General features: G+C 40.9%; 2 protein-coding genes across 2 annotated transcripts; both read right to left on the bottom strand.

Annotated features, from left to right (window-relative positions):
* Window positions 1-40,887: 40,887 nt before the first annotated feature.
* Window positions 40,888-42,476, bottom strand: LOC147634789 (transcription termination factor MTERF8, chloroplastic-like). The gene is made up of 3 exons (XM_086803298.1): window positions 41,981-42,476; window positions 41,402-41,892; window positions 40,888-41,266 (listed from the first exon to the last, which is right to left on the bottom strand). Exons 1-3 carry the CDS (start codon window positions 42,474-42,476, stop codon window positions 41,246-41,248), a joined length of 1,008 nt encoding a protein of 335 aa, XP_086659424.1. The 3' UTR covers window positions 40,888-41,245.
* Window positions 42,477-46,125: 3,649 nt separating this feature from the next.
* On the bottom strand, window positions 46,126-69,545 carry LOC147634788 (chlorophyll a-b binding protein of LHCII type 1-like). The gene is made up of 2 exons (XM_086803297.1): window positions 69,453-69,545; window positions 46,126-46,644 (listed from the first exon to the last, which is right to left on the bottom strand). The coding sequence occupies exons 1-2, from the start codon at window positions 69,543-69,545 to the stop codon at window positions 46,126-46,128; spliced, it is 612 nt and encodes a 203-aa protein (XP_086659423.1).
* Window positions 69,546-72,089: the final 2,544 nt, after the last annotated feature.

The following is a 72,089-nucleotide window of genomic DNA, read 5'->3' as shown; positions in this document are numbered from 1 at the left end:
TGGAGTTAGGTCCTCCACAGACTCTTTTTCCTTGTCCTTTATTTCAACTTTGGTGTCGATAGTTTGTTGCCCCTTGTTTTTCTTGGGTCTAGAAGGTTTTGTTTTACCTTTTGGTTTCTGTTTTAAAGCATGCTATTCTATCCATTTCGAAGTGTTTTCTTTTACATTCTTTTTGACTTTTTCTTGTGCCTTGGCTTGTAAGTGTGTAAGCACATTCAAGGGTACCATGGACAATTGCCTGTTTTGCACACTCAAGATATTAAGAGTTGTATTCTGCGCGGTAGGTTGTAGTGAAGCAACTCGTCTTGGGCAATCTTGGAATATGTGATCGATGCCACATCATTCGCATATGGGTTACAAGGTGTCAGTGACTATGGACATGATAGTATTCCAAACTGTGCATTCTACCACTTTGTACGGTCCACGACAATAAAAACACTGAAGTATTCGTTAAACTGTTTCTTGAGCAGTTTCGACCCTTTGAACTATGTTTGATTGGGGCACAGAAGATTGAGGTTTTAGTTAATTGTAGGTAAATTGGAACATTTGGGTGTGTCGTAACCAAAGGTTTTGTAATATATGCAGTACAAAAAAATAGATGCCTTGTACGCACAATGGGGATTGGGATGTACGTAATGATTACAATGAACACAGTACGTAATGAATAAACCCAAGGCATTTTGTCCATCACTTGGAGTGGCATTAAGAATGGTTGGTTTTGAGGGGGCTCATCCTCTCTTAGAGATTCTGGTTCAAGGCTTTTATGCAAGGCTATATAAAATTCAAGGAATGACAATTTCGAGATCAATTTTTCTTTTGCCATTGCTTCACCTTGTTTAGATGAAAAACATCTTGTATCATGATCAGGCATGCTGTCCACCCCTCACAATTGTCGCAGACCTCACAAGAGAGCGTAACCAAACGTAATTGAGCGTAACCAGGTGCAACTGAGCGTAACCAAAAGACATGCACACAACTGAGCGTAACCAGGAGCTCAACGCTCAGCCAACGCTTCATCGCCTTTGTGAGGCTCAACAACTGAGTGTAACCAGGTGCAACTGAGCGTAACTAGGAGCTCAACACTTAGCCAGCGCATGCCTCTGTGAGGCTCAGGAGCTCAACGCTTCAAACTAGCTCTGTGAAGCTCAGCATTAAGCGCAACTAGCCAATGCTTCATCGATTTCCTACACGCTCAGCAGCAGAGAGCATCGACAATGTCATCGCCTATGTGAGGATCAAGGCGGCTGAGCGTAGGTGGAAGAAGCACGCCAACTCTGGCTGCTGCTAGTGAGTGTAGGGTAGGTGGAAGAAGGTGAGCATATCACGCTGCTGTTGCGTATCACGTTGCTGCTGTTGCGTATCATGTTGCTGCTGGTGACAGAGCCGGCTCCAACAAAAGGTGCTTCATCACCTTCCTACAGGCTTAGCAGAGTGCGGAAAGAACAGAAGTTTGTGGCTCCAATAGAAGGCGCTTCATTGCCTACAGGCTCAGTAGAGAGTTCATTGTTTCTGTGGAACTCAGCATAACAAGGCAACAAATAAACGTTTTATTCAAGAGCAGCAAGCAGGCATTTTCTATAGCAACCAACTTTTAAAGAAGAAGAAGAAGAAGAAAACACATTCCTTTGCCATCATTGCTCAAAGAGCTAGGCTCTCCTTTGCTCAAGCTCAACAGAGGAGGAGCTTAGCAGAAGAGAGGAGCTCAACAGAAGAGAGGAGGTGCCAATGTGAGCAGGAGAAGCAGAGGAGAGAAAAAAAACCGTGACGTTAAGGTTTTCTTTTTCTTTATTTCTCTCTTAACCTTTTCACACCCTATACCTTGTTTTACCCTTCGATCTTTCGGCCATTTCCTATTCCCATTCATTTTGTCCAATCACACCCTAGGCTCTTGATCACTTAGCCCATCTTGCCCATTCTTGAGCTTGTTCCCACTCATTTTTTTTACATCTCCCATTTATCGCTTGGCCATTTCCACACCTGACTCTTACTTGTGCTAGTGGTGGTTCCCACGCGTGATAAGTATGCATTGAGTTAGGGGTGTTCACATGCGGTGATGGAGTTCGTCCTCATGCCTTGAGTTTGTGGAGATAGTTCGTGTGTGTAGTGTGGGCATATTGGGTGATTGTTCACACATGTGAGGTGTGTCACACGCGTTGATGTTTTGTTTGGGGTTGTTCACGTGTTTTGAGCCTCGTGGTGGTGGTTAGTGTGCTGTGTGGTCAATTTGGTGTATTTTGGGCGTTCACGTCGTGCACACTTTGGATCATTTTAAGTGTATTTTGGACATTCACGTGCACATTTTAGGCCATTTAGTGTATTTTGTGCATTCACACATGCATCTTAGCCCTTGTTCATGCATGGTTGGTCATTTTGAGCATATTGGTGCTTTTCCACATGCAGTGTGGGATTCTTGAGCACATTTAAAGGTGTTTCCACACTTTCGGGCTTTGGGGGGATGATATGAGTTCCCATTACTACTTCTACCCCATATACGATAGCCGTGCTACCTACCATCTTCGTCGTCGACATCATTATATCTCCATCCCAAATGCTAATCGTGCGATATCTGCTCGTATCCTATCACTCTAGCTTCATGGCCGTTATCTTGATTTGCCATTTCAGGTGAGGAGTTACATATCATTTGCCGAGCTTATACATACATTTGGCACATCGCGGCTTCGACCTCTAGATCCTTCTTCACCGACATCATGCTATGATGACACATCATATTCATGTCACATATGGATGTTTGAGCTTCAGATGTTATTACCTAGCCAGTGTAGACATTTATTTGATGAGGAAGATGTTCGTGCTAGATGGTCTAGAGGTTCTACACATGGTGACTTTGTTGAGGATCTATGTGGGTATCTTTACATGGATGGTTTCGCATTGATTGCATGGGAGGATGTATGTGGGGATTTGATTGAGTTCCCTACATTTGTGAGCAGAGATGACTATATACTTGAGGATGGGTATCATTATGACATGCATTCAATGGATGATGATGTGGATGGTGATGATGATCATCATGTTGATGGTGATATTGATGTTGACACTTTTACACATGGTGATGGTCATACACATACATGTGATGACATTGATGTATCACACTCACATACCTATGATGATGTATCGTGCACACACACACATGATGATATTGATGTATCACACACACATACACATGATGATAGTGATACATGTGCACATGATGCCACTGACATATATGCAGCAGATGATGATGTATGTGACAGTGATAGTGAGAGTGATGTGTGTGAGTTAGATCATGTGGGCATGATCTTAATGGGAGGGATGGCAGCAAGCACATCAAGCATTACAAGCATCATAGAGCTACCTATCTCTATTCATAGTGATCATAGGGATACATTAGATGACCATAGTGATGCATTCCATGATCTTGATGGGCATTTCACTAGTCATGATCATTCGGCTAGTCATACATCTTTAGGCACACATGGGATTAACACTTCACATGTCGTTGAGCACATCATAGACCATGAGGAGCATAGACCCAAGGTTCTAGTATTAGATGTGTTGGGCTACTCCTCTAGATTTGTTACATGTGGAGAGATTTTAGCTCGATTTTAGATACGACCACTACTCCTAGTTTTTCATAGCATTCCTGGCAGCATTCGAGGGGATCAAGTTGTTGTGATTGAGCAGTTGAGGATATTACATGAGAGTAGTGATGAGTTCATAGAGGTGAGACATCGTAGGAGTATGCATATTGATCATATTTCTAGCATATCCTATGACATTGACTTTGAGAGTTTTACAGTTGATCTAGGTATTTCCTTAGATCCAGTACTATTCGATATTGATCTATCATGGGATTTAGGTCATATAGGGACACTAGTGATGGAGTTGGGTTATACCTTGGGGATAACCTTAGTGGCCTTGGAGATTTCATTGATAGAGTGAGTTGATTGATTCCACTTATACTTCCTGTGTAGACACTTGGTCAATGCTTAGTGATAATGATCTAGTTTCTATTCTAGAGGGACACACATATATAGAGTGTCATACACATGGAGATATTGTGCATGGGTCGGATCATACTCATACATACATAGATATGGTGGATCATGCTTTTGACGTCTTGAGTGGTTCTATACATATATTGTTGTGATTGAGCAGTCAGGGATAGTACATGAGAGTAGTGTGATGAGTTCATAGAGGTGAGACATCGTAGGAGTATGCATATTGATCATATTTCTAGCATATCCTGACATTGACTTTGAGAGTTTTACAGTTGATCTAGGTATTTTCTTAGATCCAGTACTATTGGATATCGATCTATCATGGGATTTAGGTCATATAGGGACACCAGTGATGGAGTTGGGTTATACCTTGGGGATGACCTTAGTGGCCTTGGAGATTCCATTGATAGAGTGAGTTGACTGATCCCACTTATACTTCCTGTGTAGACACTTGGTCAATGCTTAGTGATGATGATCTTTATGATGATCTAGTTTCTATTCTAGAGGGACACACATATATAGAGTGTCATACACATGGAGATATTGTGCATGGATCGGATCATACTCATACATACATAGATATGGTGGATCATGCTTTTGACTTCTTGATTGGTTCTACATATGACGGAGGCATGAGTTCACATTTGACTCTACATGAGGCCGACCTTAAGCTATGTTCATTTGGCTCTTTCGGATGTCGACATGATCCTGTGTTCTTTGGAGTCAGGACATTTTTCTGTGGATGCATTCTTTGCCATTTGAGGAGCATAGTTTTTGGATATGTGGATCGACATTCAGGAGCATCTACGACATATTCTAGTCTTGGCATACACAATGATTCTTTTGTGTGCTAGGACCACTTGACATTCTAGCTAGGAGTTTTGAGCTTTTTTGGCCAAATACCTTTCATGCCAAATTCATAATGTGGTCATGAGGATGGGCTTATGAGTTTTCCTTTTGACCCTGGGGCTACTATCTCTTTAGAGCTAAGCTTTCCTTTTGATCCAAGAGCTACTACCATTCCAGCTTCGATGGTTTGGGGTGTATACCGTACATATCCCTTTGATCCTAGAGGATACTTGACTAGATTCGTCATCGATAATGGTTCCTTATCTACTCCACTTGCACCAGATTATCTTGCAACCATTTCCTTGGATTTTGCATGCCTCGGATTTTCTTTTGATCCAAGAGGTTGCATATATAGCCTCATCATTGACGAGAGCCCTCTATCCTTTCCATTTGATCTAGGGGGTCATATGATTCATGCACGAGTCTTCCGCTATACATTTAGTCATGGATTTTTTTGAGTCTAGAGTAAAATTCGAATTTCTTTTTTTGGGGGGATATTTTTTGAATTTTAAATTGGGAAGATATGGGCATTTTTCCAAAAAGACAAGTGGGAATAAAAAAGTCAACCCTTTTATGACACCCCCTCACACCCTTCATAAATGACCCCCAAAATGGACAATTTGACAACTCATTGGTATCTTTTCATTCAATGCTCATTAGTCTTAATGAGTTATATGAAAAAAGTGCTTAATCAAAAATTAATCCTACCACTAATCTTTCTCCCTTTTGGACTAATTAAGGACTTTAATTAAACTTTAATCAACTAATTAATTCACACCATTGAGCACATCATTAGATTGAGCATAAAATTGCTAAGCTATGTGTATCAACTAATGTGTAAACTAATATAAAATTAGAGATTAATTAAACTCTTAATTCTACTCTCTTCTCTTTATGCAAATAAGGTAACATATAGCAAAATTCCTCCAATTGATGAAGAAATTGATGCAATTAGGTGTTTTGATGCATCTAGATGCTCTCAAAACACTCAAAACACTAATTATGACCCCTTACATGATCAATTTGGACCCCCAAAAAAATATATTTTTTGATCTTTTTGTCTCTTGAACTGGATTAATCACCCTTAATGACTAAAACTGGGCAATTAAAGAAGATTAGTCGATTTCCAATGTTTTTAAGAGTTTTTGTGAAATTTTTCAAAGGATTAAGCTACTCCTAATACTTGCAACACTCTAATGCATACAAATCAAACAAAAAACACACAAATCAAACAAAATGTAATGATTCTAGCTCTATGTTTAACTCTAAAGAGAGTTAAAAACCACTAAAAATTACATTTTTGATGCAATCGAAGAAAAGCCTAATACACTCTATGTGCAAGTCTTAGGAACATTAAAAACTAAATTAATAATGATTTAAGCTAAAAATTAAGAAAAAAAAGCATTCTTTATAAAATTTAAAAAAGAGAGTTATTCTATACCAAATCACACACAAATCACCACCAAAAACCACATATTTTTCATGGAAAACCACTAATCAAGAAAACGGGAAATGGGTAATGCGTAGATTAGAGGAAAATGATGGAAAAAGCCAAGGGATGATTTCCCAACAACGGCACCAAAAATGTTATGGCTAACCCAAACTCCCCTTGAAACACATCCAACAAGAGATTACCTAGTGAACCGCAATTATCATGAGGATCTTTCCAATAGCCGAGCTCATAACCCTTGAGATCTCCAAGCTCTACAACTCCTTGGAGAGTCCTTTGTATTATGAGAGATATTCACTTATATACATGGCCATAAGCATTCACAATCACTTAAACTGTGGTCGACCGAGCACTTTAGGCTTATAAGAGGCCTAATGCTATTACAATGACCACTCTCATAATATATCCATGAAGTACATCACTTGGGACTTCATCCTTACTACCACATGCTCTTGAAGCGAAAATTGCCATAAGTATTCCATAGGACCATTTACGGGTGCATGTCCAAGTTGTAGACTTGGAAACCATTGCTTCATATCTTGAATGTATGACCTTTTAGTGTATCTACCTTGAATCCTTGACATAAGATAATGGTAGTAGCTCTTGTTAACCCTTGAAATGGGTTAACATAAACCCACTTTAAAAGGCTAGTGAGGTCTTGAGACATGCATTAATTGTGGGATTCTCATCTAGTGGATAGAGTACCATTGGCACAATAGAGGAGGGAGAGACAACATAAGACTATTGCTAGAACCGAATATCTCCATACGAGATGTAGCCCCTGTAAAAGACTAGGGCGACTTATTGTTCATTATCGGTCTCAAGAGGGCAAGAGGCTTTATGACCATCTCTACACGTCTAAACACTACGTATTTGATGAACGTTGCCATGAGGTATAGACCTAGTAGCTAATCTCCAAGACAAGTCCATAGGGGAAACTGCATCATCCAAAGCCTCAATGGCAAAGGGTGCACTCGCAGTTAGAATCCTAGTCAAGGACATAAACATGGACTAGTTAAAAGAAACACTAGGTCTATACCTCATGGCAACGTTCATCAAATACGTAGTGTTTAGACGTGTAGAGATGGTCATAAAGCCTCTTGCCCTCTTGAGACCGATAATGAACAATAAGTCGCCCTAGTCTTTTACAGGGGCTACATCTCGTATGGAGATATTCGGTTCTAGCAATAGTCTTATGTTGTCTCTCCCTCCTCTATTGTGCCAATGGTACTCTATCCACTAGATGAGAATCCCACAATTAATGCATGTCTCAAGACCTCACTAGCCTTTTAAAGTGGGTTTATGTTAACCCATTTCAAGGGTTAACAAGAGCTACTACCATTATCTTATGTCAAGGATTCAAGGTAGATACACTAAAAGGCATCCACCACCAAAATCACCACTCGAAAACCAAGAGATAGGGGAAACTGCATCATCCAAAGCCTCAATGGCAAAGGGTGCACTCGCAGTTAGAATCCTAGTCAAGGACATAAACATGGACTAGTTAAAAGAAAAACTCCTCAACCATTCAAGTCAGTAGTGGAGCTAGCAGGACCACCCCCAAGGGAAGGGTAGCCCCAGCTAATTTCTCAAGCAAGATACCCACATTTATTTTCACAAAGAGATATGGTTTGGTGTGCAATTTTCCATCAAAACCATACAAGCATGGAGCATCTAATGTATTACTAATGGCCAAGATAATAATAATTTGTGCTCATTTCCAATGTTGGAATTAGGGTTAGGGTTGCAACAATGCACACACACACAAGATAGAGATGCTTGAGAGCACACAAACTCACTTGATTAGAATGAACAAATGTGTGCCAGATACAAAAGATAGGTACACACCCCAAAATAAGTAGATAAGAGGGTGTACATATGCACGGGAAAAAAAAACCTCCTAGTAGTGAGGGAAAAAGTGTCTCGACAGTCCTAAGTGTATTGACACACATCACTACCGTATAATGCTACAAATCCCCCCTGGAGTGATAATGTAAACATGTACAGGGTATGGCCAATCAATCCTAAAAATGCAGTAATCCCAAAGCTTTACGAAAAGCTTCAAACTTTTTATGAGGAAGAGCCTTTGTGAATAAATCTGCCATGTTGTCATGTGTAGGCACATAGACCAAGCTAATCCTCTGCTGTGCAAAGAGTCTTTCCCTAACAAAGTGGTAATGCACCTCAATGTGCTTAGTGCGAGCATGAAACAGTGGGTTCCTCCTCGCAACTGCTAATGCGCTCTGGCTATCAGTGAAAATCGTAGTGCTAGACGACTGTCCAATACCCAAATCAGCCAACCATAAGACATCTAAGCCACACACACTCAACTGTAGCTGTAAAAGCTATCCTGTACTCAGCTTTATAACTGGAAGTGGCCATCGTAGGCTGCTTCTTAGTGAGCCATGATATACATGAATCACCAAGGCAAAAGAAAAGCCCACTAGTGGACACTCATGTGTCATAACATCCAGCCCAAACTAAATCACTAAAAGCATGTAGCTGTGACTCGCCCCCTTTGGATAAAACAATCCAAAATATTGAGTACCTTGTAAATAGCGAAAAACCCGCTTGACAGCCTGCCAATGCTTTGTACCTGGGCTATGCATAAATTTGCTCAACTATGAGACCACATATTGTATATCTGGCCTCATGTTACATAGATAAAGAAGGGATCCAACAGCCTGCTGATACAAACTAGCATCAAAAGAGTCTCATGTATCTTGAAGACTAAGTCAAGTACCTATCTCCATAGGTGTAGCCACAGGTTTATAGTCTTCAAGATTAAACCTCTTCAATAGCTTCTATATATATTTAGACTACAGCATAACAATGCCATCATTGCACTGCATAAACTGAATCCCCAAATAATAATGCAAGGGCCCCAAATCTAACATCTCAAATGATGACTGAAAATCAGTCTTAAAGGCTAAAATTTGATCTATATCGGGTCCCGTTGAGCAGCATGTCATCAACGTATAGAAAAATGACCAAAAATGTGTCCTTACTCCTCTTCACATAGAGGGTACTCTCTGTTGTACTATTGCAAAAATCATTTGCAACCAAGTATGCATGAATCTTGTCATACCATGCTCTAGGAGCCTGCTTAAGGCCATAAAGAGCCTTTTTCAACCTGCATACTTTAGACTCTTCTCCTTTCACATCAAAACCAGGAGACTGCGATACATACACCTCCTCATATAAATCACCATTCAAGAATACAGTCTTAATGTCCAACTGATGTACATTCCACCCATGATGTGCTACCAAAGCAATGAGACACCTAATGGTAGTCATACGAGATGTGGGTGCAAAGGTCTCATCATAATAAATGCCCTTTTGCTGGGCATACCCCTTTGCAAAGTCTGGCCTTGTAGTGATCAATGCTACCATCTGCTTTGCGTTTAAACTTGTAAACCCACTTAGTACCAATGGCCTTCTTGCCATGGGGTAGATCTGTCAAATACCAGGTGTTATTCTTGAGTATAGAGTTATACTCATCCTACATAACATGCATCCAATGATCATCATCCTATGCCTCCTCAAAGGAAACAGGTTCCTCCTCATTACATAAAGTAGAAATAAGAACATGATCCACATGAGAATAATCTGCATGATGAGAACCTGCAGAGAATAATCTGCATGATGAGAACCTGCACGAGTTTTGCTAGGTAAAGGAGCTGCCAACTTGCTATCCCTCAATATCTGAATGACATTTTGGCATACACCTAGATTCTTCTATGGCTGCTCTCTCCTCATCCACTACATCCTCAATAATTGCCTCATCAAAAGGCTGATTCGTAGGCTGATTTTGCACCTGCAAAGGCTGAATTTTAGCACTTGGTTGAGCATTTAATTGCTCTACATATGGCTGCCCTCCATTAAACAAAGGTAGGAGTGAATCAAACATGTCCTGTGAGCATACATTCTGCTGTTTTTTGCATGAAAGCATGGGTTGAACTGAGTTTTCGACAAAAACAATATTACTTACAAAAATCCGCTTTGAGGCCGGATGGTAGAGTTTATATCCCTTGCTTTCTGAACTGTATCCCACAAATATGCATTTAACTGCCTTATCATCAAGCTTGCTGCATTGTTGCTCAGGCACAAGAGCATAAACACACGAAGGAGCCACAGAAGGCTTCCTGCCATGCCAAGCTTCATAAGGAGTTTTAGACTGCAAGGCCTTGGTAGGGCATTGATTCAACACATAGTTGCCTCTAACCAAAAACCATGAGGTAAATCTTGGGCTTTCACCATACATTATGCCATCTCCATGAGAGACTTGTTCTTCCTCTCAGCCACACCATTTTGCTGAGGTGTGTATGGCACTATACATTGATGCCTTATGCCTTTTTTCAACCATATATGCATGAAATTCCTTGGACATATACTCCCCCCCTCGATCTGAATTATGAAGGATGCCAACTTTACATTCACATGCATTTTGCCATGGATACGAAGTGCCTAAAGCACATAAAAACCTCTGACTTCTTCTTTAATGGATACACCCAGCCATATCTGGAGTAATCGTCAATAAAAGTGACAAAGTAGAGATATCCCCCAATAGATGGTGTCCTCATAATAGGACCACATACATCACTATGTATAAGCTGTAATTTCTTAACATCTCTCACAGATCCATCCTTTGGAAATGATGCCCGATGCATTTTACCAAGAATACACCCCTCACATACATGTCCAGTAGGGGTCTCAAGAGTTAGCAACTCAGACACCATATCATGCCTTTGAAGGCATAACAAACTGCCATAATTCAGATGGCCAAATCGTGCATGTCATAAGTCTATATCACTCATAGCACGAGTCGTAGAGACTGAGCAAGCATCATGCTACAACTTCTCAAATACATCCATCTTGTATAGCCCATAAAACAAGGTACCTGAGGCAATGATAGCATAACCATCATTTCTATCCTGAACTACACAAATTTCACTGTCAAGCCTGACAATGCTAAGGCTGAAATTGACAGCAAGATCTTCTTAATGCCTAGCACATATAAAACTTTTGAAAGAGTAAATGCGCTCCCATTTGCAGTAGTGAGCACAACTCTACCAACCCCTTTGACAGGATATGAGGAACCATTTGCACATGTGACGGTTCGTGCACTTGGGACAGATTCCATAAATGAGAACAAACCTTTTTGTGAAGTTATGTACTTACTAGCACCACTATCAAAGTACCAAAAACATCCGATTCTGCCACACTGACATGCATACATCATGAAGAGAAGGGTCATAACTACAATGTACAATCCATGCCCAATCATCTTTAGCAAAACTTGCAAATTACTTCTTCTCTACACTTGGTGCGGATGCATCAGTCATCACAGCCATGCCCGATTCTTTCTTTTTCTCCTTCTCTAACCTTTTCTTGCACTCATGTATGTAGTGCCCTAGTTTCCTGCAATAGTGACACTTGCCCTTATTTTTAGGCTTATCACCTTCTTTCTCTGCATCCTTACCTGAGGATTTTTATTTTGGCTTATAGCCACCATGCGAAGAAGCTTTACCTCTGCCTTTCTGATTGGCAACAAAAGCTTGGTCACCAACTTGCATATTAGATCTATTTTACCTAGACTACTCTTCGTGCAAGAGTACTGAAACCAGCTCATCAAATATAAGGGCATTTGGATTTTCCTTCATCATGAGTCTAAGGGTAGAGGCAAAACTTTTATAAGAATCGAGTAATGCATTGAGAATTGTGGGCACCAATGTACTATCAGGATGATATATCTCATCCACACTGGTAAACTGCTCCTTAAAATCTTTGATCTTGGTCAAGAAGCTCTCCATTGAGTCTCCCTCATTCATGTGCTTAGACTCCAACTGTTTTCACAGATATGCAACACGTGCTTCATTGTGCACCTGGTATAATGTAGCAAGTGCATCCCATGCTTGTTTTGAAGTCTTGCATGATCGAATATGAGGAATAATGCTTCGCTTCATAGAAAGTGCAAGCAATGCATGTGCCTATACATCTCTTCCATCCCATCTCGTTTGAGCAACAGTGGGAGGTACTGGTGGTGCATGTGGAGGATCCACACCTGTATCAGATTCTACTTCAGATGTACCTACAGTGCCTGGTTACACTGGTAGTTGTGAAACAGGACGAGCTTCACTACCACTGACCACATTCCAAAGGCCTTTAGCACAACCAGTACATGTCTCATCATATAGGACCACAATGGGTAGTTAGTCCCATCAAGTTTGTCCTCAACAAACAACATGTTGAATACATCACTACTACTAGCCATGACTTTCTACCAAATGCAATTACTTTCAACAAACTGCACAAGTACTCATCAGTATTCACTGAATACAACCCTGGATGGCTGCCAACTGACTGAATCTCCTGCAAAGTGTATGAAAAATAACACAGAGTAGATAATAGAGTGTTACTAGCAAAAGTATGATGGTCGATGTTGTTGAAGACACTGCAGATGCTGCTGCACACCAAATCTTTGCCGCTACTACATAGCCCAAACACCCAAAATTGAGCAGAACCAATCCAAAAATCTCCAAAACGTCTGTAGAAACCTTGTGGTGCCCAAAACGCGTCCGAATCATGCCACACGGATCCCAAAAATGTTGTATACTTTGTATACAGCGCACTACAGTATATACCTTCTTCTCCTAAGAGGGTATCTCAATTGGAGACATAAAAGTAGGGTTGTGAAGAGGGAGGCATACTACTAGATCAAGTGTCAAGGAAGCTCGCTCTGATACCAATTGTTGGAATTAGGGTTAGGGTTGCAACAATGCACACACACACACACAAGATAGATATGCTTGAGAGCACACAAACTCACTAGATTATAATGAACAAATGTGTGCCTGATACAAAAGATAAGTACACACCCCAAAATGAGTAGATAAGAGGGTGTACATATGCATGGGAAAAAAACCTCCTAGTGAGGGAAAAAGTGCCCCGACGGTCCCAAGTGTGTTCACACACATCACTACCATATAATGCTCCATCTAGCACTATGGGAACCACAATACAACACATTGTTGGTACCACCTAGCACCACAACCTAAGCTCTCGCACTAAAGCAACCACGAGCCCTACTACCCATTCTAAATGCACCTCAATCGGCACATAGTTCGGTGCCTATTTATCAAAAGCCCCTATCGAGAGGTATGTATAGACCAATGCCATACCCACCTCTAGTATTAACATCCCAACCAGTTCCTCCTAGAATCGCACTAGTATAATAGTACTTGGTGACTTTTCTAGCGGACTTTGAGAGTCAATAGGAGAGATATCAATACGATTCATATGGATATCTAGAATAGTCCCCAAGCATTTACTATGCCTCATTGTTCAAAGATATGGTGTAACAAAGGGCGAGAGAGTTCAATAATATGTCATGCAGGCCACCTCTTCAATGTTTCCATAGAAAATTGAGTGTCCTCATAGAGTCATCATGCCTACACCAAGTAACACAACTCCATTCATGAATCCAATGTTAAAACCCTAATGTGATTCAATATGGAGGCACATGTTACAAGTATGGATTTGAACATGCTTTTAAGGATTATCCTAATAGAGAGTTACAATCACCCTAGTGGTAAGAGAATTAGCAACTTCGACGAGCCTTAACTTGTTAAGGGTACAACGATGCATACACAGAGGACTTATTCAATACAAGTTTCGCTAATTCCATCACAAGGCTCCAAAGCAAGACAATCATAATAGCCAAGGAAACATCCAATGCTACCAAGAAGTGGAACACGCAAGCCTCAACCTCAAAGCCAATAGCTACAAAGCCTAAGGCACAAGCCTCAAAGGTTGCAGTAGCCCCTGAAAAAGCTAAAGAGGTTGAGAATTAGAGGTCCTAAAGAAGGAAACATCAAAGATAATACGAAAACACAATGTACAATCAATTGTTAAGGATATCCATATCAGGATCATTAAAAGTGGTTCGGACAAGAGCTCCAAAGCTACCTCCCTCACGGAGACGAGCAATCTCCTGCTCAAACATCCTCTTTCTAGGAGTGGAAGGGAAGGATCAATGCACATCCCTTACACATTGGCAAGTCCAAGCCCACATTTGAGTGAGTATGAACCAAGTGAGCAGAAATATCACTAGGCAAGACATAAAAAGCCTCACAACCTTCTTGTCTTCATAGGTCTGAGTCCCAATAAGTTCTCTTTTACAAGGAAACTCTCAAATTTGGAGAGACTTATCCAATTGGATGACTGGGAACCTAATAGCCCACACACCTGAACTTGAAGAAGAGGAGGATGGAAGGACGATCTCTACAATCTTGGATGGTGGTGTTGGTGCCAACATAATCACCAAGGATTATGGGGAGGCCTGGGGGAGGCACAAATCTCATGGTCAAACTTGTCAATAGAAACAAAATAAACCTTTGGGAATCCTTCAAGATGGCACAAACATTAAGAATTTTGGCATAAGCTTCCGCCATACATTCATGGTGATAAATTTTTAGAGAAGAGGGCCATACACCATGATCCTCAGAAGGCCTTACATGAGAGATGTAAGGCTAGTTAGGAAACCAATCACATTTACATACGCAAAGGTAACCATACCTTATAAACCAATCACATTTACATACGTAAAGGTAACCATTTCTTGAAAATAAACTTAAAAATGGGGAAGACTTATCAGTTAAATCAAAGATAGAGTAGAGAAAAAATCCATTCCTTTGATGGCAACTCCAAATCTTAAGCATGAATAGAGTACAGTGGCTTCACCTTGACTCTTGGTCCTACGATACCTCTAAAGAAGTCAAAAGAGTCCATGGACACCAAGGAGCAAGAGGCAACACCTTACCAATGTGTAGTGGCCCCATGTAACCCCATTCCCATAGCAAGATCCCTCCATGGTGTCAAACCCCAAAGAAGATCTATGCACATTCTTCCATGGCATCATTGAGAAATCCGAAGGCTTATATGGATCCCCATGACCTCATAACAGTGCAACACCAACTCACAAGCTAGAACTGGAAGGACAACAAAGCTGACAGCACTAACATCAAAGCTTTCGTTGTAAATGGGCAAGCAATTCTCCACCTTTTCTCTCTGAGGCCACATGGTAAGCCCAAACCTTAAAACCCCATTGTTGCAACATCTCCTATTAATTATACATACACATATACAAGAATAATTAAAAACTTGAAAACCAAAGCAAAACACAAAACACCAAATAACCAAAAACACAAATTAACATGTGTGAACTCTCTTACACACATGTCCATGCATGCACATGCAAAATCTAAAACACAAATCATACACACACATGCACCCATCACCACCCACAAGTGCACACTCTCTACATAGACGTAAACCCACAATCACCCACACTTGCACGCATGTACACGTATTCCTACACACATACGCACATATATGTACCCCCTACACACATATACACACATGATCACATATGCACATGTACACATGTACACAGTCACCCCCCAAAAAAAATATTCTCCCAAATAAACAAAACAAAGAAAAAAAATCAGTTGGTTTGTATTACCACGTCATCAAAAAAAATTGGATATTTTATGTTTATTCTATTTTTATATTATTAAAAATATATGGAGAGAGAGAGGGGGGAAGAGAGAGAGAGAGAGAGAGAGAGAGAGAATTTTTTAAAAAAAACCTCGCCCTCCCCCTCCCTAGGAAGAGAACCGAGAACAAACGAAGGCCGAGTACACAACGTAGAAACCATGTCGAGCAAGACATAAAGAAACTACAAGAAATCGACAAGGCACCACAAGTAATTAGTAAGGTAAAAGATCATGGAAAAGAAGCCGGAAAAAGCCCAAGAATCAACCAACTTTGAATATCCCTCCATAGCACAAAACATGCCTACAACCATGCCCAAGAGGTTCAATGCAAAGCCGCATGATAAGGTCGGCATGCTTATTTGTCGGCATTCCAAAATTTCACCTCCACCGCCGGTGTAAGCTTTATAATGCTTCACTTCATTTTTCTGACATCGCCATGCTTCAAGCAAGCAGGCTAAATAACTAGGATAAATAGCCACCAATACTTCAAAAAGAGGCTCAATCCTTTGCCCATGTCTAGCAAAGCCTCCCATAGCTCACAGTTTACCAACGTACATACCATACTTGGTTTCGTAAATTCTTCCATTCTCATGGACAACCCAACCTCATTATTGGCCAACCACATTACACATCAACGCTCTATCTCCTACCCCAATCCATGTGTAAGGGTTGAAGAAAGCAAACAAATAAGTGTCGTTGAAGAAAGCAGGGTGTTGGAGTTTTTATTAAAAGGGGCCCATGCATGACACTTGCAATATATACACACAAGATCTACATTTAATAGACACATCTAGTAGGAAAAATAGGCACTACTAGCTCAAGCACCTACATTAAGCCTCATCGATAATAGAGCCATCTAGGTACATTTTTGGATGGTGGTACCATGACTTGAAGCTTGGCCCGTGGTATGACCCATTGTTGCTGGAAGCTTTCTCAAATCAATAGGAACCTTTCGTGGCCTCCTCTTCTTTAACCCCACCACTCCAAATCCCTTAGCTATAGAGGTTGCTCATATCCATTGGGGCAGCTATAGGCAAAGTCTATTGCCATATAATCTTGACTCCCCAAGAAAAGGGATGTTGAGTAAACGTCAAAGAAAGGAATATATAGAGTTAAAGAAAGTAGTGAGTTGGAGAAATCTTTGAGGTTGGAGGAGTACACACATAGGGTACACCTTTCGCCCATGCATGTCCCCTACTTACTTCACTATGGGTATCATATTTGTTTTCCATCTCGCATCTAACATTATGCACAAACACATACACTTGCAACAACTAACCTCACCAATGTCAACCCTCCAGGTATATCTAAGGATGGAGAACCATGGCGAGTGCAAGCTTGGCCCATGGTACGACCTATCACACCTAGAGAGACATCGACCTTCATGCAAGCCTGGCCCATAGTATGACCTGTTGCTTTTGGAGAAACATCAACCTTTGTGCAAGCCTAGCCCATGGTATGACCTATCACCTAGACAATCATCAGTCTTGTAGGTACCCCCAAGAGCTTCAATGCTTGAAACCTATGGTTCAACTCTAATTCAAAAAACTTAATCTCACCTTGGCGGCCAACATCTTAACCACAAAAAAGCCCACTCTCTAAGCATGATGATGTGAGATTGGGACATAATATCATTCAAAGCAAGAAGATCTGAACCACCATCTATCTACATAAATCATTCCATGGTGGTCTGAGATCCCGTTCCGTCATGTGAGCCGCTTCTACTACTAAATACCTAAGCTTAAAGAGTCCAATCCGTATCCACAATAGAGGGAAACCTTGCATGAAGAACTTCTACATCACCTATATCTTTTGTGCAGCCTTGACAAGCTACCCATTTCATGTGGGCTACCCAAAGGTTATCCCCACTATTCCTTTGTATCTCCCAAACCACACCACTTAACCTCTCATGCCAATTTTATGGCATATCATGGTGGAAACACCTTTCCACCCTAGTCATGGGTGTGACACTATTAAGAAGGGGGGGTATGTTAACCACTTCATAGGTTAATGTAGATTCACCCATCTTTCCCACTCAAATGGTCACTTATCTTTTGTAAGACTACTCTAAAACATATAAAGCAGCCTTACCTTGAGCTTAATGTCAAATGGAAAAAATCTAAGGACTTTATGTGAATACCTACCTAGGACTAGTAATAGAGGTTGGACCACTTTTACGTTTGGCAAGCCTAATGTGAAAACTAGTCAAACTTGTATACAAGCCTTTTTACAATAAGAAATACATATTCATTCCCTTGTTATAGAATAATTGCGAGCCCCTCTTCTCTATTCTTTCTTGCTTATACTCTATTGGATTCTTGATGCTTACTTGAATAGGTTTGTTTGTAGGTTTTTTCCAATAGCTTCTTCCTTACCCACACCCTTTGTGAGAGAGAATCACCATGAAGTGTTGAAATAGCAATATGTGAGTGTAAAACATGTTGAGATTTCAAGCTCAACATGAGCTGACACTCACGAGGTGCCTTCATGACCGTTCGACATTTATATCAGTTGTCGGGTTTGGTAGCTGGCACCAACATATCTTCGCCAGATATTCTACAGCTGGACTACACCAACTAGTCCACATCTACAGCTGGACTACACCAACTAGTCCACATCTACCCACTCCTCTTAGCGTGTTCACATTATGGACCGCTTGTATATACTCTATTATGTGTGTTAGTCACTTTATCTTTTTGTAGACCTCTTTTTTGTGTGTAGAAGAAGAAGAATTTTCAGCCTCTCACCTTGTGTGTTCTCTTCTAGGGTTTGTGTGAGTATGTGTGTGCTTGCAAGAGCTCAAGCTCTCTTCTCCCCTACATCTTTTCATGGTATTAGATCTTGGTTCATACTAAGGGTCAAGCAAGATAAGCATAGGAAGCAGTACGAGGGTAAGAGCTTCATCTACTCTTCCTCCTTTGTGTTGGCTACTACACCCTTATCATCGCCCAGAAGCTCTTCGAGAGGCACCGGCAAACAAACACGCATAAAGATGTACGTATGTGTATGTGTACGTGTAATCCATTGAAACCATACATATGCCACAACTTGAAGATATGTGTAAGTGTGTGCGCGCCTATGAATGCATGTGTGCATGTCACATACACATGTAAATATGTGTCTGTGTATGCGCATGCACCCATAATATCCATAGATATTGGTCACACTCATACATATATGTATACATCGTTCTCAACTTGCCAACCTTATATATAAACACATCATGATTGCCATATATATCCATATATAGAAGCTTCTAAAGCACCAAACTTGGCATATAAGTATACATCTAGCATTACAAACCCATAAAATGATGACAATCTTAACACACTTGAACACGGCCTCAAAACAATATTCGGACAACTGGATTATCTCTCCTTGGTAGCCTATACCCCACACCTCCATCTGGCAAAATGTATGCCATAAAAAAATATTAGCATTGAAAATATAACTCTCGTTGAAAAAAGTTGGATAAGGATAAAAGCTTACAAAACTCATTTGGTGGATCAATATTTGAGACAAACGACGTTTGAACAAGCTTGTAACCAGCAAATTGGAAAATGTTGTATTGTCTAGTGCCTATGAACCAAAAATCTAACTTATCAGGCTTTTCATAATCCATAAACATTACATGTACATGGAGTTGATCTGCAACCTTCCACAATCATAGATTGTAAATTCCTAGGAGCCCAAAGCTCTTGTCTCGTAACTGTCTCGACCATACAAACCTAACAATAATTTGGGTTCTAAAAAGTAAAGATATTCCCTATTGCAAAAAGAATGTTTTAATAGAAATATAAATTAATCAAACAAAACACAAAAGCTACATAAAAAGAAAGTTTGTATATATACCGTAAAACACCAGTGCTCTCTAAGAGTTCTATAACTAGAGATGTTGTTGCTTGGCCTTTCCAAAATGGAGGGTCTGCAATTCAGCCCCATGACTATTAAATAGATCTTGGAAAACAATTAACCTATATTATAGCAAACGTCTAAAACATTTACCTTCAATATCTTGTCCATCAACATAAACAAACGAAAATGATCTCCTTGCCACATCTATCCTAAGCAATATACCCCTGATATCAAATATAACACTCTCTCTCTCTCTCTCTCTCTCTCTCTCTCTCTCTCTCTCTCTCTCTCTATATATATATATATATATATATATATATATATATATACACACACACACACACACACACACACACACACACACACACATATATATATATATATATGGATGTGTGTGTGTGTGTGTGTGTGTGTGCTCAGTAACTTGAGCCAAGAAACGAATAATATAATGGCACTGTGTATAAAAGCAATCCAAAAGCAAACAAAGACTACACTTGCACATCTTCAAAAACATTCTCCATTCAAATGCTTACTTCATTACACAAAGATATGTATAATGTAGTCTCTAACATTTGCAAGCTGCCATTTATATTTAAGTTCTTTGGCATGCCATTTGCAAAACCTCCTTGTAGACAACATTGGTTGTGAAGACTTCATTTGAACCTCTTGTGCCACTTTCATACTCCACAATATGCTTTACACACACTTTCACTACATCGGGGATGATCTAACACATGACATAGCAATGTACAGTTTTGTCCATGTGTGAATACTTGTGTGGCCAGATAAAGTCCCAATACACTCAATGTTTGTCCTTGGGACTTATTTATTGACATTCCAAAAGCTAACCTGACAGGAAATTGCCTCCTTCTCATGTCAAAAGGCAATTGAAGCATAGCAGGCACAAATGTTATCCTAGGAATAAAGACTCTATCTCCAATGTTTGTACCTATAATGATTTCTACTTTTATCACCTTTGAGTTAAATTGCTTGCATATCAATCTGGTACCATTACAAAGTCCCCGTCAAGGGTCCAAATTGCGGAGCAGAATGATAGGGGCATTAATCTTTAGAAGTAAGCGGTGAAGAGGGTAACCACCACGTGAGTTCAAACTGTTCAAGTACTCAATTGGATACAGCATTGCATCATTCTCGCAAGAAACAACAGAATCTACACTGAGGTATTCTCTTTCAAGACCAGGCAATGAACTCAAGGCTAGTTCATTGATCTCATCAACCTCTAAATTTCATGGTATAAGAATAGTACGGTCTTTGAAGAAGCATGCATAATCCTCAACTCTCTGAAGATCTTTGTATACCCATTCTACCAAACTCAAAACAGAGTTGCCATGGATCAACATTTACGATGGAATTACTAGTCTGCCTTCATTGTTTGGCTGACCTATAGTGCCATCCCCAATTTGTAATGTCCATTTAACACTATACCACTATAAGCACTCTGTCTAACCCGCATGTTTTAGGTGAGCTTTAAAACACTCACATATCTACAAATATGTGATCGGCGTAACGCTGCATCAACAATATCCTCGCATGATCCCTTTGGCACAATCGGTAAGATTTGCCTGAAGTCACCACCAAAGAGCATAACTTTTTCACCAAACACTATATCACTTTGCATAATGTCCTTCAATGTCCTGTCCAGTGCTTTATATGTGTACCTATACATCATTGGAGCCTCGTCCCAAATGATTAACCTTGCAAGCTTCAACACCTCGGCCAATGGGCTATTAGCTTTGATTCCACATGTGCTAGAAGCATTGAGTACCAATGGGATTTTGAAACATGAGTGAGCTGTACGACCATTCGAGAGTAACAATGCACATGCCAAGGCAACGTGTTTCTCTCCACACAATCGAGATAGCAAGGCATTGTAAAGATAATTTTTGCCTGATCCACCTGGTCCATCAAGGAAAAAAACACCGCCCTGGTTCAAAGAAACGTCTCTAAGGATAGTATCAAATGCTCTTAGTTGACAACTATTAAGACTCCTTTCCATGGAAACAAACAAATCAGCCTGCTAAACAGAATCAAGCATCATCTCTTCCATCAGCAAACCATAATGGCAACACTTGATCTATCTGGAGTAGGCCACCCTTCAAAATCAGCTAACCACTTTCCATACTGGTGTAAGAGATCTTGCATGTACAACAAAGCCTGATTCTTTGCTATAGAATGACAAACACCAACATCGACACACCCTCTCTGCTGCAATGAATGGAAAAAATCTTCTGAAAGTTTGGCGGAGAATTTGTCCCAAAGCTGCCCAAGGTTATAGGCTCACAAAAAACCATTATAATGGTGCCAAACAATTGATGCAATTGAAATCCTGTATTCTGAATTGCAGCTTCATAGAGACACATGTACCACTCCTCATCACTCTCTAGCATCCCTCTGGCTTCACATGCAGCTTTAAAACATGGATACAAATGTCCATTGACTGTTCACAAATCCTCAAAAGATTTTCACCCTTTGCACACTGTGATGAGTAGCATTCGTAAAGTAATATTGCTCACCTACACTCGGACTAACATTATACATACATCCAATCATATTTTCCCTTTTCCTTTTAGTCCATGAGCGAAGATCCAAATTCTACACCCACTTGCAAGGAAAATCAACATATAGTAAGCTATTTGCATCCGCATACAATTGATTAGCTTTGAACCATTCAGTTGGAGATGTTCTTTGGTTTTTCTATCACAACTAATTACATCACGCAAGTCATCCTAGTCATTGAAAAGCACAGTATTGTGCATTGGGAGATGAACATGTAACCTTTGTTTATCGGGCTTTTCATCGTGCAAATCATATTGATATATGCGCCAGCATGCCTCTAAAAGCAGAAACATACCGTGCATCCAGATATTGACTAACCTCATCAATAACCCCATTTCTGTCTTGCAACTCTGTAGTAGCTCTATCATGTCCTTTGTATACATACTTATACAAATATTTTACAGGTGTAGTGGTAGAGCATACTTCTATGTTAATATGGGCTTTGTACCTCAAAGAGAGAAAAGGGTTATATGGAACAACCCATCGACTATCCACCCTATGATCCTTTACCTGGATGAAACTACCATCATCTCGTCGCATGTAAGTTGGATACCCATTGTCATCATCAACGCTAGTAGTCTTGCAAAAATTCCGAGGATACCGATGTTTGCAAATCCCATTAACCATGTAAAGAGAGCACATATTCAGTTCACCACATAGTCCATGGACATTGCAATGACTAATTATGTTGTGCAACTTTGGAAACATCACCTTGTCAAGAAGTTCAGCACACACAAACATATCATAGTGAGGGATCTCGATCGATTTACATCCACTTTCCAATATCAATAATATATGTGCATGTGGCAAGCCTCTTTTTTGAAATTCAATAACAGAAACAAATCCCAATACCATTCCAAATATTGATTTTTTCACCAATAAGTGCATCATGTCCTTATGCTTCTCATAAAAGACCCGTGCAGTCACAAGTGGGGTCAATCTTGGGCAACCTGACCCGGCAATAAAGCATTGGTTATTTAATCCCACTGAGGATTGCAAGTAAAGGTGATAAACAGGTCAAGTTTACCCATATTTCTAACAATAGCCATTGAATCTTGGTACAATTGATGCATATATCTAAGTGGCAATACCACCCTGCATCTAGCAATGCCTGCAGAGACTCTATTAACCCCATCGCTTAAATTAACCATATCTGCAAGACCTTGGTATACTTCAGCACGCAATTCTTTCTGGTTATTGCATACCCATACTAATTTAGATTCTTCCATGCTACTATATGCATCAACAATGTACTGTTGCAAAAGATGACCACCACGTAGAAGGCATGCATTTGTATCTTCCCTAATCTGTAGTCTATAAGCATGATATTGTCATTAAGTTACGGTCTTTGTATCCTCATTTGAGCCTTCTCTATTCCTATCATTGAGTGGAATTCCAACATGCCAACCATCCTCTCCTTGAGGAAATAGAAGAACATATAATAAAGGCATATATGAGCGATGCAAGTTAGATATTTTTTATAGCACCTGTGCACGCGACATTATTTGAATGTCTCTATGCCCCCCACATGAAAATCATCTCCTTGACCCGGCATGATAGCTGCTACCTCACTTCCTGTAGGGACCAAGTATTTCCATGAGGTTATCTAAGTGTTTCTAGTTTTTTAATGTTTTAGGAAGCAAGAAGCTCTAAAAAGAGAAGTATACACTTCCACTAGAAGAAGAGTATGCCCCATTGTATACAAGAGAATTGAGGTTCCAATATGCCCAAAGTTTAAGTCAGTTTTGGTGATGAAGTTATCATACAATGCTTACAAGAGGTAAGTGATTCCTTCACATCAAATGATATGCATGGAATATGTGATAAGGTAGGAATAAGTTCTCAGTCTTATGGCATGATATACAAACATTTAGATACAAGGTTTAAAAAAGTGTTGCAAAAGAAAAGGGTATTGCCTCTTCCTAAACCATTTCATGTGGTGCAAGCATTAAATAGTAAGGTGGAACAATTAATTGGTGAACCAATGCACTTATGTCACAGACATGTATGCAAGTATGGGTCAAAGGAAGTGCCGTTTATCTTACACACAAATAACAATTTTGTATTAAAAGTATGCAAGTTACAATCTCTAATGGTAAAATTTTATAGTATATCTGTTGCAAAATGTGGAGGCAAGCTAAAATTTATTTTGAAGCTTGATGAAAGTGAGGTTATCAAAGGTCAGAAGTTAGAACGTGTTAGTCTAACTCTCATGAATAGAGCACTGGATCCTAACATCTTGCCTGGTCATGCTAATTACTTTAATGTATAGTCTGAGAATGAAATTTGGTGGCTTGCTATCTCTAATGGTAAAATTTTACAGTATATCTGTTGTTGCAAAATGTGGAGGCAAGCTGAAATTTATTTTGAAGCTTGATGAAAGTGAGGTTATCAAAGGTCAGAAGTTAGAACGTGTTAGTCTAACTCTCATGAATAGAGCACTGGATCCTAACATCTTGCCTGGTCATGCTAAGTACTTTAGTGTACAGTCTGAGAATGAAATTTGGTAGCTTGCTGCATTTGAAGTACCAAAGGAAGATCATGAGATTTCGAAGATTTTCTTTAACCTGATAGAGATACCTAATATAGTGCAACGTCAAAATCATGGTGAAAGTTTGCACAATGAAGGTTATGGTGAGTATCAAGTGGAATGGCACCTTGCTGGAGATCTCAAAACTTTGAAGTGCATGTTTGGTGTGTCAAATGCAGCAAATGCAGATTTTCCTTGCATATATTGTATGTGTTCTAGAAAGAAAGGTAAGAATGGGAAGAAACAGGTAGAGAAGGGTGTCCTACATGTGATTAATTTGTTTGCCGTGGGGGCCAAATGGTACGAGTAGATCCTAAGTGGGATCCTATTCTTGACATCCCCTTGACAAGAGTACACTTTTGCACTTTGCATGTACTAGTGGAGGATCATAGACAAATTGGTTTATGAATATGTGTGTTTTGCTTATAAAATGCAGCCAGCTTCTGATGCCCAAGAAACATGTAAAAGGGTGGAAGAAGTATTATCTGGGATGGGTTTACATCGAGGCCAGGTAGAAATAAAGAAGGATGAAAAAAAGTCTGAAGCAAGTGGCAATGTACCATGCAAGCCTTGCTTTGGCAACTCAAAAGCAAGGAAATTCCTCTCTACACCACGAAATGAAAATGGAGAACTACTAGTACAACAACCAGAGAAATATGAAGCATGGAAAAACTTTTACATGTGGCCATTCCTGATCGAAGCAATGGAGGAAAGACTAGAGTAGCAAAAGCAAATGTGTGAATTTCTCTTGACAAATTGGCACTGCTTTTGCAGAAGATGACATTTGGACCAGATGATTCCAAGGAGTTTCAGGAGGTGATTGGTATATTCTATGCATCAGTTGTTGAAGCCTGGACTTCAAGTAGTATAACATATTACATGGTAAGTGTGACATTACAATTAATTTATATGGTTTTAGAGACTAACTATGATTACGTTGTTTATTGATGTAGCATATATTGCATGCTCATGGTTCTTACTTTGCAAATGAAGGAAGTTTAGCGATATGGTCTACAAAGGGCATGGAGCGATCTCATTGGTAGCACGATGTGCTTTCCAAAAGACAACTGCTCATGGAGGTGGAATCTATGATGTCAATCCAATGAAACAATTACTTCTATGGTGGTATAGAAAGATAGTAATAAGGTTAGAGGAGAAGAAAGCTATGTCCAATGGATCACATGTAATACACAGAGTCATATGTGAGGTTAGAAAGGCACAATTTGACAATTCATCAGGTAGAGAGAAACATGTTGAATGGTTGAGAACTTGAGAAAGAGAGGGAAGCAAGTGGAAAACCTGAGAGTCAAGTGTTTCAAATGAGCAAATGCAAGTTGAAACTCTGTAATTTTTTGTTGATGCAAGTATTACTCTACTAAACCAAAATGTCTTTCACATAGAGCTTGTAAACCAATGTGGTATATCACCCATAATCTCACTAACTATAACCATAATATTAAATGATTTTATGTGTGAGTATATGCATACTTGTGTGTGAACAGTTGTGTTATTTTTAAAGTTGACTAAACTATTACTTATAAGTGCTTATAAGTGGGGAGACATTTACATTTTATAGTCTTCTAGCTTTCAAGGCATGGCACGCACCAAGCAAAGTGCTAAGAGGAACCCTACTAAGACTCGCCCAACACAGCCCAGGTCAATATACCAACGGAGACTGATAGTGAGCGCACTCAATCTGACAATCTAGGAGGCACTACTATAGATACAATGCATCCACATCCGCCACATCACAAGAAGCGTAGATGGAGACCAAGCACTGCTCCTCTTTGAGAAATAAGGAAGTATCAAAAAAGTACAAACTTAATCATACCGAGGGTGCCATTTGCAAGACTAGTGAGAGAGAGATATTGCAAGATCTCCAGCGAATGTCTTGTAATAGGTTCTATGCAAGACTTAGTTCTATAGTCAACAATGCGCAGCGATGGTCAACCCAAGCGTTGCTAGCTCTTCAAGAAGCAGCTGAGGCATATTCGGTGGACCTCATGCATGATGCTCAGTTGGCAGCTATTCATGCGAAGCACATCACTCTTATGGACAAGGATTTGAGACTTGTACGAAGGATTCGTAATAATGGCGATGCCTTCAGTTTGAATATGGATAATATGATTTGAGTAAATCATATGATGCGTTGCAAACCTGTGTTTCAATGTACTTGTAATCTATGAGAAGTGTTTTTAATACAAGTACAATTTGATGTTTCTTTCTCAATATCTTGGGTGTTATTATCTTTTTCTCTCGTATAGTTTTTCAAGTTTATCAAAAGCATTATTTTTTTGTTCACAGGCCTCATATGGATTTAGGATTTTTCACACATGTATGCATGAAAGATAATAAGTGTATAAAATTTCAATGAATTTAGAAATTTTAAAAATTTATCTTACTTTAAAAATATAATAAAAATTACTCTAAAAATTAGATTACTTTAAACATAGAACGAAGTTCTAAAAACCCTAGGGAATTAGTGAGATGTTGCATCAGAGAGGATCTTATAAATAAGAAAATTACTTAAAAAATAAGAGTTATTTATTTTCATTCTATAAAATTATAAATATAAGTTATATTTTCAATTTTTGAAGTTATAAATATAAGTTTAGAGTCTTTCGTTTTCATTCTATTCTTGTTTTATCTTCTTCAAGAACATGGCTCGCACAAAGCAAACTTCCAAGAGGGTTAATCCCCTGAAGGTTAGGCCCCCACCACCGCCCACACATCTCAAACGTCGGTGGAGACCCGGCACCGTCGCTCTTCGAGAAATCAGAAAGGATCAGAAGACGGCAGACCTTCTGATCCCGAGGAGGCCTTTTTATCGCCTCGTTAGGGAGATTATGGATGATTTGAACGCGAGCCGACAATCTCGATGGCATCGTTGGGTCAACAATAGTGAGGCTCCCACACGATGGACAACAGTAGCTTTGGAAGCTCTTCAAGAGGCTGTTGAAGCTTTTTTGGTGGACATGTATGGTGACACAGTGTACGTAGCAGTCCATGCCAAGAGAATCACCATCACTTACAAAGATATGAGGCTAGTTCTACGCATGCAGAAGTGGAGGGAAGATTATGGTGATGAGCCGCAGTTTAGGGTTTAGAATAATCTCATGCATATTTCACAATGTAATCTCATATGTGATCATGATGTAAATGCCTTAATGAAAAAAAAATTTAAATCCTTGCCAAGTGTCTATTTGATTATATCTCGCAATCATAATTGTAGTGTGATTTTAATTTTAAATTAATGATTAAATATTATTTGTTGATCACACGAATACAACAAAACTTTAAAAATATATTTTTATTAATATAGAAACTGTTACATCATGACATAGAAGCAAGTACAAAAACCCTAAAGCGCCTCTTAGAAGTAGGCTCAGTAGAGTCAGTAGGAGGTTTAAGTGAAGGAATTACAACAAAATTTCCTTCAAGCTCGAGCTGGATAGCATGAAGATCAATCTTCCCACTAGCAAGGCCTAGGCCAACTAGTGAATGAATCTTCCCTCCACGCTGAGCTTCGAACAAATATAGGAGCTTGCAGCGCTTCACAAGCACCACCTTCTCTAAGCTTGATTTCACAGGCATGGACTTCAATGCAGCACCCTTTGTTAAAGCCTTGATCTTCATGAGAGAGACTTGTCCATCCGGGGAGAATACTTTGTGAAAGACAATGATGTCTTGGAAGATTTTGCCAATGTACTCCTTTAAAGCTACATCCTAGACTCTTCCTCCGTCACCCCTTGCTCCACCAGCCTCTAGATGCAAACTCATCGACATAGACAATTTCCTAAAGAAAATATTTGCATGCAAAAATAAAATATCAAAAATTATTTCAAAATATAATTGCATAAAAAAATATTTACAAATGAGATGAAATTATCTGTGCGGGGCCTCAGGGACCTGGGGACCCCACACATGTAATATGGGATGCATCAGGGCCCTCCAAGCATGCCAACTGAAGGCTCGTGAGACGATGACCCTGAATCTGCATCAGGGCCATCCTCGCCAGCCTTCTGTTGGCATGCCTGGAGGGCCCTGATGCATCCCAGAGTACATGTGTGGGCTCCAGTCCAAGCTAAGCCACTCCCCTCGTAGAAGTCGCCACCTCCTATACTTGAAGCGAATACACAAAGTTTGTCTTGCTATGAAGTACCTGTCTCATAAAAAACAAACAACCAACATAAAAACATAAAAACAACAATCAACAACAATTAACGATCGGTGTCTTGCAATGAAGTACTTATGAATAAAAACTATAAACAATCAACATCACTATATTCTTACCTAAAGGTAACATCTGACACAGTGATTCTGCACTCAATGATATCATCGTGGTGGTGAGTTCTCTTCAGATGCCATGACTCACCTAGTAACTAAGTCATCCAATCCTCAGATGGGCACTTGCATTGATATGTAATCTTAGTTTTCTTTACTACTTCACAGGATCCAAACAAATGTGTAAATAAACCAAATGGCACAAACATGCTTCTGACATGTCAGCTAGGATTATACCATTCCTGTGGCTAGACAACGGTGGTAGTGGAATGTACTCCAAACTATGTCTCTCCACAACATATGTGGAATCAATCATAAAAGTAAACATTCTGAGATGCCAATTCGCTTGTACTCTTGTTGTCATAGATCAAGGCACCTATCTCTACTACAGAGGTAAATTATTTAGCTTTCCACTTAAGCACTCTACATTTTGCCATTCATGATGCAAAGTTGATGGATATAAAGCTGCAAGCAACAAACATGCTTATATTAAAACATGCTTGGACTCAAAGCACAAGAACACAAAGCAAAGAGATAAAAACTTACCTATTAGGCTTATGTCTCACACTGAAGTTATCATAATGTACTCGAATCTCTTCGTGCATATAAACATGCTAAATGAAAGCCTTTGTTATTGTACCATCCGGGTGTGTCTCCTGAACTCTATGATTCTACCTTTCCATTGTTTATTGGGGTCTGTTACATCTTTCAGCTTGACCTTGAAACTCCCACGAGTACTTGGTCTCATTAAAATCTAATTTAACTTACTATATTGATCAGGGATCCAATTACCTTCATCATCTCTCCTATTAAACACCTCCACTGTGTGAATATTACTGATATTCCTCCTTTTTGAAGACATCTACAATAAAAAAACAAAGCACCAAATTAACAAAGTTAGACTGCAATATTAATAAATATCTATGTTAAGATTGTAAGCAACAAATAAACATTATAACAATAAGAAATAAACAACAACCTATTACTTTGATTCACACAACCTTGTTGCTTACAACCTATGAAAATGAACATAAACACATCAAGACAAAACATAAACAAACCCTAAACCTATGATCATTACTCTCACAAGTATTTTATGCCACTTAAAATCAAGATAGTTATTTGTGGTGTAGAGAAGATTATAAGCAACAAATAAATATTAAAACAACACGAAATAAAACAACACGAAATAAGCAACAACACCACAAATAAGATAGTTATTTGTGGTGTAGAGAAGATTATAAGCAACAACACGAAATAAACAGCAACTTACTGATTTGATTTGCACAATCTTGTTGCTCACAACCTTGCTCGTATGAAAATAAACAACAACACATCAAGAAAACATAAACAAACCTATCTTACATCAAGACAAAACATAGACAAATCCTAAACATATGATCATAAGAATTCGATACCACTTCAGATCAAGATAGCTATTTGTTAGACAAAGAAGAGAAAGTTCATGTGAGAAAACGTACATAGCTCATAGAGATTTTATCTAAATGAGATGAAATTTTATGAGGAGAGAGCTATGGTGGAGAACAAATTTCGTGAAGAAAGAACTAGAGTTGCAGAAGATATGGCAAAATTGAATTTCGCTAAAAAAAAGGAGAGAAATGAAAAGGTAGTGAAATGCAAAAGGAGGAAAAGTAAAAAGTTAAACATAAAAAAAGGAAAAAAATGAATTTGGTTTTCAAACTTCCATGTGCTGACCACAAGGTACATCTGACATGAAAGATATGGAATCTGACATTTCTCTTTTTTTTTAAGATATGGGCTCTATTATTTTATTATCTTAAGAGGTTTGGACAAAGATATGACAAAAAGATCCATGTTACATGGATCTAGAATCCCAACTCTCTCATTGGTCAAACCAATCTTTTTTTATTCACTCCTTATTAAGGGGCAAAATGGAGAGTCCATATTTTTCCTAATGGAAGGCGAGGCAAACGAAAGAAGACCAAGGAGGGGAGGCTGTAAGGAGGACGTCTGCAGAGATGAAGATGAAGAAGCAACACTGCTCGAATTGAAGGAGGTGGCTCTGCATTCCCTGCAACCTGCGACATTGAAGGGAGGCAGCTCTGCATGGAGCAGTGGCGGACCTGCAACCTGCGAGAGATAGAAACCTTTGCATGCAGCCGGCGTGGTGCAGTGTAGTGTAAAGGCAGCCTCAAAAGAATTGGACACGTGGCGGGGACTATAAGCCGTGTAATATATTAGTAGAAGGTGCATGTGTGTTCGTGTTTGCTTCAGCCTTCAATTGCTAAGTACAACTCATCACTACAGGTTTCTCTCTCTCTCTCTCTCTCTCTCTCTCTCTCTCTCACACACACACACACACACACACATTTTTTCTCTTAAAATGTTCTCTCCCTATATATATATATAAATATATATATTAATACTCTCTTTTAATTTTAAAAAAATCAACATTCTCTCTCTCTAATTCGTTTTCTCTCTCCTTCCTAAAATGTTTTTCTTTTTGTTTTCTTTTAAAACATTCTCTCTCTGTATATACTCTTTTTCAATTAAAAAAAAGTCAGCATTTCTTGAAACAACACATTAAAACTTGTCTTTCTCATTTCCTTTAAAAAAAACTTGAAATTCAACTGAAATAATATAAAAAATTCAACCCCTCATAAATTATAAATTCTTGCTATAAAATAAAAAATAAAATAAAATTCGAGCTAAGCATGAGAGATTTCACCTGCATACGTACCACATTACAAAACATTATTATATGTAACATAATTTTCCTAATTTCTAAACATAAAAAAACCAGACTGTGAACCAACATCTTATAATTCATTTAAACATACTCTTTTCTCTCTCTTATTATATGATTAAACATGTATGCAGGTACTTCTTAAACTCATATATAACACTCACGAGTCACAGTGCAATGGTGCACACACAACACTAACCTAACAGTGACATTATGGGTTTTTGTAGGGAGGTGTGTTTTCACTTTCCACTCATCAAAATTCCTAATGCTGATGCTCTTTGGTACCATTTCATCAAAGGGACAAAGTACGAGTCTTCAGGTGCTTAAAAGTGGAAGTGCAAATTTTGTGATGGAGCATATTCAGGCACATTACCACGGGTGAAAGCCCATTTCTCCCATACTTATGGCTTTGGTATTGGTCCATGTCCACAAGTTCCACATGACATTTTTGACTAGCTAAAGGCTTGGAAGTCCAATAAAACAGGGATCTCTACTGCGGAGCATCCAAATTGGGAAAGCATTTGTAGTGATGCCTCTCAAGCGACCAGCAAGAGAGCTCGTGTTTTCGTGGAAATTGTCAAAGAATCAGCTAATATTAGTTCTGGTGGGGCTTCTAGCATTCCTCCAAAAATGAGTGCACGTTCAAATGTCTTCAAGAAAATGCATGTTCAAGCTAGAATGCAGAAGGCTGCCATGGAGGCGGATCACAAAGTTATTCATCCACCAGTGTGGGTTATCCTTCAACATGATGTGCATGCCCCAATGGAAAAAGATCATGCATGCCATCTCTTGCGTAGGGTGTGAATGGGAGGGCCCCAAATACGAAACATTGCGCACACGTGGACTACGAAAGGAGAAGGAGCATGTTGAGCGACAATTGGTACCTCTCAAGTCCACTTGGGAGAAGTATGGGTGCACTATTCTTTGTGATGGTTGGTCAGACATAAGGAGGAGGAACGTGTACAACATAATGGTGTCTTCATGTAAGGGCACCATGTTTCTTTGCGCAATAGATGTGTCCATGCCAAGGACTATCATAATAGGTACATTTATTTGGTCCCATATTCGCCCAGCCATCATGGAAATTAGGGTTGACAATGTGGTACAAGTAATTACGATAATGGATCAAATTGTGTATCCATGGGATGCATGCTTCAGGATGAGCTCCTAAAATTGCTTGGACACCATGTGTGTCTCATAGTCTTGATCTAATTATTGAAGACATTGGGGAGCTTACTTGGGTTCACAACTTATTCTCAACAGCATCCAACATGGTTAATTTTGTTTACAAGAGGCCAAAAGTTTTAAGCATGTTTGGGGCCAACAGTGATTATGAGCTTCTAAAGCCCTCCAAAATACATTATGCACACATGTTTGTTGTGTTGGAGAGGGTGGTGAGAATGCAGCTTGGTCTATCTTGCACAGTCCTAAGTCGAGAATGGGATAGGTTGGACGATAAAAATGCACCCAAGTCACTATCATTTCGTCGCATGGTGAAAGAGAGTTGGTGGCAACAAGCAAAGGTTCTTGTGAAGGTCAGGAACCCACTTTATAGCATCCTCCAACTTACAGATATGGAAGGTGGCACCATGGGCCTTCTTTATGAATTCATGGATAAGATTGGAGAATCACTGAATGCATGCACTACATTGTCTAAGGACAAGTGAGCCTCTAAAGCTTTAGTTTTTAACTTTCTTTTTAGAAGTTACTTCTTCGCTCTAGCTACTAAGTTGTGAAATGTAACTTTTTGCCTTATGTCTCTTTAGAGTTGCAAATATCAAGGCTATATGGCAACAACAATGGGATTGGTTTCATAGGCCTATCCATGCTGTTGGGCACATTCTACATCCTCATTAGAGGTCAGAGCAGCAATATTTAAATGAGGAGCTTTAGGCGAGGTGGAGTGCCTACATCACAGAGCTCGTAGGTGATGATATTTCTCTTATGGAGAAGCTAGAGGATCAGCTTGTCAAGTATCGAAATGGCAGCATATGTTCGGAAAGCCCATAGCACTCCTCTGTAATACTTAGCTAAAGTCAGTTTCTTGGTGGAAAAAATATGGCATTGCTACACCAGAGCTGGTAAGTTACATGTAGATATACTTACACTCAACTCTTTAATCCATCTTATGGTGCATGTGACATGTATACAATCAGAATATGATTTCACTAATAACGTTTGTATGTCTTTATAGAGACGCATTGCCATGAGAGTCCTATCACAAGATTGCAGCTCTAGACCGTGTGAGAGAAACTGGAGTACTTGGGCTCTCTTTCATACAAAGAAGAGAAACAAACTCTCCACTAAGCAGCTTGAGAGACTTGTTTATTGTCACTGCAATTTATGAGTTTTGGAGCAGAATGAGTGTCTAATTGAACCTCGTCAAGTTGATCCGGACAAGATGGACATCAATAAGTGTAAGGAAGTTCTAGAGATTCCTCGGGAGGAGAGAGACATCTACACGCTGTTGTATAAGGAGCTTTCAGCCCCTGTACATGCTACTCGATCCCAGAGAGCTAGTACTAGTGTTGCACCACTCCCTACAAATGACGACACATTTGAGGAGTCTTCAGGTAGTGGTGAGAGTGATGAGGATGAGGATGAGATCTGATCTCATTGGATTCTACATAACCTTCACTATTCAGTATTTATGTATTGACATTGGTGTTCTCATTTTTCATTAATGTAGCCTCTTCGACTTGAGAGCCTTGCCTCTTCATTTATGGCTCTAGTGACTATTCTCTTGTTTTTCATCTATGAATCATGATTTGTGTTTGTTTTATGAAGATGTGTTTGAATGTTCATGTCATGATTTCTTATAGAGAATGACTTGTGTTACAACTAATATGTAGTTGTTCTCTTGCAAATAATACAACTTATCTAATGTGTTAATTTGACATCTTGTGCAATGCGCATCAATATTTAGATGACTACCATGAGTTTCTAACTTGCACTTTCTTATAAGGTGAATTAGGGCATGTTCTTGGATTCATTAAGGTATATATATATATATATATATATCTTTGAGTTTTTTACGAAACCTCTCAGACGGCGTTTCATGCATGGACCAAAACCTTCCGAAACCTCTGAAACCCGTTTCGAAACTCCCCGTTTCGAAAATCCATGGCTACCATGTCCAGGGAGAACTTATTCATCGGGAGGGAGATGCATGCTTTGAGAACTTTCTTGCCTCTCCTTGGTGGCCTTGAGATCTGCAACCATGGACTCATAGAGGTTGTGCATGGTGTTAGCATTTATAACAACTAAAGGACAGAGTGTCAGATTACGAAAGCAACCCAGACATAGGGATCGCTTTTTTAAAAAGAGCGAGAGCAAGCCAAGGAACCATTGCATTCTTGGGACTTCCGCTGCATACAGGCATATCCTTACCTACCACATCTTCATCATGTGCTCGTGCCACGTGTCCAGCTACGTGCTCGCGAAAGAGGGTACCTCCATGCTTGCTTGCCATATGACGAGAATCGAATCGTCTCAGGCAGCATGCGTCAAAACGAAGGTAGCCACATAGATATAGATGTCTGGTTGAGATGGCCGCCTCAGAAGGCACCTCCTTAACTAGAGAAACTGGTGGTTTGCAGAGTGGTGGTGGCCATACAATAGGCAGCATCTTGTTGCAATCCTAAAACTAGTATGAAGGTTTTCTCTTGTTTAACCACTTTTTTTCGGGAGCTTGATCTTGCACCTAGTTAAATAATGTGGGCCCTTCTATACCTACGTTTACATTTTACAGGGATAAGGCTCTACAAAAACTACCCCTGCAATCTATAACATTGTTGGACAAACGCCAAAGATCTTGGGAAATTTTTCTTGTCAGAACAAAGGAAAAAGCTGATTGCATCATAAAAATGTCAAAACCAAGCTAGCAAGCAAGGGCAACGTTTATCCAACCTAAGTCAAATCAACTTAAATTCAAAGAATGTCTTGGTTGTATCAGTATAGAATTCCATAACGATAAAATTGAAACTGATATCTAATCAAAACATGTCATGGGTTCTTACCTACTTGTGACATCTATGGGTTCTTAAGTCTTGTCTTGAAGATCGGTCACAATTGATTGGTTGAATCAATTTACTAGGCCAAAACACTTTTAAAATAGGAAGTGTCATGTGTCCAGTACAATTTGCTTAGCCAAATTAGGTTAAATGTTGCTCATTTTAAGTATAATATACTTATTAGCCTTAAAGGACAAAAAGGTAGGCTCTTCTTAAGTTACCTTGTAACATGAATATAGAGAATGTAGAATTTACACATTCTCAATTCTATGTAACAAGCACAAGGTCGTAGGATGTCAGAATTGGTGCAGCGGAATACACACACATACACACGTACAGAGAAAGAGAGAGATGGCGCAGAGAGTTGACGAACGCAGGTAGGGAGCGAAAGAGAGAGAAAACGCAAGGAGATAGAGAGTTGACGAACGCTTGACTTGATTATTAGCAATGAAGTTGAGATTACAATGGTGGGTATAGAGCTTATTTATATGCTCTCACAAGGGTGACCGACCTATACATGATAATTAGTTAATTATCTATAAAGGTGGTTCCCACATGAGATGCATAACTTTAACATGCCCTCTGCAGCTCATAGTGGGCATAGATGGGAAAGCCAAGTCGATGACGATGCAACCATGGACACCTCAGCATTTGCAACTACTGAGTACACCTCGGAAAATGCACCAAACAACCTGTCTCCTCAAGGAATGCCATCTTGAGCTTCAGCTGCCACATAGAATAATGAATTGTAGACAACTCCACATCCATGATCCCCCATTCGTTGAACTGAGAACACACGTTCAAAAAATCTCCTGAACATTGAACTATCGACACATGACGCCCAAAATTCTCTGACAATGAACTAGGAACTCATCCCGTCCATAATGTTACCACAATGAACTGCAAACAAAAGCACGTCCATAGTGTTGTCAAGCCGTTCTTCTCGCCAGATGCATGTGCTTTGAACTCCGTCACACGGTTCCAATACACCTGATGGGAGCTTTGATTAGCCCCCTTTTCCGCTCACGTGCCTCTCTCTGGCTGAAACATGTGAGGGGAGTATCTCCATAGTTACGTTGAAGCTGACACCTCCCAATCCCCCTTTGCTTCAATAGCCCGAAGGAGATAAAGAGTCTCACTGCTCCTGGATAATGGGAACCTTGGTCCAAATGGCTTGCCACGAGATTTTAGCATGGAAATCATTTGCAACCTCGATGTCAACCAATTGATTATCAGGAAAACTATCCTCTGTAAACTTGAAACTACCAAAGAGTGATGGTCATGGTCCTCGGATCTGAGTCTCGGAACCAACTCCACAACACGGAAACTTTGTTGTACACATGTCCACTGGTACAGATATCCTTGTCTCTTCATAGCCAATGCTAAAGTGGTATGCCAACTATTGTCGCCCAATGCATCTTGACGATTGCCATGTGAATTCACCAAGATCCACTTGTCCATATCAATGTCTTGAGTCCCAAACCCTTGATCCATACTTGGCGGTCCCATTAAACTTCCCAGCTTGGGCAAATCTACCAGGCAACAAGTGTTGAAGTCGGTGGTTTTATGATGGGTGCAACAAAGGGCAGTCTCACAAGCCCTGAATAAGAGCACTTTGTGGACCAAAAACCCTTGCGGAAGCTTTGTGTGTGGGAACATGGGGCCTTGAAAAAATAGAACTACACGTTTTTAAAAAAACGCTTTCTTTGCTTCAATGCCGACGTGGTGCCTCACTTTCTCCACGTGCTGCCGCGTGCCAAGAAACGCAGGTCTACCCTGCCTGCTCGCTTCGCTGTTGAGTTTCTTGCTCCACCCAAGCCACCAGCCGCTTCCTTTTCTCTGCCGCCTGCTTGCCAATGCTGCCCGCAAGAAATGCAGTTGATTCACTGGCTGCCAATGCCTCGCTGACTTTGCTCTCAGCCTCCTTCACACGGCACCTGCTCTTCTTCTCTTCGTCTTCTCCACCTCTCTATGCGCTTGTCCAAGGACCCTAGAGCCTGAGCTCTGATGCCATGTCAAAATTGGTGCAGCGGAATACACACACATACACACGTACAGAGAAAGAGAGAGATGGCGCAGAGAGTTGACGAACGCAGGTAGGGAGCGAAAGAGAGAGAAAACGCAAGGAGATAGAGAGTTGACGAACGCTTGACTTGATTATTAGCAATGAAGTTGAGATTACAATGGTGGGTATAGAGCTTATTTATATGCTCTCACAAGGGTGACCGACCTATACATGATAATTAGTTAATTATCTATAAAGGTGGTTCCCACATGAGATGCACAACATTATGGAAAAGGGGATTATGACACTTACTACAGCATTTCTTCTAACAATTTTGGATGCAAACTTTCAGCTGTAACCAAGTCTAGACTGCAAGCATTCAGATGCAACTCTGATAATTTTAGCATCTACTGGTCAACCACACCCTTCAAGTAGATTATGCGAATTATTTATGGATTTTGATATGAAAGTTTATGCTACAAAATTCTCCCTGTGAGTGCAGGGTCCAAGAGCCTCATGACTTGAAACAATTTTTCTAGTTAGAAGACCCACTGGCAAAGAAACTTCACACCTACCTACACTAGCTCAATTGCAAAGGTCCATAGACATGCCCCATTACAAACACTGGTACCACCACATGCAAATTTGGCTCTTCAATAAGCAATGCAAAAAGACACTGCACTCACTAACCTATTCCCATAGCAAAGGTTTGCAGATTGAAGAACCCCTTCTGAGGAACACACATATACAAGCAACACTTAAACCATTGGGGAAAAACAAAAACCCGAACATTACTAAAGAAATGCCTACAGCTAAGATGGGAAATGGGTGATGATTCACTACAACAGGGGATAGCAGTCATGAAGGGCATGAGCAATGTGATTGGCAGGCAGTAGCAAGATCTGACCTCTGTTATGTTTCTACCTTCACACAACTCCAATACTCTTTGGAATGCAGCTGGCCAGATAAATCAACCAACCTTAAAGCATCCCGCTTCAAAAAGCATCAAGAGCTAGGTATCCAATGAAAGGTATTTAAGGATTGTTGGCAATGACTAGTGGGCAGTGGCGACGACGAGATCGGACAGAGATGCTATTTTACGAACAGTGGAGTGGCCCACCATCCTCCATTCATAGCCCTCCACAAGAAAGCAGGTTTGGAAAAGTCATTGCCAAGCCGCCTCCTCAATTAGGCACAGGCATGAAAGCAGCATGTATGCTCCTCCTCCATGTAAAAATCCCTCATGAGTACAGCTTCCTCCCCTTCTAAGACAATGGAGGTAGTCCCACAAGGTAGCCCTTTCAGAAGAGTTATTCGATGCATAAACAGAGCAGAGGAAGTGGCAGTCGCCTCAAGAACTAGAGACACTAGTGGTTTGCAGCAGCAGCATCTTCTAAGCCAAGACACTTTTAAATAGGAAGTGTCTGCGTCCAATACAATTTGCTTGGCCAAACTTGGTTAAGTGTTGCTCATTTTAAGTAAAAAAACTTATTAGCCTTCAAAGACAAAAGGTAGGCTCTTCTTAAGTTATCTTGTAACATGAATATTGAGGATGTAGAATTTACACATTCTCAATTCTATGTAACAGACACACTAGGGGACACATTCTCAATTCTATGTAGAAGGTTGCTCATTAGGACACACATCCGATTATGTCGTGATTTGATTGTTGTGAGCACATGAGAATTGAACTTGATTGTATTTTAGTCGAAAAGGTTTGGGAGATGTAAAACGGCATTATGGAGAAGGGGATTATGACACTTTCTACAACATTTCTTCTGATAATTTTGGATGCGAACTTTCGGATGTAACCAAGTCTAGACTGCAAACATTCAGATGCAACTCTGATAATTTTCGCATCTACCGGTCAACCACACCCTTTAAGTAGATTATGTGAATTATTTATGGATTTTGATATGGAAGTTTATGCTAGAAAAGTGTCTCTGCAAGTGCAGGGTCCATGAACTTTATGAATTGAAACAATTTCTCTAGTTAGAAGACCCACTGGCAAAGAAACTTCACACCTGCCTACACTAGCTCAATTGCAAGGGTCCATAGACCTGCCCCATTACAATCGCTGGTACCACCACATGCAAATTTGGCTCTTCAATAAGGAATGCAAAAAGACACTGCACTCACTGACCCATTCCCAGAAAAGGTAAACTCATATTGGTTTTACAGGTTAAAGAACCCCTTCTAAGGAACACACACAAATACAAGCAGCCCTTAAACCATTGGGGAAAAACAAAATCCCGATTAAAGAAATGCCTACAACTAAGATGGGAAATGGGTGGGACGGGTGAGGATTCACTACAACAGGGGATAACAGTCATGAAGGGCATGAGCAATGTGATTGGCAGGCAGTAGCAAAATCTGACCTCTGCTTTGTTCCTACCTTCACACAACTCCAGTACTCTTTGGAATGCATCTGGCCAGATAAATCACCCAACCTTAAAGCATCCCGCTTCAAACAGCATCAACAGCTAGGCATCCAATGAGAAATGATTGGTGGCTACAAAGCGTGCCATCAGCTATCATCTATCCTACAAATTAGATCAAGGATGTCACTACAAATGTATACTGTCTAGTCGTTAGAACTCCACATCTTCACAAAGCATTCACTTTCTTTGGGTCTGGTGGTGGTGAATTGTCCAGGTCACTTCCATGCAAATGTCCAAGCACATAACCCCAAGTTTCCATCTCTGAATAGGCATGGCAACAGGAAGAACTGATAAAGGATGCCTTAATCAGCACTCTTGTTGATGAAACTGCATGTAGGAGTAGTGACACACCTTGGGCCCCTTACAAATTACCTGAAAGGCAACCCTCCTGCTAGGGCAGCAAACCTTGAAAACCTTTGAACAACAACCAAACACTCTTTCATCACATAAATGTAAGGCTGCTTACACATACACCTTGAGTTCTTAGACAGGCAGAAAGATCACCCCGTGCAAAGACCATGGGTGGTCGTGATGGTAACCACAAGGAAAAAAGCCTGAACAATGCATGCAACATCTCATCACAATGCATATGCAAGCTACTTTTAGAGCTTAGAAATGTCTAAGATTAACCTTAGAGCATTAATTAATGCATGCTTTAATTAATAGATACCATTAACATTGAATGCTAAATAGGCCCCCAGCTGTTTTTTCCAGAGAAACAAAAAATTTCGTTGGAACATGCCAGGTTCTGTATTTTTTTCCTAAGGGAGATCAAACTTTCTGTTCATGAACAAATTGTCATTCCACTGCTCATGTCTTGTGACTAGTGCAACGACCAAAACCCATGTCCCACACCATCAAAAAGCTGACTTACCCAACAATATCCAAAATCCATTAGAGCAGGAACACATACCTAATTTTGCAACATTTCTGCATAATGACAAATGTCATAGACAAATCACCTTCCTCCCTCCATCGTCTTCAGGATAGCATTGTATATGGAAATGCATGCAAGTTAGAGAAGCGAGCACGATGCCTTTCTTCTGCTTCACAAAACACACATACACACACACACACACACAGAATAATTGCCAAAAAACCAGGTGCCTCATACCTTGAACCTCTTTTCAAATGTTTTGTCTGTAATTGTAACAATTGTAGATAAAGATATGTCCTTCTCCAGCAATCCTTTCTGTTTGAGCTGGTTCACAACGGTGAAGCGGGGGATAAGCCTTTTCTCGAGGCTGGAGGTAAGAAAGGCAGGACAGCTGAGCAACTCCTGGACGTCGCGATGCAGAGAGTGCACAAGATAATTGACCTTGTTCTGAAGATTTTCTTTGTGCAAGCACAGGACAGTGGGCTGCCTTCGGACAATCAACACAGCCTGCTCATGTGAAAATCCTATGGTCTGCATGTCTTCAAATTTGGCCAAAAGGGTGTCATGGGCGGAGAAGGACCAGAAACCCAATGCACGAACACCACCCTTGGACTGAAGGTCAAGGCCAAAGAGCTGCAGGAGCTCTAGCTTCTTGGTGAGGCCGGGGTTCTCTGATCCTAAGAAAACCTTAGGGTAGTTTCGGAGGATTTGACAGAGGCCCCCCTTTGCTGTAGAGAAGCTCGCAGCGAGGTTTGACGTTTCTCTCGATGCTAAGGGTCACGAATTCTGGGGACCTGGCGACGGTCAGGCAGATACCGAGCGGATCGAGGCCAACTTCCTTCAGAAAAGTGACATGCTTCTGCAGATTCTTCGGCGAAGTGGAGATGGACAAGATACCGGTTTTCACCAAAATGGCCTTTTTGAGGAGGGCGCCGAACAGGCCGGCGTCTTTCAGAACCTCTAGCTTGCGGTGGAGGTTGTTGAGGTCTGCGTAGAGGAGGGTGGGGTTGGTGCATAGGATGGCGCCTGCAGTGGTGCCCGCAATGCCGCAATCCTTAAGGAGAGTGAGCAGCGGGGTGAGCTTGTCGCTCCGTGGGTCCATGGCAAGGATCGCCTTGATCTCCTGCTCGGTGAAACCTTCCTGCAGCAGGAGCTCCGTCTTGGAGTGGCCCTCGGGTTGGACTGACTCATCGCTTGACGAGGAGCAGCAGGAGAAGGAGGAGGAGCCAAAAGGACGCCAGCTGCATCCGCCTCCGTTGTGCAGGAAGAGAATGGTTCTGGCGTACCACGAGGAGGAGCGTCGCAGCAACATTTCGTGTTACCCAAACACATCCTGAGCATCCAAGTCGGAATCCTGTCAAAGCGGCGTTGGTGACAACGCATGTGGGAAAGCACCTCTTTCAAACCTGGTTTTCAGACCAAGGCCAGTTTCACAAGCGTCCGGACTGCGGAGGACAACCAGCACATAGGTGACGCGGGTGCGGATAGTTTGCCTCAGGACTAAGTGTTATGGGGTCTTAAAGACCCTTGTCAGGTGATATCAATGGATGACATTGATCAAAAAACGTGACGCTTTTTTTTGGCCGTCGGATAAAGTAAACTAGGGCCAGTAAACTAGGTTACTAATCGATCATAGTTTACTTCCTAGTTTACTATACGGACCTAGTTTATTTTCTAGTTTGCGAAGCAGGCATAGTTTACTTCCTAGTTTACATCATGGAATGAGGGTGAATTCGGGTTTGGGACGTAGAAAATTTTAGAGCAAAATGTTATGTGCAAAAGAGGATTTGAAATTAAGACCTTGGGTCACCATTGGAAACATCTTACCACTACACTATACCTTCAAGCAACAAAACCATGTGGTTTCAAGCCATTATATTCTACGTTTTTCATCCCTAGTTTACTGACCCTAGTTTACTTTATCCGACAGTCCCAAAAAGGCGTCGCGATTTTGATCAATGCCATCCATTGATATCACTTGACAAGGGTCTTTAAGACCCCATGGCACTTAGTCCTGAGGTCCAGTTTGTTAGAGGACCCGCCACTTGTGGTGGCAAATGCATGTCTAGGTCGGACACATCGTGGAATCCTCACTCTCTAGAGTGCTCCATGGGACTATGGGTGTGAAGGAAGAGCTCTCTTTACCTTAGATGGAGGCAAGAAGAGATTGGCCTTTATGGTGGTTCTCTCTCACAAAAGGTGGAAGAATAAGAAGCTCATGAGAGGGTATCTCCATCAAGCATGCAAGATTCAATAGAGCACAAGAACATGTAAGGCCTCCCAAGGATCATGGTGTATGACCCTCTTCTTTAAAAATTCTATAGCCATGAAGGATGCCCAATGGTTTAGGTGTGGTGGAAGCTTAGCCTGAAGGTCTTAATCTTTGCATCCATGAAGGATGCCCAATGGTTTAGGTGTGTTCCTGTCAGCAAGATTGACCGCAAGGCTTGTGCCTACAAAGTGGTGGACTTTTGTAGGCCTCCCAACAATCCTTGGTGATTATGCTAACCCTAGCACCACCATCTAAGATTATGGAGACCACCATTTCTTTATAAATGATGATAGGTAACATGACATTCATTTCATCGCTTTCGAAGTATTATCCCAGCTTGTTCATGGACACTTTTGGTTGTCTTTTGGTCTTGGTTATGAAAGGAGAGAAGAATGACTCATCCTCCAAGCTTGCAGAGAGTAGGCTCTTAGGTTCCCAGCCATCCAATCGGATAAGTCTCTCCAAATTTGTGAACTTCCTTGCAAAGTGTTATAGGTTTATATTTTATCATATTTTTCTATCATTATTATGCATCAAAAATATGATAAAATATATACCTGTAACTCGAAATTATATTTCTTATTTTATATCGGGGACGCCCGTGTGTTTCGTGCCTGTTGGTATGTGTAATTTGATTTTATAGTTGCATATATCTCATGAGATGACGTTGGGATCAATTGATTGTTCAGTTAATTGTTTGATTAATGTGGATTGTGTTTATGAGTATAGGTACCCAGATGTGCGAGCATACCGAATGAGGTGTCGCACCATACAAGGGTACCGATTGAGGTGTCGTATAGCATGAGATGTGCGAGGGTACCGATTGAGGTGTCGCACCATACGAGGGTACCGGATTGAGGTGTCGTATGGATGGTGGATTAAGCGGTGTCGTGAAGATGGAGATCATTTTGCTAATCATGTATTAGAGTTTTATATCACCTATAGCCTTTCATATTACTAGGTTATTTTATGTATATTATTTGTGATTTGATGATTAGTGTCGCACGAGTTTTATTGTTGCAGTTCATGTTCACCCGAGCCTCTGAGCCATGCCTTGGTGCGTCTAAGCCATGCTCGGTCAATGAACTTTTGAGTTCGTTTGTGGTATTCCATGTCCATAAGAACCTCTGAGCCATGCATAATCAGCCTCTGAGTTACCTTGCAGGTTATGACATTGATAGCAACAAGCATGATGTTATTATTGTAGCATTTGTTTTCTACACAACTGAGAACCGTTGTTTCCTCAAATGGGAGGACTATAACAGGTATATATTTTATCATATATTTGATGCATAATAATTGTAGAAAAATCTACTTGATTTAATGTGTGTAGAAATCAGCTTAATAGAATGTGTGAATGTGCACAAGGTTATTATATGTGCGAATGGGCACAAGGTTGTTTTATGAATTATTTTTGTTGGCCATGTGTTTTCTACACAACTGAGAACCGTTGAATTATTTTTGTAACATTTGTTTTCTACACAACTGAGAACCGTTGTTTCCTCAAATGGGAGGACTATAATAGGTATATATTTTATCATATATTTGATGCATAATAATCGTAGAAAAATCTGCTTGATTTAATGTGTGCAGAAATCAGCTTAATAGAATGTGTGAATGTGCACAAGGTTATTATATGTGTGAATGGGCACAAGGTTATTTTACAAATTATTTATGCACACTTGTGCATGGTGTTGCTATATTCCTAGCACATATGCTAGAAGAGTTGTGTTGCGTGACGAGTGGTGATCAATGCAAGGATGCAACACAAAGATGGAAGCAGGAAAACAAGAGACTTGACATTCTTATTTAGGGCTCTTGTAGAGAGATCCAAGTTGTAGGTGAGTGTGGGAGTGGGCTTGAGAATAATCCCACATGGAAGGTTTTGGGGATTTCAGGAGTTTTAGTATAAATAGTGGCTCATTTGAGAGCTCACACACACATTGGACTGAACTCATGCTTGAGCTCTATTGAGACTAGCTCTCCCTCTTGTTCATAGAGGTGCAAGCTCTTCTCTCTCCCCATCTACACTATTGTATGAGCAATGCTCTTCTAATTCAACGCAATGAGATGATGTTTTTCTCTCTTCTCATCTCTATTCTCTAGTGTGCATGCTTCTTTGTTTATGCTTGTGGGTTCTCTATTAGGCTTTGTGTGCTAGTGGATTCAAGCTTAAGCTTCTCCATAGCTTGTATCTTATCCATGGGCAAGGCATTGCTTGAGTAGTGAAGGAGAATGCATGTTTATTTCAAGTTCCATTAAGCTTCAAGGTTTGTGTGCATGCTAGGGAAGTAGGTGTTTGAGAATGAAGTGTGCTTTGAGCTTGTGTGTGCATTAGCTTAGCTTTCTTCTTGTATTGGATGCATGAATGAGTGGGTTGATGAGTGAATGGCAAGATTGAGCTTGTGTGTGTAAAGTCTATGTCAAGGTAGTGGTGTTCATAGCATTCTCTCCCGAAAGGGATAAGCTTCCATGCACCTAATCGAGTTGAATCCCCTAGCGATGAAAGGAGTGTTTATCATTCCATTGGTGAGCTAGGAGCGTAGTCTACTTGCCCATATTGCATATGTAGGGAGACGACCGTCTTTCCATTGGCGCCGCTGCCGAGGAAACGACCTATGGTTGGTTGAGGACCCTTGGCAGCCATTACAATCTAAACATTACTCTAAGCTGTTGTTGCAGGGAAGCACTAGTAGGCGACGAGTTTATTGGCCAAGGTAGAGCGGGCGAAGTTGTTGGCGAGGCGGCCATCCTTGATCTCCTTTACCTTCAGCTCGGCGAAGTCCTCGGGATCGTTAGCCAGGCCCAACGGGTCGAAGGTTCTGCCAGGGTAGATAGGATCGGTCACCTCCCCAAGGGGCCCGCTGGCGACTCGGTAGCCCTCCACGGCGCCCATGAGGACGACCTGGCAGGCCCAAATGGTGAGGATGCTCTGCGCATGGATAAGGCTTGGGTTGCCAAGGTAATCCAGGCCGCCGTCCGAGAAGATCTGCGAGCCAGACTTGAACCACACGGCCTCGCCAAACTTCACGCCGTTCTTGGCCAGGAGCTCTGGGGTTACGCAGCCCAAGGCGCCCAACATTGCCCAACAGGCGTGAATCACCTCCAGCTTCCGGTTCTTGGCAAATGTCTCCGGGTCAGCCGATTGACCTGCAGTGTCCCAACCATAGTCGCCGTGGCTATCACGAACGCGCGCCTCCCCGGCTCTCTGGAGAGCTCATTGGCGTGTTTGGACAGCAGCTGGCACTGAAGGCAGAGGAGCAGAGGAGGCGATAAGGTGCCGCAGTGCAGAGGAGCAGAGGAGGCGATAAGGTGGCCGGCACAAAAAACGGAGGCGATAAGGTGCCGGCGCATTAAATCAAGGTTAGTATTTTATTTTTTTATTTTATTTTTTTCTTTTAATTTTTTTCAATGTTTTCCGCGTACTAGGCAATTTTCATGTTTTTTGCATTTTTTTTAAAAAAAAATAAAAATAAAAAATAGAAAAAAAAAATAAAAATAAAAAATAATTTAAAAAATAAAAAATAATTTAAAAAATCTATAAATTATGTGTTTTCTTTAGAGTCCACATTTTTTGCATATTTTACATTTTTTAAATTTCTATAATTTTTTGCATAATTAGTGTAATTTACATAATTAGTATTTTTAGCATAATTCATATTTTTATGTAATTATTTAATATATATATATATATATATATATATATATATACTTACACACATATTCATGTTAGTTGCATTTAGTGGTTAGGTAGGGTTTAAAATATATATATATATATATATATATATAATAAAAAATAAAAAAAATTCTAAAATTAGACACTGCAACGTACTAAAAATAGCGTATGCATCTACGCTCGGGAACAATACTAGGGGGACGTAACACTAGTGCACCATCTAGGGTAACCACTCAAGGGAGCGGCACTCAATCGGTTGTTGGCAACTTGGAGAGCATTCTCGAGACATCTTCGGAGTCTCAAACACAGAGCCTCTCAAGAACCAAGAGTGATATTTCAATGGACGTAAACGAGTCATTTGGCATGAATAGACCATCCACACCCATTGGTATGGCAGATTCTGCTAATCCATTTGAAATCCTAAATGGGGAGTTGATTGACAACATGAGACTCCATTTCTTGTATACAAACGCGCATGGCGGTGAGATCTACAAAGATCCAATGAGCCGGTTTGTTGTTAAAATTACAGACATTCATTCTACGTTTGAACCAACACCATGGGTAAACTACCAAGACGATATGTACATGGGTAGAAATGGAGTACGCTACGAGGTCACCAAAAATCCTGAACAAGTGGATGCTTTGGGTGTACTTCAACCTAGCGCACAAGCAAAGCAGAAGAAGGAGCTTCCATCGGACCCAAATGTGCCAGGAACATCACGTAGACCTGGTACGCCCATTTCTTTACTTGAAGAATTGTTTTTCGACAGGAATTGGGAGGATAGAGAAAGAACGGGAAAAGAAAAAGAGACCAAGAAAAACCCATGGGACATAGTAAAAGAAATTCCAGTAGTTAAAATCTATCAAGACGACCTAATTAAAGAGGTGTATAAGGATGTGGTAGAAACCTACTATGCAACCACTAAGCACCCGAGCTTAGAGCTTCCAGTCACGCATACAATAACTGTAAAGCATCTAGAAGATTTCACTAAGCGTGTTCATGATAGATGGGGGAACGACTTTAGAACCCTTGAATGGCCAGAGGTTAGGGAAATGACATGGAAAGGAAGGCCCCTTTTCACTGAGGTGTCTACCTTAGACACGGCACGTCCAGATGAATCTGCCTTTCGAGGAAAAACACTAGCACCACCATGGGCTAGAACCCCAAGTGTGGCTCGACCAGCACCTTCCATGCGAACAACTGCTAAAGGACCAGTCTTTCCAACGATTGATCCTACGAGGAGACCCGGGGCTATTAGAGAATCTAGGGGAGAAGAAAGACCACGAGCAAGTGGATATGTACCTCCAAGAGAACCCCATAGACCAAGAGAACTGATATTTGAAGAGCCTAGAGTTAGAGGCCGAGACTCATATAGGAGACATGACGATGAATATTCTAGAAAAGTGAGACGATCTGCACTGCAAAAGCTTGTCAAGAAGTATGACGGATCCGGAGACCCATATGACCATATAGCAGCTTTTAAGCAAGCTATACATGCGGAGCAAGTCACGGATACGCATACGCAAATCGAAGGATTTGGCTTGACATTAGAGAGTAAGTCTTTATCATGGTTTCAGACTTTAGAGCCTGAGGCAAAGCGATCTTTCGATGGGCTGGAAAAGAGCTTTATAGCTGCGTTTTCAAAAACGGGAATTAAGCACAATGCGGTAGCTCAAATTTACACTTTTAAGCAAAAAGATCAAGAATCTGTGCGAGATTGCATAAATAGGCTAAAGCAGTACATCAATCGATGCCCTGACGATGAGAAGCCAAGCCAAGGAAGATTAATTTCTATCTTCCTGGAAGGCTTATGAAACAAGGCGCTTCACGCTCACTTGTACGCAAAGAAGCATGTCATCTTCAATGAGTGTTGCATGGATGCCATGGATTACGATGACAACTTTGACATGACTGGCATGGAAAACCAAGATAGTCATCCGGATGATAAACATAGCTCTAGGAAGGGCTCTGACTCTAGTGTGCCATTAGTTAATCCAGATCAGATTGCCGAGATAGTATTGAAAAAGATGGGACAATACTACAGACCTTCCTACCGACCCCAACCATCATACATGCATACTGTACCTACAAGCCCCTACGTCTGTGGAGGATGTGGAGGTAGCCATAAAACTGAGCAGTGCCCAACCTTCTCACCATTGGTTGGCAATCAACTAAAGAAGTGGTACCAGCTTTGTAAATGGAACTACACACATGTGACTTCGGACTGCAATCACATTGCGAGGATACAAAGGGAACAAGCAGCCAACTCTGCACCTAGACAGCAAGTTGTGAACCATGAGAGAACCTTAGTTGCTCAAGAGCAAGCATGGTCGGTGCTAGGAGCTCAACCTCCTCCACCGGGCACAGCTTCCTTTAGATATGTGGAATATGAGAATCCTGAATTAGGAATGGAGATGGTTAGCTCTCAACCATACTACATCAAAATGGAGCATCCTCTTGTCGAACCCTACTTTGAGAACCCAACCGGACCAAGCCTAGTTCATGACTTTAATGGAGACCCAAGCTCTTTGATGCTTATAGGATCTCAGCCAACCAAGACTCAAGGTTATCCCCAGCACCATATCCTACAAAGAGACTATACCCCACGCAACAAACAGGACCATGCTACGAATGTGGTGGACCACATTGGGCGAGAGAATGTCCAAACAAGAAACGACCCCTCTTAGCTAACATAGGCACAACATCTACGTTTCCACCTATAGAGAGGCTTTGCCAAGGGTGTAGCATTGACCATCTACCAAAGGATTGCTTGTTGAAGCCTGCGGGTCCGGCAACACAAAAAGCTAAAGCGCCCCTCAACTATGTTGAAGTGATTCCATCACCCACGACATGTGAGGAGGAGAACGAACTAGTGTCGCTAAGAGTAGTGACTAGAGCCCAAGTGCAAAAGAATGTCAAAGAGGTTGTTGAGAAACCCTATGAGATTAAGGTTCTATTCAAAGATGAAAAAGAGAGAAAGAAATCAACTCGACGTAAACCACGCAGCAAGGGGAGGAAGAAGTCGAAGGAGCAGAAGAGCTCTGATGGAGGAAACTCTATCCCAAAAGAGCTAGAAGGAATGTTGAAAACGAAACAAATCGGAGAGAAAACTCAAAATGAGCAAAAGGGAAAAGCATCCAAGTCTGAGGAAAGCTCAGGAGGATCAGTCCTTGTGGACAAGGTGTACGAGCCTTTAGATGCAGCGCTACAAGCGTATAATAGTAGGATCACAGCTCTGACTAAGCTGCCTAAGAAGTTGCAAGAATATCCCAACCCTTGTGAAGAGAGAATCAACTTGGCTATCCATAAGCAGTTGATTAGGGATACTCAGACTCTAAGAGACGGCCCACCACCTATGTACGCAAGAGGACCTGCTTCTCTGAAGCCTAACTTAGAGATGATACTAGAAGCCACGCCAAGTATGGAAAAGAGAAGTGATGTTGTATCTCTACATTTCCCAGAAATGCCTGAAGGAGATGATTTACCTCATACCAATGCAAACAAGTCAAAACCATTGACTACCGCGGATTTTGGAGATGAAATTCCTGAAATAGAAGAAGCAGCAGCAAGGGAGATGTGGGAAGCGATGCAAAAACAAGTTGAGGATCTAGCATCTTCTGACAAGTCACCACCGTTTTCTATAGTAGAATTCTCGAATCAAAGGGTTCAAGAATTAGATGCTTTATCTCTACCAGATGATGCTCAGACTGTTGTCTCAGCTCAGAGCAACAAGCTCACATGCAAGACACTGCCCTCATATTTAGAACTGTACGAATCACATAGCCAAATCATGCGAGTACCATCAATGACACGACAACCTCATCAGGAACGAGACATAGGGAGTTTGCAAGCTTTAATGTCGGCACCGGTTACGTGTACCATTCCACTCGCAGAGTTCTTAAAGCTTAGGCCAAGATTGTGGGGAGAAGTGGCTACACAATTAACTGAGCAAGGATTGTGGAACCAGAACATCCAGGTTAAGGAGTTGTTGAAGGCAAAGGCTTCTGAGCTAATGCTTAAGCAAACAATTCTGGCTCCCGTGAACAAAGTTGGCAAGCATTGTGAAGACGACGAAGGAAATACTACGCTTCATGTGGAGATCAACAAGATTGAATCTATAGCTATTCTAGATAGCGGAGCAGGGGTGAGTATAGCAACAAAAACTGTATGGGAAATGTGGGGAAAACCTGCAATTAGAAGTACAAGGATGAGTTTGCAATTGGCAGACGGAAATCTAGAGAGTCCCATAGGATTGCTTGAGAACGTTATAGTCAAGTCATGTGGCATTGAGTACGGACATACCTTTGCTATCGTAGACTTTGGCAAGAACACAAATTACGAAGTGATCCTAGGAAGGCCATTCATGCGCCAATTCAAAATGATTCATACATGAGAATGTAACCACGAGGGTGAATCTGAAAAACCATGCTTATCGAGATGTGACGCACTCTCCGGTGGATGAGTTTGAACAAGCATGAGTCTAAAGACGTGATTCTAGAGGCATAAGTCTAAAGAAGTGAGCCCAGACAAAAAAAAAACAAAAAAAACAAAAAACAAGTCGAACAAAAAAAATGTAGCTTGAGCATAGAATAGACGTGACTGAAATCATTTTTAGACCTACTTCAAGAATCACTAGAGAGATCACTTTACTAGAGTAAAACCCTTTGATGCACTACTCGATCCATAGTAATTGTTGAAAACAATAATAATCTTTATTGTAGTGCATCAAACCTTACCTCAAGCTCAACCATCTTCAGTCCTAACAAACAATAATCATGCAACAAAGTGCTCCCCTATTAAGAAGGCAAGTGACTCCTTTGGATCTACCGCAAGCAGAGTAATTATAAAAACTTGTTTTTTTATGGTGTTGTTTGAAAACCTAAGGATTGAACTCCTACTATTAAAAAAAGTGTAAATAACTTTAATAAGGGGTGTTCACATGGGTGTTGAAAGGCTTTGTATGAGCACTTCAAATTGGGCTTCTTCAGCACACATGATGTGTGTAAGGATGTTTTCATCATCAAATTTCATATAAAATCTTGGGCATCTACTACATCATCTGTCAGGATCTTTGTACCACTTGAATAGAGATTTAACAAACTCATACGCTTAAAATCCATTAGCTCAAGACTCTCCACAAATTAACGACAAAAGCATAGCATAAACAAATAATTGACAACAAGCATGAAAAATAACCATCAACAAGAGTATTGGGTTGAATCTCCCCTGGCGTGAGAAGATCTCACCCATATTTTTTGTATTGATTATTTATCGTACCCCTTTACAAAATCAGCTCCCTTACAAAAATAGCTCAAGGCTTGCAACACAACATGTGCACAAAAATAGCAAAAGGGGTAATAATAATGTTTGAGCCTATATCAAAAAGGTAAGCATGCCAAAATGATATGCACAAGAACATTGACAAAGCCAATAAATACTAGAATATGAATTTGCTAAATGGGTGCTACACGCTCTTGGAGATCTCATTGCAGTCAACACATGTCCCACTCGAACTAATGTCTGTCGCTCAAATATCGCATGTCCATAAAATAAATGCCAGCACACAGCTAATTAATAAATAAATCCTAACCATTTAAATTGTGTACACACAATTGACCAAACACAAAATGTACCCCCGATAAGCATACATCACACATATGGAATTAAATAATTGTCACCCACATTCTAATGCGTGAGTAATGATATGCTTGTAAGCACACAGCATGGAATGCATCCTAACATTCCTTCTTGCTCGGGTTGCAACTAACCTCAGTTACATGTTTGGTAAGAGCGGACGAGATTTGGGAAAAAATGGAAAAACCGCGTAGGTATCCATCTAGCATTTTCAATAGGATGGTTCTTGAAGGTCACAAGATACTTGACATAAGTGTTGCCAGTGCGTGTAGTGGTGGTCTCATGGTCAATAATAGACTCAAGTTCTAGATGTTCTTCTTCATCTACTAATTCGGGAGGTTCTTCTAGCATAGGATGAGAAGGTAGAGGTCCCTTGAATGGTCTCAAAAGACTGACATGGAAAGAATTATAAATATGTCAATTAGAAGGTAGCTCTAATTTAAAGGCATTGTCATCAATCTTTGCAATGATCTTGAAAGGTCCATAAAATCTAGGAGCTAGCTTAACTACAGGGTTGGTCTCTATAGACTTGAGTCTCCTTTTCTCAATGCAAAGAAGTACATAGTCGCCTTCGTTGAAGATGACATGCTTGCATTTACGATTCGCATATTTCTTGTACTTTTCTTGAGCTTTTTGAATGTTCTCTTTCACTAAACTATGGATTTGTTCAAAGTCTCTAACAAATGAGTCTTTAGCCTCTATAGAATGTGAAAGATGAGTCGTAGGAGTTGGCAAAGCCTTTCCATAGACTATCTCAAAAGGTGCTTTCTTGGTAGTAGTGTGAGGACAGTTGTTATATGCAAATTGCAAAATGTATAAATACTTGTCCCCCACTACTTAAGTTGAGATGAAACATAGGATCTAAGCAAATCAAGAATGGTGCTATTTGTAACTTTAGTTTGACCATTTGACTCAGGATGGAAAGCACTAGAAAAATCAAGTTTTGTACCAAGATTGTCAAACAATGTAGTCTAGAAATCACTACAAAACTTTCTATCTCTATCAGAGACAATAATCTTAGGTAATCCATGATGCACAAAGAGTTGTTTAATGAACATATGTGCAGCTTGATAAGTAGTTAATGTCTTTTTGCAAGGAATGAAATAAGCATGTTTGCTAAATCTATCAACAATACAAATTATGTCATTCTTGCTAGCAGTCAAAGGAAAAATAAAAATGAAATCCATGCTTATTTGTTCCCAAGGTTTATTGGGAATGGGTAAAGGCATAAGCAATCCAAATTTCTTTCCTTTATGATTTTTTATCTTTTGACATATAGCACATTCAGAAACAAACTTTGCAATGTCACAACACATGTTAGGCCAAAAGAAATCTGTAGCAACAATTTGAAAAGTAGAAGAGACACCTCTATGTCCAACATAAGAAGGTTGATGAGATTCTTCAATGATGACTCACCTAAATGGTCGAGTGATGCACAATTTCTTTTGAAAGAACAAAAATTCATCATCATATGAGTAATCTAAATGTGGCAACCAATCATTATCCTTTATTTTATTATATGAATTAGAAAAATCAAAATCAATTTCATAGGCTCCTTTCATGTTATCAAATGAAATACCCTCAATAACAAATATGTTATTAATGCTAGGTCTCCTAATCAAAGCATTAACAACAACATTTTTGTGTATAGGAGTGTATTGAATAGCTGGTTGAAAACTTTGAATAAAAGATGCCTACTTAATATGTCTATCTAAAATCAAAGGTAGTGAAAGTAAGTGTTTGATGCTTTGTTGATCAGTTTTAATAATAAATTTTGAACCCATGAGATAATGCTTCCAAATTTTTAATGCATGCACGACAACAATCAATTCTTTGTCATAAATGCTATAATTAATCTTAGATGGTTTCAATTTCCTACTCTCAAAGGCAGTGGGATGATTGTCTTACGTAAGTACAGCACCAATTCCATATCCACTAGCATCAGTGTGACTACTACAAAGAATGGTATAAAAAAATTAGGTAGTGTCAATGCAGGTGCATGTGTAAGTGCATACTTAAGAGCATTGTGCGCTTTTGCCACACAGGTCGTAGCTGGGGACTTGCCGGACACCGTATGCGAGCCACGAATGGCTGCAAGGGAAGGAAGCTCAAAACAGAATGCAAAAGGTGTGTCACTCATTGCTTAACTGCCGCCTTGAAGGATTCCCGCGTCGCACCTGTGAAGGAGGAGCCGCCGTCGTCGCCGCTCTACCGCTTCGCCGTCTCGCCGCCGTGCCGCTACACAGTGCGCTCGATCGCTCTCTCACTCTCTCTCTCTCTCTCTCTCACACATACGCAGGAGAAGGAAACCAAGGAGATAAGGCAAGAGCACTCTTGTATTCACAACACATGAGAATGAGGATTTTAGGGTTACATTTGACTCTTATAGGTGACTTGGCCGTTCACACTTGGGCGCCCATACATGGCCGGCCGATCCTAACCCTTATCCTACTGACATTCAAGGTGCGCCTCTCATCGGCGATCACCCAATCCCTTTATCCTTAACATATGGTGCCGACAAGCCCGGCCCATGACTCAGAATATTTAAATAAATGACGTAAAACATAGTACGTCTCAATGTCCGTCTCATGGGTTAACATGCCCCCCTTCCTGATGTAGATTCCGTCCTCGGAAGCTATGGTATGGTAAGCTCGATAGGGTTGTTGTGGTGGACCGTCTGCAAAATAGGAAAGTAGAGTGAAAGTATGCTGGAATTCAAAAGATATAAAGTGTGTAAATTCAAGCATGTTAAACCACAATGGATGTTGCTATGAGAACTTAGTTTAAGGGTCACATGAATGAGCTAGTGTAGCAAATTAACAGGAGTTCAAAATTATTGAAAGTAAATCAAGAGTAAGCAAGGTGTCAAAGGTTAATCAAGGTTTATAAATTGGCCTAAGTCAAGGAAAATAACCAAGCTTAATAAATAAACAGATGACCACACTGTGTCTACTCTAAGAACAAGTTAATACGACAAGCCTTGGGACACAAGAAACATCAGAGTTACAGGAGCTTTTTGCCTTCTTTTTTTTTTTTAAAATGCACGTGACAATTTTTACACACAATGGCGACCTTCCTAAGGCAAAACTAACATCGATCCTGGTACCATGTTTAACACAAGGCATTATCCAGGAATCTATTAGCTCACTTTAGGCAAAGCTACCCCCTACCAACCAAGGCATCGGTCTGGAGTAGAATACTCCTCGCCTACCAAGTATCAATAAGGCGATAGGCCAACATTTAAGCACATCATAGACTTGTATTGCCATTTATTGTAGGCTTTTTTTTTAAATCTATTTCTTTTGATCTTCGCTCCTGAACTATAATTTGTCTTGCATCCTTTCGACAAAGGGGTAATAGCTATGTCTTAGAGGTCAACACACATATGGCCAGGTGTCAAACATTAAGATGGTTTGACCCTAGACCTAAGACAATCGTATTCCAAGGTTAACTAAAGACGTCATGCTGCCTAGAATATTTCCAATAAAGTTAAGCTCATTAATGATTTACACTAGCATGCAAGCAACTTCAAAAACTAAGTAGTACATTGACAATTTCCATGTGGTCATGCATTATAGTTTATGTAATTGATTGAACAGTAAAAACGAAAGAGAGTGGGTATGGAAGAATTACACCTATAATTGGAGATCTCCTTGATTTGACGAGACAGCTTGCAATTTGATGTAGATATATTTTGATGAACGTTGCGGCAGTCTCAGGACTTGAAAGCGAACCCACCTCAAACTTTTCAACCTGTACAATCAACTAACAAGCACTATACCTCGAGAGGCACATCAGTGTGAAAATTTCAAGACTTGTTTAAGGAATCTAAACTAGAAAAAACTTGGAAACGCTAATCTACCTACCAGTCACCACACTACTACTGAGGATACGGTAAGAGGATGTTGTAGAGTCCTGGCTCTAGCCCTAAGGCTAAGCCTCTATCCGCATCATCCAAACAAATAAAGTCAACCTCAGTAGTGCCATGAGTTTCATCCGTCTATTCATCATTGTCAGATATTTCTTTTTCATTTTCCCATCCACATAAACTCATCAAAAATGTAACCATGCGAGGATAGTCATCTTGTAGAAAAGGAAAGCATTGGGCTATCGGGGATATGTCCTCTACGGAGTAGGGTCAGTCATGGTCAATAGGCGAATTAGCCATTCTAATTCCTCAACATTTTCTTCTCTGGCTAGTACATCTATATGATCCCATTCAGTTTCAATTACAGGATAGCACATGTGGAATATCTGAGAAAGGTACAGATGATACCTCTCACCAAAGGTAGGAGTGGATGAAGTGTATGATGATCGGGCATCTGCCATATCTGCAAACACAGATATAGCATCAGTAGGTTTATGACAGGTCAATCTAGTTCTTGATTGTATACGGATATTTCTCTTGTTTTTGTGCTCTTGCTCTTTTTACTATTTTTGTTTTTCTCTTTTCTTTTCTATGTATGAAGCTATATATATACATCCCCTTGAATTTGGCAATTACATGGTCAGGGGAGAAGGTTAAGGAGGAAGCAATAGAATTTCGAGCATGAGTACATGCTCCCCCTTTCCTTGGGTAGATCATATTATTTGCAATGATGTTGCAGCCTCTTGGAACCAATTTGTCCAGCGGGTCATAGGTTGTGATGTGGGCAGATAGCTTTTTATGACTCTTGTGGCCACATCCAATTGCAGAGATGATAGTGTACGCTCCCATTGACGAATGGAGGAAATGGTTTCCGACGATACTATTACAAGGGGAGACGTAGACTCATCGGTTTTTTGTTGGGTGTTGACAAGAGTAGGTGTAGAGCATGTAGAAACTTCTATATGAGTGTGTGCCTGGCATGAGGAGCTAGAAGCTTCATGTGGCTCCCCCCTTCCTGAGCTAGGTGGTAATGATCGATATCGTTTGGGAATCCAAACTAACTTTGGAAGAAGTGGTGCAGAGCACTCTATTACCTTTCCCTTACCACGGTCTTGAATTGTCATTGGGGTGGCAACAATTGATTTACAAGGTTTTACAGGTGATGTAGAGGGATTTAACTTATGTTTAGGGACCCAAATCTGGTCATTCCCCTCGTAGTACCCTTGGGCTACTAATAATTTTTTAGGGATCCATCGCGATGTTACATTGCCCTTTCTCGGGTGGGTAGCTGCTTTCCTTTTACGAGGCTTCTTGGTGGTTGAACGAGATTGAGCAGGGGAAGTAGCTGTTAACGAAGCTTTGGGAACCCATTTGTATGTACTCTTTGGCATAGTAAGCGAAGCTTTAGGGACCACCTTGCCTGTTTCCACTCTTGGCATTGAAGCGTTAGAGGGGTGGCCAACAATCGAAGATGGTTTTGCCACTGGACTTTGTGATTTTTCATTATCTAATATTTGAGTGGATGACTTAGGTGCGGGATTTTGAGCGGTCAGACCTAGTGTTGGTTCTTGCGTTGTGACTCGTCTAGTTGCCCAATCGATATTGCACTTGGTGGCCATCATCCATTTGCGCCCTAAGATTACAGTCCCTTCCATGGTACCAGCAGGCATAACCAAAAAGCTTTGAATTATGGTTCCCTTGTCATAAGCAACCGGAGTGTGCAGAATTCCTGAGACAGGGGTTTTCTTCTTGTTGATTCCTTGAACTTGGATAGAACTCTTGGATAAAGGTGGTTTTCCAAGTTGGCACCACACACCATATGATAGCAAATTGTGTTGAGCTCCTGTATCCAATAATGCATTATAATTTACCTCCCCGTAAGGACTCTGCAACTCAATTGGGTATCTTAGAGGTGGGTCAGATTCCAGTGCATCCTCCTCCGCTTCCTCGAAAAATACTTGCGTAATTCCCAAGTTGGCTTCTCGTTGTCGCCTAGCACGCTGTTGACGTTCTTTTGCTTCGACTCTTGCTTATACCTTTTTAAGCTCAGCTTGTTCTTTGGCTGCCTTCTTTTGATGGATTGCATGTAACTCCTCTTGGCTCAGGGGGTCATAGTACCTTTTGAATTTGCTCCCATTAAGGAATCCAATGGTTTCAACTCTGTCGAGAGTCTCCACTCTGATGATACCTTGCGGGGTAATTTCACATACTCTATATGGTCCCTTACCAGCATATTTGAGCTTCTTCTTTTCGTTTCGCACTCCATACATCAGGACTTTATCCCCAACCTTGATGTCCTTGTCCTTTAGATGGCGATCAAACCATTTTTTCCTTCTATCCTTCTCCACAAGGGCATTGTATATACAGCCAATTGTCTTTCTTCGTTTAGCCTCTCAAGGATATATAGACGCTCTACTAAGGGATTACCATCCCAACCCTCTTGAGTAGCAACACGAAGACTAGGAATGACAAATTCCCACAGCATGACTGCTTCTTGGCCATATACCATTTTGAATGGTGTGCAATTAATAGCCACTTTGTACGCAGTACGATAGGCCCATAAAGCTGTCGTAAGCTTTAGATCCCAATCCGTGCGATGAGCTTCAACTGTCTTTGTCAAAATAGAGATTAAAGTCTTGTTGGTACTCTCGGCTTGGCCATTCGCTTGCGGATAGTAAGGAGTAGATTATGATGGGATATCATGAAATTTGTTGTGAGCTCCTTAATCACTTCATTTATAAAATGCGTACCATTGTCGCTCACAAGTTCAAAAGGACAACCGAATCGTGTGATTATATTTTCAAAGAGGAACTTGGCTGTTGTCCTTGCATCTGCCTTACATGTCGCTTTCACTTTAGCCCATTTGGTCATATAGTCAGTGGCCACAATAATATAGCGAGATTGTGTGTTTCGGGCCGCTGGGCTAATCGGACCTACAAAGTCTAAACCCCACTTTTCAAATGGTTGGTTTACTTTGATCGGATGTAGGGGCATCTGATCTTTCCTCAGGGGTTTCTTATATCGTTGGCATTCATCGCAACCCTTCACAAAGAGTGATGCGTCTTGGAACATAGTGGGCCACCAATACCCTGATTGTAAGATCTTTCGCACAGTTGAGTCTCCTGAGAAGTGACCACCGGCTACGCCCATATGTGCCTCTTGCAAAATGTATAGATACTCATCCTCTCGGGCACAACGCCTAAGAACGTCATCCTTTCCTCTTTTATAAAGAGTCCCGGCTATCAGGCAATAGGGTTCGCATTCTTTGATCAGCTTTCGAGCTAGATCTTTACGAAGCTCCTTGGGTGGAAAGCCATTAACCAAAAAGTTAACAATCTTCTCACTCCATTCAGGCATTGTCTCCACCATGAACAGGGAAGTGTCAGGTAAGTCATCATCAACCCCTGTAGGAGCCTCACCATTGGGTATGCGAGACAAATGATCAGCCATAACATGTTTCTTGCCAGGTCTCACAACGACCGTGAAATCAAACTCAAGAAGAATCAATAGCCATCGTGTGATTCTTCCTGTGGAGCATGGTTTGTTTACCAGATACAACAATGCTTGATGATCCACATAGAAAACAAACTTGGTGGCAAGGAGGTAATAACGAAATTTCCTTACTGCATATATCATTGCCAACCCTTCTCGCTCTGTAGTGGTGTAGTTCATCTCAGCATCGTTCAACTGTGGCGACTGGCAAAGCTAATGGGGTAGTCTAGCTTGTGTTCTCCAGGTTGAGTTAACACACACCCAATAGCAAAGTTTGATGCATCAATATGCACATGGAAGAGTAAATCCCAGTTAGGCATTCTCAAGATTGGAGCACTCGCCAAGGCTTTCTTTAATAGCTCATAGGCACGGTCACATTCTTTGGTCCAAATAAACTCGATGAGAAGCTTATACAATGGTCGAGCTATCTCGGCGAAGAAGAGAATAAACCTTCGATAATAACCAACGTGGCCCATAAAGCGTTGGACTCCCTTGTAGTTGGTGGGTGGTGGCAATTCCAGAATGACCTTGATTTTACTCTCGTCAGTGGAAATCCCATTTTTGGACACTATATGCCCTAAGATAACCCCGTGTTTAACCCAGAATTGGCATTTGAAAGGATTCAAGGAGATGCGATATAATCTACACCTTTCAAATATTTTTCGTAAACACATCAAGTGCTCATCCCAAGAGGAATGAACACAAAGATCATCTAAGAAAGCTTCACAGAAGTCCCTTAGATATTCCTTAAAGGCCGTGTTTATCAATCGTTGGAATGTTGCAGGTGCATTGGTCAAGCCAAAGGCCATGACGCGAAAGGCAAACACTCCAAACTCCGTGATAAATGCTGTTTTAGCTTGGTCCTCGACTGCAATTGTGATCTGATTGTAACCCGAGTACCCATCTAAAAAGCTATATGCCTCCTTGCCTACCACTCTTTCAAGCACATGTTCAGAATATGGCAAGGGGTAATGATCCCTTCTGGTGGCTGCATTAACCTTTTTGAGGTCAACGCAGACTCTGAGTTTCCCATTCTTTTTTGGTACGATGACTATCGGAGAAACCCATTCTGAGTGCTCAATAGGATATATGAATCCACATTTTACCAGCTTTTCAATTTCCTCTTGTACAATCTTTGCATACTTAGGATTCATTGGGTAGGGACGTTGCTGGACTGGTTTAGCAGTGCTAATCATTGGAATCGTGTGTTGCACCACCGAGGGTGGGACACCCTTCATATCATGATATGTCCAGGCAAATATGTCCTTGAATTCCTTAAGAAGCTTCGTAAGTGCAGCTTCTTCCGCCTTGGTGAGGTCTTGAGCAATAAAAACTGGTTTAGACTCCTCACCCGGATCTGCTAAGTCTATCTCCTTGACTACCGCAGGGCCATCGTAGACACCGCTACTCCCATTGGTAGGCGTTCGTTGGGCTTTTGTGTTGACTACTTTACGTTCCCCTGTGGTGAATGATTTGAAATGCTCGGGTGCGGGGTGTAAGTCTACTGGTTCTTGTTGTGCCAGGTTTTTTTCTTTCAATTCCGCTTCCCTTTGTTGTTGAGCCAACTCTTGGTTTTGCCGCCTTCTTGCAGTACGACTTAGTTTCGGCTTCTCTTCGATTTCTAATTGGGCGACGTCATGAGGTTGCGGAATACACCACATGACACTTTGGAGGTATTGTCCCCAATTATCCGCTATCTTCCGATGAGCATCAATGGCTCCTACATAACTAAGCCATTCTACAGTGGATCTTTCCTTGTTTATTGCAGTGCGTACATTAGCTCGATAGCGTTGGCGCTTATGTCTCGTTTTCTTCTTACCAAGTTTTTGATTTTTGTTTCTATCAGATTCGAACTCACTTGGTCGATCTTCACTTGTGTCCCCCTCACTTTCGGATGAACTGCAGGAGGTCACTGTCCTAGGCCTTGAGCACCTTGCTTCCACATTTGGGTGAATATTTGATTCATTTTCCCCATCAAGCTCAGGGTCAGTTTCTTCTTGAGATTCATACTCAGAGTTGCATTGGTCAGAGTCTTCGCTACTTTCAGTGTCGGTGGAGTTTGCCACGTTATCGCCATCAGGAGTCAAGTGCATAACACCTATCATGTTTATTGGCACTAACGGTGGCATATCTTGCCCCTCAGTAGGTGTTACCCAACTTGTGCCTCTATTTTCCCATGTGTCTATGGTTGCCGCTAGGTGTACCCAATCCACGTTATCTGACTCAGTCATACCCGGTAGGACATCCATATAAGGAGAATCTTTCCCATCATCAGTCTCTTTTTTGCATGTATAGCAATACCTTAATGGGGCGGAGTGAATAGTGGTATCCGATCGATTATCAATGATAACCTTGCTTCCTAAAGGATGTGCACGACCATTCTCAAGATCAACTCGAATGACAGAGTCGTGGAATTGTAGGTAGACATGGTTTTTCGACCAGTCATGTATCATTTGTGCTTCCCTCATGAAAGGACGTCCTAAGATCATTTGATATGACATAGGATGCTTGGAGAAATCCATTACAATGAAGGTATGTTTTACCTTGTATCCCAGGACCTTGATCTTAAGGTCCCTTAACATTCCAATAGGTTTAGCTATGGTTCCGTTTGCCATCTTAACCACTATGTTTGTGACTTCGAGGTGAGGCCTTCCCATAGATTCCCAACAGTTTTTAGTCACAATGCTCACTCCAGCACCACCATCAAGGATTCCCTTTAGAGTTAATCCCTTGGTAGTAATGGGGAGGGTTGCATTAGATTCGTCACCTTCAAAGTACTGTCCCAACTTGTTCACAGGTATTTCAACGACCGAGTCTTCATCTAGGTTGGGTTGTAGATCCCAATGTTCCCCTTCATCTTGAAGCGTGTCGGGTCTATCCATATTTGCAAATTGTGGTAACCCCGTCTTTAGTTCTCCATTGAGAAATGCCCGAAGAGCTAAGAATAGCTCAGGATCTCCGTATAATTTGGATATGATCGTGGTTCTGATCTCGGAGGACATGAAATCCATTAGCTTAGACACATTCAACGGTACTTTTCGAGACATCGCCCCTTGACTAGGGACTGGTGAAGATGGAATCACTTCCTCTTCAATGGGGTCAGGCATTCCCTCACTAAACATTCTTTCCAGCAAGAAGGGTGTTTGCCCACTTCCGGATGTCCTATCCTCACTTTCTTCCCGAATGATACTAGGTATAGCTAACGGTTTGTGGTTCCTGTGAGGCTGAACTTGCGTAGGAAACACTGTATCTGGAATTTTGACTTTTCTCGGGTTTGGTTCCAGTTCTCTTTGTGTTTCTTCCACCAAACCCCTTAAGTGTTGCACTTGTTCAATCTCCTCAACTGGGTTTGGGTAAGTACCAATCTTTTTCTTGAGGGTTTTTGGCCCACGTGGCTTGTCTTGGGGAGTCTCAGTCAGTTTGGGAGGTCGAGAGGGCATTAACTGACTTGGTTGTGGGGCCGAGGAAGTTTCCTTCTATTTTCCCTTATTTATGTACTCGCTTGATTCTCCTTTGTTGAGCTCCCGAGTGGGTTCCTCCCTTAAGTAGTGGCTTTGGTCCCCATGGTTTCTATTGAATCGGAATTATCTTCAGGATCATTCATATACACGGGGTCCTCTCCTGTCCCTATGTTAGTCTTTGAACTGGGCTTGGAGCTCGTGGCATTAAGCGATCTCTTTCGTCGTGTTTTCTTTTTCTTTGCTTGAGCGATTGATGCAGTATCCCTCTCTTCAAGAATGTAGTTTTGATTTTGAAGCATTGACCGTGTAACTACATTCGCGGGTACAACGGGTGTGGTTCCTCATGCTTGGTTGGTGACCTCAACCAAATTCAATGGCGTAATCTTGGGTGCATTAGGATTATGTGGACATTGAGCGATCAAATGATCTATGCCACAACGATTACATGTAAGTACCGGCATTCCCGATGTGCTCCCTTGACTTGGTTGCATTTGAGTAGCGATCTTCTGTAGCCTATTAGGGCACTCGGCTACACGATGCGGTCCTCCACACTCGTAGCATTGAAGAGGTGGTCTCCTCGCCAAGGTATTAAGGTTTTGCCCTCTTGTGGCGAGAGCAGCCGCTTGATATACCGGCTTGACTTGCCCGAAATGATCCTCCATGTAGTACTGGGGAATCATTTCAAACGTATCAATCCCGTATGGAGCAGTGGGGTCTATCTCCTCTTCATAATCCCCACACGCACTATGTGACTCACAACCCATCTGGTTTATAGGAGTAATCCTTGGTGGATGTGGAGGTTGTGGTCCTAGCACTGGCGGTGGTAACGGCACAGACTGGACTACATTCGGATTCCTTGGAACTATGTGCTGTGATAGTTGCTCGACAGGTTGTGCAGGCATTAGCGCGGGTACTTGAGGTGTGTTTGACCAGGCTAGTGGTGCCTGATTCACCAACATTCGCTTAAGTACTAGGCAATCTTTAGATTGATGGCCATACTTACCACATGCATTGCAATTCCCATTGAATTTGACTCTGAATGTGGGACATTCACTCGTGCTATGTGGTCCTAAGCACACCGAACACCATTGTTGCTCTCTCCTTGGGTACATATGGCTATTCTGAGGAGCTCGATTACCCCTAAAGTATTCTTGGAGAGCCTTAGTAAGGTCGGTCACAGACATTTCAGATATCTTGGGCTCCTTGGCAATAGGTTTTACTGTCACTCCCCTTCCTCGCGTTCAGCTTTTTAGAGTTGAGATGCTACCCCCCACCAAAGCACACCCTCGCGTATGTATTCTTTCAAGAACAATCTCTTGAGAGTGGGGTAGTGAGTGCGCTCTTCAACCCTTAAGGTTCGATACCAATCTCCGGCCTTCCTACTGAAGGTTAAGCCTAAGGCTTTACACTTGTGCAGTTCATTGTGCTCTTCCAAGGAATCACACACGTGTTCAAAGACTTCAATGTGCTTCCTAACATCCTCGTTACCACTGAAGTTTTGAGTGAGCTTAGCCACTTGTACTGCCTTGCTTCTAGGTTCTCTCTCAGGCATACCCCGCATGTTTTCTGCAATGGATCGTCCGATCGTCTGAGCAAATGCTGCGAGATCACCTAAGTGAGCAGGCATAGTTGGTGGAGGCACTTTTGGGATAGCCTGGCTGATAGGAGTTGGCGTTGGTCTGAGTATGTTGGTAAACGACGTAGGATATGATATGTGACTAGGCCTAGCTCCCCTTGGATAATGGTTATGATAAGGTGGTCGTGGAGCATACGCCATTGGCCTACTAAGAGGCATAGGAGCTACATGAGCATGAGTAGCAATAGGTACATAAGGCCGATAGGCACTACCATGCACTGTTGTAGGTACTGTTTCACTAGGTAGTGGTGTCGTACTAACTACAGTGGTAACAGGTGCGCTTTCTGTCATGCTCATCATTGGGGTAGGCATTGTGGATTCCCTAATGAAAAGTTGAGCCAAGGTTGGAAAGCTAAAGTTACTGCTCGTGGGCTCAACCTGCATTGAGACTCCAGGCGAAACAACATACGAAGGGTCTATGGGACTCACCGAGGGAGTCTCCACCAATTGTGATAAGGTTGGTTGTTTGGCCTTGCCCGTATCCAAAAACCTCATAGGACCAGTGGAAACTAGGTTCACTCCCCTATTTTGCCTCTCAAATTGGATAATTCTATGAATCATCTCACATATCATGTGTTGTTGCTCCTCTAGATTAGTGGCGCTAGATGTAGATCGTAGGACTTCTAACCAACCTACATGGTATGTGTAACCTGTGTATAGGTCAGTTAGAGTCTCTGTGTGTAGATCATATTCCCAATTTTCATTGAGAAATATCCCATCTAGACTTGGTGTGCCAAACGGTTCTCTTGAAGTGGACGCAATGTCACTTCTTATGGATTGGCTTCTAGGGACCTCTACTTTAGGAAGAGCATCGGAATGTGGTAGCTCAGTAGGGCCCTCATTAAACGAAGTGGGTAGAATATCCACATGGACACTCTTTGGGAGGGTAGGGTTTACATAAGATGTGAATGGCGAATCTACTACCCCTCCTTCCTCATTTACTTCGCTTGTCGCATGTTCAGAGCGTGTAGCTCTACTAAAGGTCTCTATTAGACGACTAAACATGCTAGATCCGGGTTGTGGGGCCCACACTGGCATGTTTTGGCTTGTCTCCTCAGGATTCTTTGTAGGGTGCCCTTCCATGGCTTCTGAGTCAGAGGATGAGTCACTATCCACTATTCGTGGATCTTGGGTTGCACTCCCTTGGGTTCCAACCGAAGGCCAAGATGCCAACGTGGAGGGATGGTATGAGCCTGCGTAGACTGAAACGCTTTCTAGTGGTTCAGGCTCTAGCACCCGACCAGAACGTAGATGCATGTGACGTGGGTACCCTACGTGCGTTGGTCACTACCCTTGAAACTCACACAAGTGGTTTCTTAGGTGTTTCGCACCCCGTTTTTACTTGTTTTTGGATTGTTTTTAACCCGTTTTTGACCCCCTTACTTACGGTCGAACCTGGACTAGGGCGTGTGATAGCTCGAAACGAGCGTATCGTTTAAAGGGTCCTAGTGTGCTTTACAGCACCGTGTTCGCCTATCCAGAGCTCCTGTAGTCCTCAAAACAGTCCGTTTCCTTTAGGGGAAAGGGGCAAAAGCCTATTTGCTTGTGGAGGAAAGGGTGAGGGCTTTATCCCACATGCTCACTTTACTCCTTGGGGAGTGGGCTACATATAGGGCACAACTTCCCATAAGCTCTCACTTGAAAGAAAGCTATGGAGGCTCACTCTCCTATATATATATATCAAAAGACCGAGGCCGGGGTCGTGGGTCAATTGGGGTTCTTTCTTTTCAAAATTTTTTTCTCCAATTAGAAAATCTTTCCTCTCCACATGTTTGGTTCTTTCTTCAAAAATAAAATTTATTTTTTATTTTTTAATTTTTTATATTTTTTTTTAAATTTTTTATTTTTTGTTTTTTTTTTGGAGATAAGTTTTCTGGAGTTTCTATCTAGAGTTCAGCCTTGGCCGCGGTGCAGTTCGCACACAGCACAGGTCTAGGGATTCAGAAATCCCCCCTCGCACGCAGAAAACCAGATAACAGAATGCACGCCCACACATGGAGCGGAAATATAACAAAAGAAACAGAAATGCAGAAGACAAATTGCAGAAACAAAGATTGGAAACCACAGAAACCCTCAACAGCAACACAGACGCCTTTCCTACAGTGTAAATTAAACTTCATGCAGGAGCCCGAGCTGCAAACTGGAGCTTGGTGTAGGGCAACTCCCCGGCAGCTGCGCCAAAAATGTGCGCTTTTGCCGCACAGGTCGTAGCTGGGGACTTGCCGGACACCGTATGCGAGCCACGAATGGCTGCAAGCATACAACCAGGGAAGGAAGCTCAAAACAGAATGCAAAAGGTGTGTCACTCACCGCTTAACTGCCGCCTTGAAGGATTCCCGCGTCGCACCTGTGAAGGAGGAGCCGCCCCGTCGCCACTCTACCGCTTCGTCGCCGCCGCCGTGCCGCTACACAGTGCGCTCAATCGCTCTCTCACTCTCTCTCTCTCTCTCTCTCTCTCACACACACACACGCAGGAGAAGGAAACCAAGGAGATAAGACAAGAGCACTCTTGTATTCACAACACATGAGAATGAGGATTTTAGGGTTACATTTGACTCTTATAGGTGACTTGGCCGTTCACACTTGGGCGCCCATACATGGCCGGCCGATCCTAACCCTTATCCTACTGACATTCAAGGTGCGCCTCTCATCGGCGATCACCCAATCCCTTTATCCTTAACATATGGTGCCGACAAGCCCGGCCCATGACTCAGAATATTTAAATAAATGACGTAAAACATAGTACGTCTCAATGTCCGTCATGGGTTAACAAGCATTAAAAGATTTCTCATGCATGTCAGTCCAATGATAAAGCTTAGCCTTTTTCAAGAGTTCAATCAAGTAATGGGCTTTGTAAGAAAAGTTTTTCACAAATCTCCTATAATATAAACACAATCCAAGAAAAGATCTTAATTCATGAATGTCCTTTGGTCTTGGCCAAGTTCTAATGGTCTCTATGTTCTTAGGGTTAACACAAATTCCATCAGCAGACACGATGTGCTCAAGGTACTCAATCTCTCTTTGGAAGAAATCACTCTTGTCGTCTGGATTGGCATAAAGTTGATTCTCCTTCAAAAGGTTGAACACTTTCTCTAAATGATGTTCGTGCTCGTCTTCATCTTTGCTAAAGACTAAAATATCATCAAAGAAGATAATCATGAAATTCTGATGCTTCAAGAATATACAGTTCATTATACGACTAAATGGAGCCGGAGCATTTTAGTAAGTCCGAATGGCAGTACTAAAAACTCATAATGACCCATTTGCATACAAAAGGCAGTCTTGTAAACATCCTCTTCGGCCATTCTAACTTGATGATAAACTAATTTAAGGTCAATCTTGGAAAATACCATAGCTCCTTTCAACTTGTCTAAGAGATCATCTACACGGGGTATAGGATACCTATTCTTGACAGTATTCTTATTCAAATCTCGATAGTCTATACACATGCAAAACGTTTCGTTCTTCTTTTTGACAAGGAGAACGGGTGCTCCGTATGGTGAGCTACTAGGCTTGATAAGTTTTCTATCAAGTAAGTCCTCTATCTGATTTTGGATCTCTTTTTGCTCTAAAAAGTTCACCCTATAAGGAGCTCTGTAAGGTGGGATGCTACCAGGAATAATGTCTATCCTATGGTCTGCTGGTCTCGAATTAGGTAAACCTGGTGGTAGCTCATTCATGAAACAATCCAAAAATTATGAAATGAATTGTTTGTGCGATGAGTCCTTAGGAGTTGGTTTAGAAGTAGTAAGCTCGTTAGCCAAGACTAATAAGTCTTCTCCTTTTTCCTCATGGCTCGCTTAGCCTGGGTGTGGCTAAGGAGTGCACATCTACTAGATTCCCTTAATCCTTTAAGATAGACATGCTCACCATTGAAATCAAATGATAAATCATGAGAGTTGTAATCAATGCATGGGTTTTGCTCATGTCTCCATGGCATACCAAGGATAACATCATATGAATGCAAAGGTGCAACAAGAAATGTGCGAGGTTGCGCGTAAGGTGTAATGGATAATATAACATCTTTCACTTCCCAAGTGCAATGGTATTTAATCCCTTGAAATGCAATTTTTATCTTGTACTTAGAAGAAACAACATCTAATTTAAGATCACGCACAAGCTTTTCGGAAATAAAATCATGTGTACTACCATCATCATGCAATATGTTTACTTCCTTACCCTTAATTATACCTTTCATTTTAAGAAGCATATGAAGAGAGACTTTCTTTTTAATGGGTTTAGGCATACTTTGATCATCGAATTCCTCTTCTTGTTTAGAATCACCCTCTTGCTCCCAAGAGAAAAGTCATTGTCATCCTCATCGTCTTCACCCTCAATCATGTTGACTCGAGCGGTGGGTTGCTTCTTTTTCTATGGGCAATTGATTGCACTGTGTCCTCGTTGTCCACATTAGCATCTCGTGATTTTAGGTACGAACACCTGCTTTGTCTTCACATCTTCACTCTTGTTAATGTTGTTGGCACTTTGTCTGTCATTGTTAGAAGCTATGCTTTTATTCGCATTAGAATTTCTGTCAAACTTATGATAAAGAACAAACTTTTTAAATTTGTTAGTATGAGACTCATGTAGTGGTTTGTTCTCCTTTGGGGCTCCATTATTTTGCTCACAATTGTGGGCTGAAGAGATAGCCATGGATAGAGACTGTGGTTGAAACATGTTAATCTCCGCCCTAAGTGTAGCCTTCAATCCGGCAATGAATTTCTACTTTTGGTCCTTCAATCATGCTCTCTCAATGGCTTGAAGTTGGATAAGTGTTTGCCAAAATTTATACATACATCTGCACAGTTTCTTTATCAAGTTGGCATAGTATATCCCATTGTTGATGTGCCTTGGCTTTGTATCAAGGTGGAAGAAAATTTTGTTTAATGAGCTTTTGAAATTCCTTTCCAAGTCCTTGGTCTATCTCGTCCTTGCTTGATGGTGTTCCACCATAGAGATGCACTTTCAACCAAATGGTTTGGCAACACATTTAACTTTGTCCTTCTCAGAAAATTCTTCCCCAAAAAAATAGGTATTAAGTTGACTAAGCCATGACAATACAATCTTTGGTTCCTTCTTACCATTAAAATTTTGAAAAGTGAATGCTTTTCGACTAATCTTCTTGCCTTTTCTTTCTTCTTGCTCTCAAAAAACCTCTTGGATGGTACGACGGATGTCCAATTGAGGCTCAACACTTCATTCATGTTTCTTGCTATGACTATTTTCTCCAATTCCATTCTTTTAGCTCTTTCTTGGTTGAGTTGAGCTTGAATAGATTGAAGTTGCTCCATGATTGTTGGGGGTTGTGGATTTGCCATGGTGTATGAATAAGAAGAATAATAAAATACACAAATTGATAATATTTACGATAAGCAAATGGAAAATAACTACGAAAAGTAATTCTTATTGCCTTGTTCAAAATTTGAACTAAGTCCGAAACTTTGTGGAATTCAACGTACAGATGAATCCGTCACCAAATGGTAGCCAATCCGTCAAGTAATACCAAAGCTAGTACCACACCATGGTAACGTACGAACTTTGAATTTTTGTGTGGAAGCTTTTTTAACCAAATTTGAAAATCTTGCAATTTTGAGATGCTATATTTTTTTCAGTGAAATGGGTATAAAAAACAAAGAATATTTTTTGTTTAAAGCCGAACCAAATTCGGATGAATTTGGGCTGATTTTGAAGGGTTTTTGACTTAGAAAAAAAGGCTCCACACATGAACCGCAACTTAGCTTTTAGGCTTTTTGTGCATGGAAAGAAATAGGATTTTTGTAAGCCATAGATCTTGTAGGTTCACCTCCACCATTGCGAATTCAAAATCTTCGATACTTGACGAAAGTATGCAAGTGTGGAGTACTTTCTGAGCAAGAGCCAAGCCAAAAACATCCAACGGAGCACATCTATCTTCAATCCGGAGCAGTTTGTAGATTTCTAGTGTAAGATTCCTCCCTCCAGCTTTTGAGGTGTGCAGGTGTAAGAACCTCCCCTTCTGATCTTATAATTACTCCCCTCTCTGAAATAAAAGAAAGATCTTGATTTACCCTATTTTGGCCTAGAGAGAGAAAATATTCTAGAGAGAGATTATTTAATTTTTAGATATTTTTGGATGGAAAAATATCTCTCCTTATTAAAATAAATTCTCCCAAAACAGAAGTTCAAAAAGATTTTCAAAAGGTGCATTAGAAATCAATTATAATCTGTTCAAAAGGCCTTATCCTAAGAGTCTAGATTTTTGAAAAAAATTAGATTAAGGTTCTGAGGGGCCAATTAGATTAATCCAAATGTAGGGAGACGATAAATTGAAGAAATAAAGAAAAACCCCCAAAAATGAGTAAATACTCACATAAGATGAAGAGTTGACTAAGGACAAGGATATTAGTTAAAAAAGAAGAGATATTTAGGGAAATGATGCATTTTTGGCACCTCAATGTAGGGGAATTCCCCTGATGAAGGAGGCGCCTATTTCACATGCATGGTTGAGTTTTAAACTCACAAATAATGAGATATTTTCATCTCTCCTCTCTCCTGCTTCAACTAGATCCAAAAAGTAAGCTAAACTGATCTAAAAATGGTCAAAAATTGACCAAACTGATCTGGAAAATTCTAGAATCAATTTGCTTGGTTAGAGGCTCACTTTTTCCTATAAATGAAGCCTCCTTCTTTGTAAATGGATAATAGTGTTTTATGTAGTGTTACTCTACTTCTCCCTAGAGTAAAAAACTGTGAATTTATTAATAATTCATTAGTTTTTGACCATTTCCTCTTCTAAAGAATTGGTGGCCACTCTTGTTGCAAACAAGAGTAGATCCCTCAAACCATCAAGCCAAAGGAAAGCTCCCAGAAATTCATGTAAGTTAGAAATCCTACTTTTTCTTATTC

This window comes from Cibotium barometz, chromosome 10 (genome assembly GCF_041138505.1).
Source record: "Cibotium barometz isolate CiBa-2024 chromosome 10, ASM4113850v1, whole genome shotgun sequence".
NCBI lineage: Eukaryota > Viridiplantae > Streptophyta > Polypodiopsida > Cyatheales > Cibotiaceae > Cibotium > Cibotium barometz.
Note: the sequence above shows the minus strand (reverse complement) of the source record. Positions and strands in the feature narration are given on the sequence as shown.

What these genes read in the sequence shown, in the direction of transcription:
- LOC147634788 (XM_086803297.1), bottom strand. Translation starts at nt 69,545, where the DNA reads ATGATTGAGGGTGAAGACGATGAGGATGACAATGACTTTTCTCTTGGG. An exon ending in AGAGGAATTCGATGATCAAA is followed by an intron (nt 46,645 to 69,452) that starts GTATGCCTAAAC and finishes TGAGCTCTCCAG; the next exon opens with AGAGCCGGGGAGGCGCGCGT.
- LOC147634789 (XM_086803298.1), bottom strand. Translation starts at nt 42,476, where the DNA reads ATGTTGCTGCGACGCTCCTCCTCGTGGTACGCCAGAACCATTCTCTTC. An exon ending in AGTTGGCCTCGATCCGCTCG is followed by an intron (nt 41,893 to 41,980) that starts GTATCTGCCTGA and finishes GCTTCTCTACAG; the next exon opens with CAAAGGGGGGCCTCTGTCAA. An exon ending in CATTTGAAAAGAGGTTCAAG is followed by an intron (nt 41,267 to 41,401) that starts GTATGAGGCACC and finishes GCTATCCTGAAG; the next exon opens with ACGATGGAGGGAGGAAGGTG.